The following is a 72,089-nucleotide window of genomic DNA, read 5'->3' on the forward strand; positions in this document are numbered from 1 at the left end:
AACATGGAGGAGCAAAGGGGAGAGGACAGTCCTTGCTCCCCTGAAGCCACATTGGGCTGCCAGAGAGGACCACCAGCACAGGCAGTCATGCCCGCAGGAGAACCATCCTATATAGGTCACCTGGAGCCAGGGCGGCAGCGTGGGCACATCACAGGGGGCTGGAGGACAAGAGAGAAAACTGGGTACATTTCTCCTGAGCACCATTGAGAGATAGCCCTTCAACAGCTCTCAGAATTCCCCTGGGCGGAACTCTTCCAGCCAAGATAATGTAGAACATTACAATGTGGATTTTTAAAATGAAAACGTGATCTTATTTTAGATTGCAGCCTCGTGAGACGAAAGCATTTAGCTTACAATAATTTCAGCAATTTAAAGAACATCCTTTTAATAAGCACCATTGAGTGTTCATGAAATTATTCCTTTAATAAATATTGATTGAGCCGGGGTCCATGAGGCTCAGCTGGTTGGAGCATTGTCCCATAACTGATAGGTTATGGGTTCAATTCCCAGTCAGGGTACGTGCCTAGGTCATGGGTTCAACACCTGGTTCAGGTGCGTATGATGCCCAGTCCCAGTGTATACTGGAAGGCAACCAATCAATGCTTCTCTCAATCACTGACCTCCAGTGAACCATCACTTGTTTACAAACATATTCAAAGAAGCTGATTCGCTGGTGGTCTCACTCACTGGTGCATGAGATGGAACAGACTTATCCTCCCCAGGAACTGCCCCGTCCAAAAGAACCTGCTCTACAACACCTCCCTGCTGGAGAGAGGAGGGGATTTTAATAATATCTCAAGTCAATGCCATCAGTTTTTGGTGGCTTTCAATTATTAGAACGGTAAAATTTCAGTTCTCAAAGACCCATTCTTTTTCATCCTTCAAACTCATATACGAGTCAAAGCCTCTTTCTGCTGGTGGCCCTGACTGGACAGCAGTCACCTCCATGAGGGAGGGTTCAAAGTGGACTCTCAGGAGCACATGTGTGGATTCACGTGAGGATGAATGCTCATCAGGCCCCACTCCTACAGGAAGTCCTACTATGTTTCTCCTGTACCTCGCTCCCTCAGTGCCCCCAAAGGAGGTTGCAGGGACCCCTCTCCCAGCAGGGAGATCTGGAAGGCAGCCAGCCACCCCTTCTGGGGCATGCTCAGGAGCCACAGGATGCTCATGTGTCCCTGCCATGCCCGCGGAGGTACTACAGGCAGTCCACTGGGACCACCTCTGGTCTCCAGCTTCTCCCTCCAGCCCCTGCCCCCACACCCCACCACCATGGCAGCTCAGGCAGAAGAGACACTGTGTCCACGGGTTCCCACGCTAGAGGAAGGAGAGATAGTCCAGGCTCCCTCAATGGATTTGAGAGCCTCCTACCCCTTATTTTGGGGAGGACAGCAAAAGGAATGGTCTGTCTTCACCAACAATGCCCACAGGCAGACCCAGCCCAAGAGGCTCCTTCTCTCCCATGTCCCCAGCCCTCTTCCATCACGGAGAGTTGGGGCAACAGGAACAGAGCCAGTTCTCCAGCCGGTGTCTCTCAAAAAGCCCTGCAGGGAGGGGCTGGGCCCCCACTGCTGGCCGTTCTCTGAACCTGGGACACGGGCTCCTTAGCAACTCTGGGTCTCTGCTGCAGGGCTCTGCAGGCAGTTCTAGGGAGAGGTGACCACAGGCCACACTAGCCACCAGCCTGGTGAGCACATGACCTCACTTGAACAGCTCAGGGCCAAACTGGGTGAGAGCATGAACACCCCAAAATGCCTGCCTCCCTGAAAGGGCAGGTAAAGCCGAAGGGAGGACCCTCCAGTTCCCCGGTCGGGGCGCTCAGCTCTGTGACCGCTCAGGTGGTGAAAGAAGGCAGCTTCTCTGTCAGCAGCCGGATGCTCACTAACCACGAACAGAGCAGGGGAGGGATGTCATCACAGCACTCACAGGACCCCAGACACGGGGTCCTGCTCCCTGTCCTCAGCACCAGCCACACGGTGCGTTCGACATTTATCGAGCCCCAGAGTAGGACGGGCACTGGGGAGTCACACGTGGACAGCACCTCCCCCACCCCTACTGCCCAGCCCTCGAGTGACAGTCTCAGGGAAGAGACAGATCTGAAATCAAACCGCTCCCCACAGGAGACAGAAGCAGCCACAGAGGCAGATGACCCCCGACCCCCGACAGAACCAGGAAACCTCAGAGGCTTACCATTTGCCCTGATTTTCAAAGAATAACTAGACCCAAAGGAAAATGTTCGAGGGAAAGAGGAGAAATTTCATCAGCTTCTCAAAGAAGATTACAATGGGGTGTGTCTCCTCTCTCTCTACACCTCTAGTACCCAAGAATTCCCGAAGTCCCTGTCATAGATGATAAATTACCTCCACTTTCCAAAACAGCCCACGACAGTGATCTTTATCCATTTGAAGGGCTTGGGGTGGGGGTAAGAGTGAAGACTTTCTTGAAGTTGGACTCTGATCTAGAATTAAAACAAACTGCCAGAAGCTCCGGAAAGGCAGATTGGGAGCTCCGCGAAGACACCGCTGCCGATGAGAGGGACAGCTGTCACCAGAGAGTCCAGGCAGAAGCGGAGCCACCACACATCAGAGCAGCAAACGTGAGGGCTCCCCTCCCAGCCGGCCCCGGGAGCACTTCCCAGAGAACTCGAGAATTCGCTAATTCCATTTGGAGGAGGTCACCGCTCGTAGGCATGCCGCGTTTCCCACGTGTTTATTCAACAGTCATCTCCAGGGTCCACAGGTCATCTGAACAGGAAACACCTGCCGTCTGTGAAAAGAGCTTGTACGCCACGTCATTCGTTAGTTGTCTGAGCCTACGGTGAAAAGGCTGGAAATCTGGCTCGGGGAATTTGGGGATGGAGGAAAGAGCACTGCTGTCAAAACCATAAAAATTATCCGCTTCATATTTTTATGCCCCTAATGATAAAGAGAGGCACTTTCTCCCCTCCACGCCACTTTTTGAAACTTTCCACTGTGGTTACCATGGTGATCTGAGCTAGTGCCGGACTCCTGCTTGGAGACCCCAGCTCCCTGCCGTGGTCCAGTGTGTGTCTAAGCGTGGCTGCCACGGCTTCTCTTCGGGGACCTTGGGGCCCTCTCGGCCAGTCACGAGTTGTGTCTTATTTGAGTCAAAATAGTAAAAGGGAGTTTCAACCTTCCTTCTGTTGTCTTAATAACTTTTTTAAAATGCCACATGGCACGTTCTAAACACACGTACATACACAAACACACATGTAAGGCAGGGCCAGTTAAGTAAAATCACCCAAAACCCCATCCAAAGAGGAACCTTGTCTAATATCTTGAACACACTCCAGAAAATTCGATTGTTGCCTCTGGCATGTATGGGTGTGTGCTCACAAGCACACTGCTTTTTATACAAAATAGATCATAATGTACTTGATCTTTTGAAACCTTCATTTAGCACTTGAATGTCATGCCACGGTCACTGCTCTTGAGCAGCAAACATAATAGCATCTCGTATGCACTCAGAGCTAAAAAGGAGGCAGCATATTAGCTCATATAATTCTCATAAAACCCCAGCCAAGAAGGTGATTATCTGTTATTATGCCTACTTTGCTGTTATTATCTCTGTTTTACAAATGGCAAAATGGACTACGTTCCAAGATCACGCAGCTAGTAAGTGGGAGAATTATGGTGTAGACTCGGGCACTGTAGTTCCAAAGCCTGTGCACTTTACTGCCGCACTGCGCCACCCCTGAGCAATGCCTGTCTTGCGCAAAGGAGGTGTGGCCTTTTGTGGCGTAAACATACCCTCACGTATTCCCTCAGTCCCCTTTGGATGGGCACTTAGATGGTTTGCCATACTTGGCCATGAAGAGCAATACTCTGGTGCTTAGATATGCCTCTTGTTAACTTCACGAGCTCATCTCCTTCCTTGGCAGATACTCCCAGCGGCAGGATCACTGAGTCAAGGACTCTGCTCTGCCCTTTGCAAAGGCATTCTGACTTTTTAGTGGCATGAGGGTGCCTCTCCCGCCCATATCCGTGACAATGTCATCATGGATGATTTCAGTTACAGTTCCTCATTTTTAATGACCTCTCGATTTTCTCCTTTTGAGTGACCTGTCTTCTCCATTGCCCGTTTCTAAAACTGTGGCACTTACTTTTTTCCTGGATAGCATCTCACAGCTATTTATGTACATTCCAGGCTATATCACTATGGGCAACAGAGTAGATTGGCTCCTTTAGCACCTGCCCTAATCTGTTGTTCCAGGAGAGCTAACAACCACATTTGCCAGACTCCCTTGCAGCTAAGATTTCAAATGTGATGTAATTCTACCACTGGGACATGCTGGCAGTGATTTAGTGAGAAAATAAGTCAACACCCAAAGCACATATGGCATTCACATTTGCTGCTGTGGGGGTCACTGGGCTCAGTGGGATTCATGAGCCAATGGTTCTGGCTGCAGCTTGCTATTCTTGGTTCACAGCAGTGCCCCTGGGACCCCAATGATCAGCAGAGGAAACAGCAGCTTCCTCGGCAGCTTCCTGGGTGAACCCAGCAAGGGTTCTTTCAGCCCCTCCAAGGATTCAGTAACCACTTAAATCCTTGCGTTAAATCCCTTCCTGTTGAACAAGCCAGAGCAGGTTCTGTAATCTGCAACAGAACCCTGGCCACTAAATGTTGAACCATAAAAAACGCTTCTTACAAATATTTTTCCAAGTTAGCCATTTCACTTTCAATATTGTTTCGTGGTTCCTCTACCCTTTAAATTTTTACAGTAATAATTTAAAACTCTTTATTTTTTTTTCTTGTCTATAGCAGCTCTGGTAAAACGTCTTCTGCCACAAATTAATAAAAGCTACTTTTTCTTTCAATACAACTATTACTTAGTATTTGCAATTTGCATGTGTGTATGGGGGTGGGGGGAGAAATAAGACAACTGCTATAACATTAAGTCTCACTGATTTTTTAAGTGCCATCTACAGACACTTGAATGTGGACTTTATTCCATGCAGGGGTTAGCATGCTTTTTCTGTAAAGGAACAGACAGTCAATATTTTTGGCTTTCCTGGCCATCCGGTCTCTACTGCAACTATTCTGCTCTGCTGGTGTACTGTGAGAGCTGCCATAGATCATACATACATGGATGGGCAAGGTTTTAATTGGCCTTAGTTTTCCAACCCAATTCTAGGTCCTCCATTTGTTTATTCCTGATCCATTACCACACTTACTGCTCTACTACAACTTTAAGTCCTTTCTCACTATACTTCCTTACTAAGTTTTTCTGGTCTAGTTTTGAAGATCGAATCCTCTGGAGGGAACTTTAGAATAATTTTTTTTCAACTTAAGAAAATAGTATTGGAATTATAATCAGAGTATAACCTAGTTAATTAATAAATTTAGAAGAAATGCCATCTTTACAAAATTATCTTCCAATCTCCATTTATTCAAGTCTCCTAGTATCAAGAGTTTTCTTCCTAGAGGGGCAGTATAGGCACAGATTCGAACCCCAGCTCTGTCACATGCCAGCAGTGTGACTTTGGGCAACTCACTGCCCTGTGTTTCGATTTTCTCATCAGTGAAGTTTGAATGATAGTCTCTCTTCTGGGGAGCTTTGGGAGGACTGAGTGACTTACCTGGAATATAGAAAGCACCGGGCAGTTGGTCCTCTACGTTTCTTGTCCATCTCTCAAACTACAGTGTCTATTGCTGTGGGAATCCCACCTACTTCTAACTTGAAAACCTGGTTCTACTGCTTCACCATTAAGCATAATGAAAATTACTCATGGAAATTTCCCTAATATGATCTATTACTGTTTTACTGTTTTGTTTATCCAGGACATATGTTGACTTTTATCAAATGCCTTTGCCACATCCATTGAAATCAGCCGAGTTTTCCCCTCCCTCCTTTACCCGTCAAAATAGAGAATTACATGAGTAGATTTCCACTACTGATGCCTCTTCGATGTCTTAAAACGAACCTCACTTGGCCATGGTGCTATCCTTTACTACAATGCTAGATTTGTTTGCTCGTGCTTTAGGTAGGACTTTCCGTGTTCATAGGAAAGATTAGAGTGCTTAGCTAATTGTTGTTAGGGACTACCCTCACCCATTATTTTATACCATTGTGGTCTGGGCTTCATAAAGATAATTCAGAAGCTTTCCTTCTTTTTCTCTGTTCTAGAACACTTTTAACAGCCAAAAAAAAAAATCCGGTCTGAAATAATTTAAAATTATCCAACTGGAAACGGGTTGTGTCTGATATTTTATAACAAATGGCTCAATTTCTTCCACAAGAATTGGTCATTTTCTTTTTCTTTGTTTAGTTCCTCTTGAGTCAGTTTTATTAGAGCCTTTTTCTTAGAAAAGCATTCATTTAGCCGAATGTTTCCATTTGTTGGAAGAGAATCTGTGCTCAGATTTACTGGTTATAGAAAAGCCATAAAACTTTTCTAGTTCATACTTATTTGCTTTTTATTATCTTTCATTAGGTTTATTCATTAATTTTTAATTTAAAATAAAAAATAGCCCATTGTTATATACACCTCATTCTGCTTCTCATAGTGGCCTTTCCCTCCCTCCCCTCACCTACCCCAATCAAATGCACAGTCTTAAGCCCTGGCTGGTGTAGCTCAGTGCATTGAGCACGGGCTGTGAACCAAAGTGTCGCAGGTTCAATTCCCAGTCAGGGTACATGCCTGGGTTGCAGGCCATGACCCCCAGCAACCGCACATTGATGTTTCTCTCTCTCTCTCTTTCTCTCTCCCTCCCTTCCCTCTCTAAAAAATAAATAAAATCTTTTAAAAAATGCACAGTCTTTGACAGCCCTGAAATGCCCTTTAATATGAGCAGAAGCCCCCACGCGGCGTGAGTCAGGACACAGCTAGGAGGGGAAAGCAAAGATAATCCAAGGTTGCCGGGGAAAGAGCCTTATGAGGCTACAAGAGTGACTGTCAACCCTGACTACACATCAAATCACCTGCCGTGCTTCTCAATGTAATGCCAATGCCTGCAGCCCTCTCCAAACCAATTAAATCAGATGCTTTAGGGTGGAAGCTGGGCATCAGCATTACAGGTCTCCTCAGATGATTTTAACGTGCATCCACAGCTGAGAATGAGGCTCTAGCGATATCGAGGGGGGAAACCTCTAAAAGAATGTGGTCACGTGGCCTCTAACGCACACCCAACACTTGAAGACGGAAGCCCTAGCCCAGGTCTGCCCCGTGGTAGCTTTAGGGATTCTGTTCCACGTGCAGTGGCTTAGGTCTCTCTGCGGGGGTGAGACACAGGCTCACGTCCTCGCCACATCACACGCGCTTCCGGCATTAGAGATGCCTCCAGCAAAAAACAAACAAAAAAATAACCCACAAAAACACAAACCTTCTCTCCCCTGCAGGTGGAAGAGCAGAGCCTGAGGCGGGGAGACCCAGGAGAGTCAGCCCTGTCGCTCGGTGCCCTCCTCTGCTCCTGCACACACCCACCCTTCCGTTTGAAAACGATTTAGCATCGTGGCAACAAATCCTGGGAGTGAGATTTTCGTGTCTCTCTTTCATGATCAAGGTGCAACACCACCCCAGGGCGGCACTTTCCAATTGAACGTGCGGCTCAGAAGACAGTCTCCTGACATCTCCAACAAGATAGGGTAGAAACTTTCTGGAATAGTTATTCTCCGCCCAACCTCGCCCCACTCACCCACAGTACCCAGTTCTCTTTGGCCAACCCCAGGTCTGTTTTGTCGTTTTATTCTCCCCTGTGTTGCGTGGCTAAGTGACTTATCTTCAGTGCTGGGTGACATGTCAGCTAGTCAGGCTTTTAAAAATGGAATCTAAGAGTAGTTTTATACATTTTATACGATAACCAATGGCAACCCCCAAGCCTCTAGCTTCCCTAGTAATTCAGGATGGAGTCAGGCAGACTAGTCCGTGTCCCGACACTCATTATGTTTGTATCCTCGGGCACGTTTTCAAGTTTTAGTTTCAGATCTGGCCTACCTCGTGGGACTGTTACGAGGATGGAATGAGATAACGCATGAAGAGCGCTTAGCACGGTGTCTGCCACCTCGTAAACACCACATCCACTCCTCCGACAGCCGTGCATTTGTTATGTTACATGTTATGCATCAAGGACTCCGCTAGGCTCGGAGGACACAGAGGGGCGTAAAATCAGGCTTGATCCCAGCTTCCACGGAGCTTACGAACTAATTCTCCATAGATGCCGGCTGTTATTATTTCAAGATGCTAGCAACGGGAATGAGCCTTGCGCTGCTAAAAATAAGTCGTGTGAGTGACACAGCCAGACTTTGCAACCTTTTCCTTGGGCTTGCTGATTCCCACACGGCAAGTATTTGTACAGTTCAAGTTTCGCGGAAAGATACAGCACAGCCCTGAAGGGCTGGATAACTTTCTGACTCTGATTTAAACGGGAAATGCCAGAGATGAGGGGCGTGTGGACACAGGCTGAGAGGGCCGCTTCCTGCTCCCAAGCCTGCCCCGTGCATCACGATGTCCACTGAAGTCCCCGCACCTCTGTGGGGGTTAGCGCCTTCCCCGGCCAGATGGCGGCTAAGGACCCTGCGGCTCCGGCATTTTCCAGTAACGATAAGTGTGTGGGGCGGGGGGCGCGGGGCGGGGGCAGGGGTCTGTTTTTTGTTTCTTCCCCTAAAAATCGTGATGATTCAGGTCTGCCAACTTTCATAGTTGAGCATTAAGGAAATAACTAAGCAAAATGCCTTCTCACAGATTGAGACTTTAAATAATTTAAATTTTAAAATTTTTAAATTAAGTCTTTTACATTTAATGATTTTTTAAAAATGAAGGATGTGGCAAAGGCTGGTGCCTGCTCCAACAGTCACCCTCCCCTTCCTCCTCAGTAACTGAACCCCAATTTTATTTCAAGTGTCTAGGAGCTCAGCTAAAAGTCCTTATTTCCCAGCTTCTCCTGTGACTCTGGCTAGAATTTTACCAAATTTCTGTTAATGCCACATACATTGGTCTTTCTGGCATATATTCTTAAATGGGAAAGGTCAGGCCCCTTCCCCCTGCGGAACAGCAATAGAAAACAGAGTATGTGGGAAGTAAAGGCTCCTGAACCACGCGAAAGAAGGCTTTTCAAAAGTCAATTTTTAAACAAACTTTTTTATTCCACATCTCCTTAACCCCACAAGACAGATGCAGGCTCTTTCTAGGATTAAATTAATGGTCCTTATACCACTTACGACCACTAGGGAGAAGAAGTCCCCACAGTTAGACTAACCGTAAGTTTTTCATTCAACATTCTTAACATTAGTGTCTGCAACATCATAAACGCTGCATCACAAATGTTTGTGATCATTGCAGACTTCCCGTGCACTCTTTATCCTCTATGCAAAACAGTTCAAAATCCCATGCTCTGAGTTACCTTTTTGCTAGAAGAGGTAATGCAATACTCCAAATAGAAGATTTTATCTACTTTCATTTAGGAATTCCAATTTGCACTTCTAGGGTAAAGGCATCTGTGTTGGTCAGGTTTCTCCAGAGGAGCAGGACCACCAGGATGATCCACCAGGATGCGGACCAACAGGACCACACACAGAGAGAGAGAAATTTATTTCAAGGAATTGGCTCACGCAATGTGGAGGCTTAGCAAGCTCAAATCCGTAGGGCAGGCTGGCAGCTGGAGACCCAGGCAAGAGTTTGAGTTCAAAGACAGTCCACTGGCAAAATCCCCTCTTCTTCTAGGAAAGTCGGTTGTGTTTTGCTTTTGTTTTGTTTTGTTTTGTTTTGTTTTGAAGGCCTTTAACTGATTGGATGAGGCCCATCCACATTATGGAGGGTAATCTGCTTTATATGGCGTTTCCTGATTTAAATGTTAATCTCTCCTACAAAAATATACCTTCACAGATACATCTAGAATAATGTTTAACCAAATATCCGGGTACCACAGACCAAGTTAACACAGGAAATTCACCATCACGGTGTCCCGGATAGTTTTATTTGCAGACATGAAGTACTTGCATAAGTCACCACAGTCTGCGTGGATCTGCCACGGAGGATGTGTGGGAAGGGACCTCCACAGGCCCTGTGCCTGGACCGACAGAGGGAGGCCATGCCTGAAAAACTGCCCTTCACCTCACTCGGTCTTGCAGTAAATTCACAGATTGTTTAGGACTATTATCCGTTACACCTAGCGAGTAGCCGAGTGCATATCTAGAGTCTCCAAAGCAATTAGAAGGAGCAAGAGGCTAGAGATGCCCTGAAGTCTGCCACTTGTAAACAACCTGACCCTGTTCCCATCCCTATTATACAGTATTACAAGCTGCTGAGAGATCCTGTGAACCTGCGGGGTCAGAAACTGTGTAAGCCCACCTGGGAGGAGACCACTGTGTCCCCCATCCTGGAGAGTCTTCAACACGCAGATAAGTTTTAGTATCATTTAGTATCATTTAGTTCCTGTAAGTTACAACTTACAGGAGCTTGTATCCTCTGCCTGTGTCTCTCAGGCTCTTCCCATTGAGTGGCTGACCGCCTGTTTGTTACCAAAGCAGCAAAATCACAGATGCCAAAGTCCACAATGATTCCCAAAGCACACAGTACCGCCTTGCATATAAAATCTTTAATATGGCCTTAAAAACATCCCCCCACATTTTGTTAAATACATACCACGCAATTCAAAAACATGAATCAGTGCAATCTGTTAAAACAGATGCAGAAAGCAGTAAACTGTATTTTCAGTGTAATCTTTACATCACTTATGTTGGAACAAAATCACTTCGAATGTCTTGATCAACAGTCCCCCATAATCCCTCGAAGCATTTGCATGTTTCTTAGATGAGTAACAATCATCAATTCTATGGAGCATTCAGTGCAACTTCATTGAAGAAGGAAGGGGAATGAGGAAAAGAAGGAAGAAGTGAAAAAGGGAAGAGGAGAGGAAGAGAAGGAAAGAAGGAGGGAAAAGCAGGAGAGAAAGGAGCAACAAGGAGGAGATGGAGGAGGATGAGATTGAAGAGGGAGAAGGAGGGGCAGCAAATTGAACCTGAAGGAGAAGGAAAATAAAGGTACAAGCAGCAATTGATGAAACAGAAAACAAAGAAACAACAGGAACAAATCTAGAAAGCCAAAGCTTGTTCTTTGAAAGATAAATAAAACTGATAAAACGCTAACTATACTGATAAAGATTTAAAGTGCAAAAATTGGCCACATCAGCCCCCAAGCCCTCTTCTTTGAACTGCTTTGTGATACGGAAGATGGCGCCTGTAAACATTTTGTAACAGTGGGGAATTTTAACACTGGAGATTTGTAACCCGTCCCACCATTCTTTTGACATTGTTTCTGTAAGTACTGACTCTGACTATGTAGCTTGTAGATAAATAGCATGTTTATATAAGAATCCTAGGAACTAACTTCAAAGATACTGACTCTGACGCTCAGTCATCCCAGCTCTGAGAGATTTCCCGTCTTTCAACTGTAAAATCAGGGTGATGAAAACCGGGATGATACACACCAGACCACTGCTCGATCAGTTTCAAGGTCCTTATCGGAATGCACTGTGCTGGTCGGCAAGCAGAGAGCTTTTCAACCCCCACCACTGATCTCTTTGTTCTGCTTTCCTTCTCCCTCCTAATGAAAACCTCTGCCTGCACTGAGATTTTAAGATGGGCTTTGAGATGTGAGTCCCCAATCTTCTCAGGTGGCGGGCACCTTTGGATAAAACACTTTCCTTCTCACCAGCACCTGTCCCATGAGTGTGGCTTTCGTGGTGTCAGGGAGTCAACCCTGCAGGGACATTTTTCCCAGTTTCAATTTCTCTGTATCAGATAGTGCAGAGGGTACTGCAGGGACTTTGCAGAGAAAGGAGCTTTGTTTCCATGTGCATTTTCGTTCCTGCTCCTGTGGCGTGTCACTGCTAGCAGCATTTGGCACACCCAGCGATGTACCCCTTCCAGGGACGACCAGTGGTACTTACCCTTCACTGATGTTCACCAAACCGTAAATGGTTTCCCAGAAACTTTAACCAGAACCACAAAATGGAATTTTCTAGGGAGTCTCAGCAGTAGGCCAGAAGGCAGCGTCCCAATATGTCTCAAACACACCCCAGAGGGCAGTTTTTTGAATCCCAGGCCCAGCACACACTGTTTCAGCAAAATTCTTTGCCAGCCACAGTGCCGCAGCCATACCACCTCCAATGAGATCTGAATCTCAGCCTTGCAAGGAAGACCTCTTCCAAATTTGCTCCTTCCTCGGTTTCTCCCAGGAAGTGGCTAAACTCTACATCTGCCATTTCTGTATCTTTTAGAGGTCTCATCACCATTTAGTAGTTAATCCCACTGCTAGCTAATAACTCTGTAAGTTTTTCCCTGGTGTGATTTCTATCTCCTGATTGGACCCTGGCTGATACAACTGATGAATTCTAAGATTTAAGAACTTCAAAAACTCTCAGAAAATAGAGGAGAGGAGGAAACATTTCTCAACTAATTTTATGAGGCATCACCCTATCACTAAAACTAGATAAAATCATTACAAGAAAAAAACTAAACCACTCTGGCTGGTGTGGCTCAGTGGACTGAGTGCCAGCCTGCAAACCAAAAGGTCACCTGTTCTATTCCCACTCAGGGCACGTGGCTGGGTTGCAGCCTGGGTTCCCAGTGTGGGGGTGCACGAGAGGCAACTAATCAGTGTATCTCTCACACATCAATGCTTCTCTCCCTCTCTTTCTCCCTCCCTTCCCCTCTCTCTAAAAATAGGTAAATAAAATCTTAAAAAAAAACCCTAAACCAATATTTCACATAAACATTGACACAAAACACCCTTAACCAAATATTGGCAAATTGAATCCATGAATATATAAACAGGGCAATAAACCCCACTTGGTCATGATATATGTCAGAAAGGCAGTTGTTTTACTATTTAAAAATCAATCTGATATACCACCTTAATAAAGCAGAAAAATCATATATCTCATTAGATGTAGAAAAGCATTTAATGAATGCAATCTCTATTTATAATAAAATTCCAAAAAACTGGAAATAGAAGGTAACTTTCCCTAGATAAAGGGAATCTATTACACACACACACACACACACACACACACACTCCTACACACCTCTATAGCTAACGTCACACTTAACGGTGAAAGACATTTTGCCCCTAAGACCAGGAACAAGGCGAGGACATCTGCTCTAACCACTGTTGTCCTACATTGTACTGGGTCCTAGCTACTGCAATAAAGCAACACCAGAACTAAAGCAGGCATATAGGAAAGGGATGAGTAAAACTATCTGTATCTACCGGTGACATTATTTCATAGGTAGAAATCCAAAAGAATTTACCAAAGAAAAGGGGGGAGGATTAATAAAAACTAAGTGAATTTAGCAATGCAGTAGGACTGAAGGTCAACATAAGAAAGCAACTGTATGTTGGTATACCCAGAACAAATCACTGAAAAATAAAATTTATAAAAAAAAACACCACTTACAATAGCATTAAAAGAACATAAAGGATGTAAGGATAAATTTAATAATATATATGCAGAGCCTGTACACAAAAAGTTACAGAAATTGCAAACAGAAATTATGGAAAGGCAAAAATGTGGAAATGTAACAGGCTCATAGACTGAAGGGCTGATATTATTAAGGTTATCTATTCTCTAAAAATGATCTGTAATTTCATTGTAATACAATCAAAATTCCAGAGAGCTCTTTGCATAAGTACATAAGGGGAGTCTAAAATTTATATGAAAATGTAAAATGACCTAGGTTAGCCCAAACAATTTTGAAGAACAGAGTTGGAGGATTAAGACTGAGTTCAAATTTTATTATAGAGCTACAGGAATGAAGACAGGATGGTATTTGCCTAGGGAATATATGATCAACAGAACAGAATAAAGAGTTTATTTCTGGATGTGCACATTTGACACAGAATGGTCTTTTCAATAAAAGACACTGGAAAAACTGAATATCTTATAAAGGGAAAATGAACCTAAAACCCCTCATTATATACAAAAATTAATGCAAAATGGATCACAGACCTGAATGTAAAAGCTAAAAATATAACACTTCTAAATGGAAGCATAAGGAAAAACTCCTTGTAAACTAGGGATAGACAAAGATTTTTTTAGGACACAAAAGAACACCTACCGTAAAAGGAAAAAGTGATAAATTGGACTTCCAAATTAAACTTTTACACTCTTGTAAAGATATGGACTTGGAAAAAATGATTCATAAAACATATACCTAATATTTAAAAAAAGAAAAGAAACTTGCATCTGGAATATATAAAGAACTCTTACAACTCACTAAGGCAGACAACACAATTTTTAAAATGAGCAAAATACTTAAGCAGGGATTTCACAAAAGAAAATATATGAATGACCAGTAAGCCCATACAAAGATGCTCAGCATCTAATGTACCTACCACACACCCACAAGAAAGGGCTAAAATATAAAGAACAACACTAGGAAGCATTGGCAAGAATGTGGAGCGACGGACATTCTCACACATTGCTGACAGGAGTGTAAAATCATAAACCATTACAGAAAACAATTTCCAACGTCACTTCTTGGGATTTACCCAAATGAAATAAAACTGCAAACACATCTCCCCATGAAAACTTGCACACAAACGTTCATAACAGCTTTCTTTGTAACACCAAAACACGGGGGACAGGTTGGTAGAGCCATACAACTGAAAGCTCTTTGAAATAAGGAGCAAACCACTGCTACACACGGCAGCATAATCAAACCTCAAAAGACTCATGACGAATGAAACAAGTCATGCGCAGTAGAGTACATAGCACATGAGGCCGAGTGTAAGCTGTTTTGGAACAAAAAAAACGTACCAGTAGTGAAAGCAAGGAGACCAGGGGCTGTCTGAGACGGGGGCATGAGAGGAACTGACGCACAGGTGTACAGGAGAGCTTTCCAAGGAGATGAACATGTGTGATACTGATTGGGGTATCCTTTCAATTTCGATATTGATGGATGTATCCTTTCATCAAGACTCACCAAACTGTATGCTTAAAATGAGAACACTTTGTTGTATGTAAATTATACCTCAGTATAGTTTATGTTTTAAAGATACGTGGGACCAAACTGAAAATCACTTAGATTTGGTTTTAATTGAAAACTTGTCTCTGTAATTTGATTTATTCTAATATTTAGCTTCTTGTGTTTAATAGTAATACAAAATTTCATGTCAGCTGAGCCTATATTCAACCATTACAAATTCCAAAATTGAAGAGTTAGTTCATTGAAGCTTTACACTTTCATTATAAGGATTTCCAGAAGTTATTTTATTCACATGAATAATTGAGTTGTTTTTAGGAGGCACACGAATTCTTAAATATAAATTACACTGCATGACAAATATGCTCACCCATACTTAAATATAAATGCAGCAGTAGTTTAATGAAATAAGTGCATCTAACCACACAAAATATTAGAGGATGATCTAATTCTATGAACTAGCAAATAGCTAAATGCCCCCCCCTTCTTCTGTGTATAAGCAGATAAAAGAATTCATTAGTTCTTCTAGTTTGTTGCCAGTGGCACATGAGAAGCCAGAACAGAAAAAAAGCACAATGAAATGAAACAGGAAAATTTACTTCAATTTCATCTTTGGACCCACTTACAGCATTGGCTACATGGCATTTTCTTCCTCCTTCCAGCCACCTGGGAAACATTATAACAGAGAGGTAGAGAGTCACATGACTAAAAGCTGGATGGGAAAGAATAAACACAACGCAGATACCCAATTAATCTGCTAGTATTTATTATTGCAGAAATAGCTTTAGAGGTAGTTTATTAATGAGACACTTTTCAACTTATCCCATTTATAATATCTATAATTAATTCTAAAGCATCATAATAAACAGAAGAGAAAAAAATACTTTTTAGAATGTCTTTCTAGAATAACAGGCTGAAGTGGTTTTCAAAAAGCAGCATTTCCAGTGTTCTTCAGCTCCTTAGTATGGCAGCATTATCTTACTAAGACAAGGACACCTGTGCACTTAGACACACCTCAGCATGAATAAACACATCTCTGGGACAATCAAGTTATTGGCACCTTGAATGATCACTCTGCGAATGAGATGATGAGAGCAATCTCAGCATTAACCCCAAGGCTTCGAGGTCTGGACCACCCAAACCGCTCCTAAGGGTGAGACCAATGTACCATTCCAATAGTAGAGTACATTCCGAGTAATGTTACAGGTTCATCTTCTTCCCCTTGGACTTAGATTAAAAAAAAAAAAAAACTTTCCACAGGATCAAGCAAAAATATTTTTTCGCACTTACTCTTCATTATTTTTAGCCTCCAAAGGCTCATATGTTGATCCGTCAAAACAAGACCTGGCTCTGAACCAAAGCCAAAAAGGAAGGGAAAAGATCTGAAGAGCGATCTACGGCGCTCAGAGAACTTCAGGGCGTGGCTTCCACCTGAAAGTTGTCAAACTGCGCAAATTCAAAGGAGTGCGTTCCGATCGCAGCCCAGCCGTTCTTCGGGAAATTCACCAGGACGTCTTTCCAGACAGCCTTGCCGTTCAACATGCCAGAGGCAAAACGACCCTGGGGAAGAGAGAGAGAGAGAGGCATCCCTTGGAGACACACGAAAACGACTCTCTGAGGTCTGTTTCCGAGTAACATGTGGCCCACCGACGTGGTGGAGCAACCATCCTTGTCACTTTAGCCTCACCACCGGAAACCAGTTCCACGACTGGAACAGAAGTCTGAAACACAGGAACGGTTTTCTCAGCGGAAATTCTTATCTACCTACGCAAAGAAGTTTCCAAGGCACTGGAATATCTCAATATTTCCTTGGACTCCACCAAAATGTTGTAAAGCCAACAGAAATGTGAAAGTCTTCATAACATCATCATAAACTTTTAGACAAGAGCCCAGTAAAATGAAGAACATTCGCTATTTGCAAGCGGTTGCACGCACACAGGTCATCCTGACTGCCACCACCAAGTTCCTCGGCTGTGCCTGCTGGAGCCCAAACGTCCACTTACGTAAGTCCTTTTTATCCGCATGCACAGGACAGCACCTCAAAGGCATGCATGGACCCCACCCTCATGTTAGAGAAACAGGAACCATCAGCGATGATGGGGGTGGGGAGGGGTAAAGAAGGGAAGTCTCCACAGCAATGACTGACGGCTCACTGACAGAGCAAGATAAAGTCCGGCCCCTTCACATGGCTGCCATTCCTACTAAGCTAAGTGCCTGGCGCACGCTGAGTAAATGCTAGCTTGCTCTTACTATCATTATTACAGCATATTTATGAGCATATATTCACAGCATGCTATTATAACTAAACATTTCAAACTAGCTCATTTCAATAAATGGGCTGCTAAAGATCCAAAGCACAAGGCCAAGCACCGAAGTAAAATCTTGTAAGTCGTATAATGCAATGGACTTCTAGTTACTTCATTCTACAAATGGAAATTCTGAGACTTAAGATTAAAAAGCAAAGTCACAGATTTACCAGCAGTGCTAGGAACTGAATCCTAGTCATCAATTTACATCCCTACGCGCGCGCGCACACACACACACACACACACACAGAGCTACCCTCAGCTCTAAAAGTGGTTATTGAACATCTTCTGCCTCTTATGAAACAGTGAGTATTACCCCTGAGCCAAGGGACTCACATACACAAGTCACATTAAGCACAAAACCTAATGGTACCTCATCTCCTCTTCCCATGCCCCCGCCCCTCACTCCCCCGGTGTCAGCCACCCTGGCCTCCTGGCTGCTTCTCACACCAGGCCCGGCCCAGAAGCACCCTCCGCTCAAACATCGCCCTCTCCAAGAGGTCTTACCGGACCTTTCTATCCAGAAAACCCAGGCAAGGGAGCTCCTTTATCTCATTGTCTATTTTTTTCTTCACAATTTTATTGATTGGTTTATCTCCCAGTTTATTGTCTTAAGAACAGGAGTCAACTATGGCCCGCAGGTCAGTCACCTATTTTTATAAAGAAAATTCTCCTGGAATACAACTACACCCATTCATTTACCTATTGTCTGTGGCTCATTACAAAAACAGAGTTGAGTAGTTCCAACACAGGCCATACGCCTCACAAAGGGTAAATAAAACGTTTCCCATCTGGCCCTGCGCAGCAAAGTCTGCCAATCCCTGTCCGGGAAGAATGTGGCTGTGAGAGAGCAGAACGCTTGTCTGTCTTGTTCGCTGCCATCCCCCTAGAAAAGTGCACACCGTAAATGCTTCATAAAAATGTGCTGAATAAAAGAACATAAGACATTTAGCCCTAAAGCAACTTTACAGAAGTTATCTCCATTCTACAGACAAAAAACAGAAGCTCAAAAAGCTGAAGTAACTCGCTAGAAGTTTCGGTACCTATCAGCAAGGCACTAGGAATACTGGTCCTTCTGGTTCCATGCACACCTACGCCTAAGAATATTAACTTGATTCACTAAGCGCTTCCCACATACCAGGCACTGTACCAAATTTTCACACGTATCATCCCATTCAATCTTCATAAGAGGGTGTGTGTTCATGATATTGTGGATGGGCAAACAGAAGATGAACAACGTAAGATACTTGAAAATAAACATAACAGACCTCAAAGTATCTTGTTCTAAATACTACACAACAATGCTAAGGGTGAAGAAATAAAAAACAGCCAACATTAAAATGAGAAAATCCTCATATTGGCTGTAATTTGGAAAACAAACACCATAGAGGATGTTTTACTTTATTGTTTTCATTTATGCAGCAAATCTTTACGAGCCAAGTGCTGTTTAATGCACTTGGAATTTAGGGTGCACAAGAAAGACGGGGACCCCGCCCTTACAGAGCTTACACTCTCGTGGAAGGACACCCACACACAATAAGAGCTAAGCCCTGAGTGGCACATGCAGAAATAAAGCAGGTTGCTGTGGTGTAGGTACGCAAGAGACTACTTCAGTCTGGAGAGCCGGAGAACTATCAGGGATTGTGTGCAGACTGCAGATGCGAGGGGGGAGCAGAATGCCCACAGCTGATGGGACAGAAAACAACGGTCTGGTGGAGGGGGTGGGGACCAGGTCAGCAAAACCCCTACCCATCCAGTACCAAGACCAGGGCTAATTTCTGTACGGAGTAATCACATGGTGTTAAGGAGATACAGAAGAAACAGCTACGGTCGTTCCGAGTGGCTGCATCGGAGGAAGAGACACAGGACAGGGAGCAGAAGAAGAAACAAGGGGGTGAGGCAGGAGGCAGCTCTTTTCATGACCCCTTCTGATCATTTTTAACCATGTATGCAATGCACCTAAAAAAATTCAGAAAACTTATGTTTTTAAGACCCTTCATAAATTCAAAAATTTCATAAAACGATGAAAAATAAGACCTGGCTGGCGTAGCTAAGTGGATTGAGTGCAGGCTGCGAACCAAAGCATCGCAGGTTCAATTCCCAGCCAGGGCACATGCCTGGGTTGCAGGCCACGGCCCCCAGCAACCGCACATTGATGTTTCTCTCTCCCTCTCTTTCTCCCTCCCTTCCCTCTCTAAAAATAAATTTTTTAAAAAGATTTAAAAAAATGTTTAAAAAAACGATGAAGAATAAGCGTAAATGTGTGAGAACCACAAAAATAAAACTCCAAGACACAGTGGGAGATCTTAAATGGTGAGATGCAGCATGTTCTCGTTCCCATGTCCTTGATGGGCGAACACACCATTCTTTTAAAAAAGGTTCTTTTTGCCCAAACTGATGTATAAATCCAGTGTAGTACTGGCAGTCTTTTTCATAAAATTTAAAAGATTATTTAAAAATTCAAGTAGAAGAGGATATATGCTAGCAGAGCAGATAATTTTGAACTAGCCATCAGAGGGATGCAAATTAAAACCACAACAAGATATCCCCTCACACCTGCCAGATGGCTCTCATTAATAAATCAACAAACACGTGCTGGTGAGGGTGTGGAGAAAAGGGAACACTCGTGTACTGTTGGTGGGAATGCAGACTGGTGCAGCCGCTATGGAAAATAGTATGGAATTTCCTCAATAAACTAAAAACGGAACTGCCTTTTGTCCCAGCAATTCTGCTGCTGGGAGTATATCCCAAAAATCCTGAATCAGCAATTCAAAAAAACCTGTATGTTCCCGGCAGTGCCATATACCATTGCCAAGTGCTGGCAACAGCCTAAATGCCCATCAGGAGATGAGTGGGTTAAGAACCGTGGTACATATACACGATGGAATACTACACAGCAGAGAGAAAAAAGGAGCTCCTACCTTGTGCAACAGCAAGGAGAACTGGAGAATACTATGCTAAGTGAAATAAGCCAGTTGGTGAAAAACAAATACCATATGATCTCACCTATAAGACAAATCTAACAAACATAATAAACTAACCAACAAAATAGAACCACGGGCATGGGAACATGGAGCAGACTGACAGTGACCAGAGGTGAAGAGTCAGGGGGATACTGGTGGGGAGAAGGGGAAGGGACTAGTCAGAGAACATGTATGAATGACCCACGGACATGGACAACAGTGCGGGAATTGACTGTGGGAGCAGGGGGTGGGCTGGGTGGAGGAGGAAAACAGGGGGGGAAATTGGGACAACTGTAATAAAATAACAATACAAATGATTTTAAAATGCCAATTATTCTCGGTAAATAAAGCAATGTGATGATTGGAAAAAGAAATAATGCAGGGCTAGCCCCACGAAACAGCCCCTCATTCATTCACGCAGACCTGTGTGAGCAGGCGCTCTTCGAGGTGCTGGAGAGCCAGTGGTGACTGCAACAGAAGGAGGCTGGCCATTATAGGAGCCATGTCCCAGTGAAGGGAGTGAGACTCACACATGTAAACTGTCAACAGAACATGTACGAAGTCAGGAGGTCATAAGAGCTTTGGAGAAAAACAAAGCAAGGGAAGAGGGAATGCTATTTTATATAAGGTGGTCAGAAAAGGGCTCTGAAGGAGTAAGGGAGCAAACCATACGATCAAAGGCGTTAGAACGTGCATGCAATTTAAAGTGTCAAACTGGATGATAATAGACGAACAGAACAAAATAAAGAACAAAGAAATGTTCGGGAACAAGACTAGGCACATGTGACAATTTTACATCAAATAAGTAGCCTTAAATCTTAAGCAAAAGGACAGTCTATATAGTAAATGATGACAGCTACCCATTGGTTTTTACAAAATTATACTCAGCTCTTCCCCTTACAGTTCACAAATGAATTCCAGATGAATTAAAGACTTAAATGTAAAAAACATCCTAAACTTTGTTTAGTTTGGGGAAAAAAGTATTCCTAACCTAAAGAAAAGGGAAGGCCTTCTTAAACAAAACATAAAACATAAAAGCAATGAAAGAAAAGTGAAATATTTGACAATACCAAAATTTTACATTCCTATTCATGAAACATACCATAATCAAAATTAAAATACAAATAATGAGAGAAGAAAATACTTGTAACCCATATAAGAGACAATGGGTTACTACCCAGAATATGTAATAAATTTATACAGACCCATCAGAAAAAGAAAACATAACAGGAAAATAAGGACAGAATTCAGTGGGTAGCTTCAGAGAAGAGAAAATACAAATGGCCAATGAACATAAAACATACAACTTCCCTGATTATCAAGGTAATACAAATCATGTCTATTAGTTTGAAAATAATCTTTAAAACTTAATAGTAGCAAACATGATTATAACTGCTGTAAAAATCAATCCACTTTGACTAGCAATAGGGCAGTATCTGTTAAAATTTAAAATGCAGTCCCATTTCTAAATACCTGCCTAAGCAAATAACAGAACATGTGCACCCAGGAGCACGTAAGAGATCCCTCCACTCTATCTGCAAGTAAAGGCATCCCTTACTGCCTCAGTTTACCCAGAGGAAAGAACTGGGAACAGAGTTATGCCCTTCAGGTGTGGTATAGTTAAACAAACTCTGCTACCCCCAAACCACATGGTCAAAACATACAGATGCCTAAAAAATCAGTACTGTCATTTTTGGTGGTTGGGTGAGGGAAGAGAACAAGTTCAAAAAGTTATCTGAATTCTATTTCCAAGCTCTAGTATAACCTAAACAAAATTATGCCTATCTTGACTGAGATCAGTACATTATACAGAATTATTCCACATAGAATCCCTTAGAAGCATGGAAACCAATACTTCATGATCAACCAGTTATTCTGACAAATATTTTTAGATTCCATGGTACTACCATTAACCCAGTATCTGCTCTGACAAACATATTCATGGAAACCAATTTCTAGAATATTGTGCTTATAGTCAAAAACCAAATTATATTCCACCACCAAAAATAAATGTATGACTTTGCTTATACCTACAAGCTCCAATTTTAATCTTCGTTCAAGCAAACTTGAAAAAACAGGTCAATTATTGGGGAAATCAAGTCAACCGATGACGGTTCTCCTGGGGGTTGATGCTGACACGAACCCCCATTCTAGGGAGTGGTGGTTTGCTGGTGTCACGGTAGATTGTCTATTTCCATTATTTACCACAGTTTCCCCCTCTCATTTGTTACCAGAAAATGCTAGAAAGGGACAAGAAAAGAACCTCCTACCTCCAGCCATTCTGAGCAGCATCACTTACCTTCACAGTTAAAGTGAGTGTATACCATTGCTGGGCCGTGACATCGACTTGCCCGAAAGTGTACACCACCCATCCGGCTGTAACACAAGAAGACTGTCTGAATCACAGAATCACGTGACTCAGTGGGGGCTCTCAGCTGGCATGGGCATGTTGTAAAGTCAACCTTAATAAAGATCTACAGCTGATTTAAAACAAAACATCATTCAGGCATGCATTCAGCAAGCATACATGGAGATCCTACCCTGGCCATACGTGTGAGCTCACCAGAGAACCAGGGGAAGAAACTTACAAACCAACGACACTGTAATGCACTAGCTTCTGTGGTTCCGGTATATACTTTTACCGGATCGAACTGAATCCAGAGGATGAGAAGGAGTATTCAAAGACTACCGTAAGAGTTCTAGCTGGTGTCATTGGTTACACGGTAAGAGCCTTCACTGAGATTTAGAGAGAGGAAAGAATGACTTGACTTGGGGATGTATTAGCGTGGAGTGCCTGAGAAAAACCCAGGACGAGATGCTGAGGGGCAGTTCACATACAGAGCAGTGGGCACCAAAGACACCGATTTAAATTCTTAGTCCCAACCCTGCCACTGACTCACTTTGAGACCTTGGGCAAGTCAATGAACCTTTCGGACTCTCTGTTTTGGGTTGGAAAATGGGAGGTGCTTTCCAGATTAGTCGTGTTCTGACTATACAACTTCTACTCAAATGTCCTCACTACCCACTTCCTCCTTTCTTTTCTTTTCATTTCATTTATGGAGCTCTTTTCACCTTAGAAAGAGGCAAAGAGCAGAAAGCTGCAGGAGAACGGGTTTTTTATTGATGCTGGAGGAAAGTCAAGAGACTCAGACTCCTGAAGAGTCACCACCAACAAGGGCCAGTTTCACAGAGCAGTGTGTATACCCACAGCAAAGGGAATTGGATGGATTTCAACTTGAACATAGTCTAAGCCACTATTCTGGATAAAACACTATTCTGCATAGAACAAGGGCTGTTAAAATGAAGGAGAAAAATTCAGCTGTTTTCAAATTATTAACTAAATTAAGAAATAGGGTTACACCACTTGAAGCATACCAGTGCCTCTCCTTATATTTCCATAAGCACAGTGGCCACACTCTTATAGTGGTGCTTTTATTTACAATGTTTCCAGAGCATTCTCTCCCTACTACCACCCTCACCCCATGTATGCAAATCCCACCCCAGCAGCCAGCTCAACTCCATAACACCTGAAAAGGCTTTGTACAATTTTCTCTTTTACTCAGTGGCTTCTTTCCTACATGCGATAGAAGAAGTCACTTACCCAGATCACCTGTAACTCGGTAGGTTCCATTTGCAAAAATCCAGAAGAAAATTCCTCTGGCACTTCTAATGAAGATACCACCTCTGTTTACTCTCCCGGCAATGAACACACCTCCTGTGTAAGGGGTCTCTATGTACACATCACACTTGATAGTGATATTGGACCTGCAGAATGACACTGTGGGTTAGTGCTTTTGATTATGCCATTCCAAGTGCAGCGCAAATGCATCATTTCACAACCACATGCTTCCAAACGTCTAAGGAAGGCCAGTATGTGATTTGCTAGGTCTGTGCTTGTAGCAGGGATGGGCTTCAAGAATCTTCATTGATCACAGTTTTAAGAGTTGCATGACTAAAGTCAAGTCATTTCATTGCCACTTTTAATGATTTACTGGAAACCTATATTTCCTGTTTTTAAGTTTCATAAGAATATATGACCAGTCAGGGCACATGCCTGGGTTGCAGGCCAGAGCCCCCAGCAACCGCACATTGATGTTTCTCTCTCTCTCTCTTTCTCCCTCCCTTCCCTCCCTAAAATAAATAAATAAATAAATAAAATCTTTAAAAAAAAAAAGAATATACGAGTATTTCTTGTCTCCCTATAATAACACAACTTCTCATGCTAAGAAGATATATTTTTAAAAAGCCACTTTTTCTAGGAGTGCATAAAAGGTAAGTGTCCACACAATTCTGAACACAAGGGAAACTGCACTTCCATCCGCAGAGATAAGCAGCGAAGGCGATGGCAGGCGTCTCTGGGAGGACACGCATGACTTCAGGGCTGGGTTTCACCCTGCACCCTAACGAGACCTAAAAACTCCAGGCAGAAGATCTAAAACTACTTCTCTGCAGAGATGGTGCCAATGCTGTGTTGACTCTACAACACCGATTTTCAAACCTGAACAGCGCTGAAGTCACCCGCAAGGCTTGTGACACCCAGTAGGTCAGAGGTGCGCCCCTTGAATCGGCTAACAAATTCCCAGGTAACGCTGCTGCTGCTGCTGGTCTGGGACTTCCAGCTGGAGAACCATCTCCCCTGGAGAGCACCTCTGTTTATACACAGGCAGTAAAACCCCAGTTCTGGGGTCACTGATGGACAGCAGACTACCAAAGCAGGGGAGACTCAGCCAACAGGAGCCACCAGGGCTTGGACAATGAGCTCTCTCCTCCAGGCTCCCTTTTTCTAAACGCCACGGACACCTTACGCAATGACAGAGCCACCTGAAACCAACATGAGCTCTGAACATAACTCACCTCCCAGCGAAGTCTACCTACAAATGAGAAAGAAAACCTGAACACAGCCAAGTAATAAAGCAAGCAATTCATCTAAAATTAAAAACATAAAGAATGCCCAAAAATACATTGGAAATGAGGAGCAAGCTTGATATAGAATTTTGTGGCTTTCACATTTCTAGGAGTTTCTTCCTACCAAGAAAATGTGCACAGTGGAATTTACTATGTAAATGAAAATATTTTTAAAATGAAGCACCCACAACAGACACTCAGCAATAAAGGAAACTCAATTTAAGACTCTAAACAGAGCTGGGCACTTTCACAGGAAGTTCAGAGGCTAAGTCACTGAAGCCTGTCTCCCCTGCAAGTCCTCACACAGTGGAGGGATCTTTTCTCTCCGCATATTGTCATCTGCACAAACCCTCTCAGGAGCCACAAGGTCCTTACAACCCTTCCTCTCTTCTGGTTCATCAGAAGTTTCAAAGTGCTACGGGCGCCATAAAATTATTCTATTTAGAGTTAGCATGAGAGAAGACTGAACTTGTTTTCCTTTCTTTTAAGTCACATTCCAGAGTAAGTCATTCCTGCATCAGAATGGCAGGCAATTTTGCAGACAATGAATGAAGTACAATAACAGTGTGGTTTCGTCTTCCGCAGCCATTACCTCTCCGCGGTGCCAACAGAACAAAAACCAGCCATCGTGTTAAGCAAATTTGATGAAGGGATGCAGAATTCACACAAGAGCAGCAAAAGGTAACTTCATGATTGTCCTCAGATCCCAATCAAAGCTTAATAACAAAGCTCTCATTTGTTAGATGGAAGGTCCTAAGTAGCTTTGGTAAAGTCTACTGAAATGATTGTGCTCGCCCTTAACTGTGTGTGAGAGGAAGTTCCACCACAAACACAGTTCTGAGAACTCGGGGCCCTTTGTACCCACAGAGGGCACATTTACTCGAACAGGACCACAAAGGAAGCTCACTAATCTTCCCCTTCCTACTCGTAGGAAGAAGGCAATGACTAAAATGAGGCTGTGAGGGGTGGTCCAAAGAGCATGGGCTGCAGAACCAGAGAGACATGGCCTCTTCACCCCGGTTCTGGAATTTACAAGCATGGGGTCACGGGCAAACCCTAGCCAAAGCCACAGTCTCCCAGTCTGTCAGCTGCAGTGGGTGACACCTCAGCTATAAGGCGGCCGTGGGAGCCCCACACCAGCCCAGCAGCACCTGCTGCAAGCATTCCAGAAACTCTGGGTAGCTCCAAGTCTCTCAGGACTTAGATCAGAGCTTGGGACTAGAACTGCGATTCACACATAGACACACAGAAGGGATGAAGATTTCCTGCAGCATTCCACCAATAAACGATTCAAGGTTCTTTTCACAATTGTATTCCCTTCCCTGTCCAGTTTCTAAACTACAGATACGACCGTTCGGTGGCATGGCATTAATAGCTAGCATCACCGAAGCTGGAATAGTGTGTTCTATGTTTCACAGTGGAATTATAACAGCTGAAAGAAAAAAAATAGAAAAAAAGATACCTAAAATAGGTATAATAGCCAGAATGTTGGAATTCCATACTGACTTAAAGGGGGAGGGCAAGTTTTGGTTTGGTCATTATATGATATTTTTTCATTTATTTTTTTAGAGACAGGGGAAGGGAGAAAGAGAGGGAAGGAAACATGGATGTGAGAGAGGAGCACCTATCGGCAGCTGCCTCCTGTGTGCGCACCCTGACTGGGTCCAACCCTGCAATGCAGGCCTGTGCCCCGACCACAGACCACAGACCACAGACCACAGACGGCACGGGCAACCTTTCAGTAGCGACTTTTCAGTAGCAGGAGGACGTGCACCCAGCCTAGCCACACCAGCCAGGGCTGGTGACTATATTTTAAGTGAGGAGTAAATACAATTTGTCTCTTTACCAGGTGCCTAAAGAAAAGAGTTGAATTCACTCTCCAACTACAAGCAAATTTCACTTTTTACCATTGCCAGCTACTGTGACCTGGTAAATAGATTTTCTCCAAGGCTAAAACAGTGTAATTCTAGCACAGATCCAGCAGGTGGCAACACTGGATAACAAATCCACTCTCCAGCAACCCAAAGAGGGAAAAAAAAAAGCACTCAAATTATAAAGTCTGTAAATCAATATAAAATTATTATTGGGTCCAAAAGCCCTCAATTTTTCTATCACAATCATTTGCTCCTGCAATAATCACTATTAAATTGGGCAAATCTGAGGGAAGGAAACTGACACAGCAAAACAATTTGCTACTTTGCGGCGGCCCTGCTACTCCACAACCACCACACAGCTGCCAGGTTCTCGGAGGAGAGGACTGGGGAAGAGTCCTTGTTTCGGAAGGTACCCAACACTGTTACAAGGTTTTGTCGGTCGGAGCCGCGTTAAGAACATCAGTGTTACACACCATTTGTAATCTCCGATAACACTGATCGTGTTGGAGGCATCCGCCGCCCACGTGATGGGCTGCTGATTGAGGACCTGGCGCAGTGTGTAGCGGTGCTCCCCCGGGTCTTCGGCATTCATGAAGTATTCAAACACTCCAGTCTGATCAGCAAAATTCGGAGCTTCGCTGAAAAACGGGTAATCTGTTCAGAACACAATAAATCCTCTGTTTAATATCAAACCCTTACAGACTATTTTCTCTCTGAGATTTTATGGTACATTTGAAGACACTGCTGAAAAGTTTTAAACAAGGAAATGAAACTTATAGCCAACGTTTAGGGTTTAGGTGAATAAACCCTAAACGTGATCAAATGTATTAAAGGTGGTTTGCAAAGTTTCGTGCTGGAGATTTCTCCCTGGACCAGTTGAAGTTGATAGCAATCAAATTGAGACATTAATTGAGAAAAATCAATGTTATACCACAGAGGAAATGGCCAACATACTCAAAATATCCAAATCAAGCATTGAAAATCATTTGCACCAGCTTGGTTATGTTAATTGCTTTGATGTTTGCGTTCTACATAAATTAAGTGGGGGAAAAAAAAAAAAGAACCTCTTGACCATATTTCTGCATGCGATTCCCTACTTAAACGTAAGGAAAATGTTCCATTTTTAAAACAAATTGTGATGGGCCATGAAAAGTGGAGATACTTTACAACGACGTGGAGCCGAAGAGATTGTAGGGCAAGCGGAATGAACCACCACCAACCACACCAAAGGCAGGTCTTCATCCAAAGACGGTGATGCTGTGTATGGCGGGGGGCGGGGGGGGGGACTGGGAGGGAGTCCTCTATAGGAGGAGCTCCTTCCGGAAAACCAAATGATTAATTCCAATAAGCACTGCTCCCAATTAGACCAACTGAAAGCAGCACTCAATAAATGGCATCTGGAATTAGTCAACAGAAAAGACATAACCTTCCATCAGGATAACGCTAAATCGTATGTTACTCTGATGACCAAGTAAAAACTGTTAACAGCTTGGCTGGGAAGTTGCAATTTATCTGCCATATTCACCAGACATTGCACCTTCAGATTTCCATTTATTTCGGTCTTTACAAAATTCTCTTACGGGAAAAAGTTTCTCTTCCCTGGAAGAGTGCAAAAGGCACCTGGAACAGTTCTTTGCTCAAAAAGACAAAAAGTCTTAGGAAGATGGAACTATCAAGCTATCCGAAGGATGGCACAAGGTAGTGGGACAACATGGGTGAATGTGTTGTTCAGTAAAGTTATTGGTGAAAATGCATCTTTTATTTTTACTTTAAACCTGAATGAACCTTTCGGCCAACCCTGTATTTTTGTTAATTCTAACATCTGTCAGATGAGGTTCTGCATCAGTGGTCACAGTCATCAGCTGAGGGAACATTAGAAAAGGCTTACTATGTGCCAAACACAGAATTTGGAAATTACAATTTTTCTTGTATTTCCAAAATGGAACAAAAACCAGTTTGAGCCTAAGCTATCAACCTCTCCTTAGTTTTAGTACATGAAATTGCAGTCTTACAATGAGGAAGGCTCTAGAGAGTAATTTTAGTCATAATATCCTACAGCCATTTCTCACTTGACGATTTTCCAAGTACTTTCACATTCACCACATCCTTTGAGATATTCAGAACCCAAGAGAGTTCTGAGGCCTGGCCTACAGTTTTCAACTTCAGTTTTTAGTTTACTTTGCAGCCAGTGAAGCATCTCAGTCTCCGGCCACAGAACACGTGGTGTTGGTGTCGGCGGTGCTTCGGTCTCACTGACGAGGCCGTCTCCCACAGAGCCCTGACTGACTGCTGCCAGCGCAGGACTGGGCTGCAGACTGCCCAGATACTTGAGGTCATTTCAGAGAGGGGCAAGAAAACAGCACCAGGCCCCCATGTCGAGGGAGGGTCCCTGATGTCTGTGCTACTCAAACCGCAGTCCAAAGGGCCTTGTACTCCAGTCAACCAGGGACCCTTTCCTGGGAAAGAAGCTGAGACCCAGGGGCAGTGACCACAGAGCAAGGTGACAGGAGTCTCCATCCACAGTGGCACTGGCCCTGCAGCAACAGGGGGCCTGAGTTTCTCTCTCAACACCGGTCTCCTCCCCACTTCTTCCCTACAGCTACAGACCGTAGGAGCAGAGGACAGAGCCACCTGACCTTGTCCATGAGGTCCACAATGCCATTGAAGGTTTCCTAAATCCCCTATAATCAAAAGCTCTTCTAACAGCGTCAGGACAGATCTTTCCAGAAAACCTAGAGAGCACACACCTAAAACTCCCAGGCACACCAGAGGGTGGATAACGAGTGGATAACGGGTGGATTACCCAAGGACAGCACAACTGCCCACAAGCACTCCGTCCACCGATACTGTAGGAGGACACACACCAAGGTGTCTTTAATTCCACAAAAAAGGACAATGGCTTTCATGAGATATGGATAACAGGGCAGTAGCAGTGTTACAAATCTTTAGTTTCACCAAAAACAAGTCAGAATTCTGACTTTCACCCTGACAACGACCTCGACATTTTTGCTGGCCCTGCAACACACAGGGTCCTCCAGTTAAGAGGCACCTTGCACCTGGCTGGCGTAGCTCAGTGGATTGAGCGCGGGCTGCGAACCAAAGTGTCGCAGGTTCGATTCCCAGCCAGGGTACATGCCTAGGTTGCAGGCCATAACCCCTAGCAACCGCACATTGATGTTTCTCTCTCTCTCTCTCTTTATCTCCCTCCCTTCCCTCTCTAAAAAATAAATAAATATAATCTTTAAAAAATTCTCTTGATTCTTAAAAAAAAAAAGAGGCACCTTGCACTAGCATGAAAAGGAGGTCTCAGTGAGACATTCAGAGATTTGAGTGTACTAAGTGAAGGTACTTTTCACAGCCACTCCACCATGCACCGGTCAGACAGGAAGAATCTCTCCACTGCTGCTAAAAACGGAAGCCCAGTGAATGCAGCGAAGGACGCTTACCGACATCGAAGTCATCCTTGTAGACACTCGGGAAGGGCTGGGACTTGGGAGGCGGCGGGTAGCTGCCTTTGCTGCCCGTGGTGAGCGTGGTGAGCGTGAAGACCTCGTCCTCTTGCAGCTCCAGTGTGAAACTGCCATTGCTGTTGAGGAGCTGAAACCGAAACATCATGGTCAAGGCCAGGGGCTTTGGTCCATCTCATCTGGGCAAGATAGCTGTTTTAAACATAAGCTATAGGATAAGCCAAACTCATTTCTGTTAGAACTTCCTAACCGCTTGTAAAAGACACTCCATATCAAGGCCCTCAGAAAAAAAAATTTAAGTTATTTTGAAGACTGTGTAAGATTATACCTTATAGAAAGCATTTTTAAAAGAGTTTCACTAATTGGAGAGAGACTAGATGATCCCAAATAGACTTCTATTAGTCTATTCTTCTCCACTAGACTGTAAGCTCCTTAAAGCTCATATATATTCAATGCACACAACTAAAAGGTCTTATTTACTTTTTTGGAGTCTACTGATTTTTTACTAACGTAGGAAAATCCATAAAATATCACTGTTGACTCAGGTGTTCGTCATGGAAAACCTTTTACTATTAAAAAAAAAGTCCAGTTCATTGTATGTTCGATATATATTTAAATTACCAAGTTAGGTTTACATTACATTTACAATCTTGGCGATTGTGACTTAATCTCTTTAAACCATCATCTCCTCATCTATAAAATCAGAAAAAAATATACGTACTCCACAGGGCTGTGATAATGATTAAATGAGATAGTATGTCTAAAATGCCCTTGGCCCAGAGTGTGAGACACACCTCCTGTCACACCTGTTCTGTGCTAAATGCAGGCCTCTGCAGGCACCACCACCTTTGGCATGGCTAACGTAGGCATTCGACGTATGCCTATTCTTAATGAAATTTGAGCAGCTTTTTTTTCCTACTTTGAACTAAAGGGGAATCGTATCATATCCTTGCTTTAATAATAAATTGTTGGTCAGATCCATAAAATACCTAATGCCATATTCTGGCTCAGAAATAACCCCAAATGATATTATTTTTCCTATGGGGAAAATCAATTTCATTGTGCTATTTCTAGCAATTTGTTGTACAAAACATAGACACTGTTCTTTTTCTGGAATTTAATATTTAATGAGCATTCGATCATTGAGAGTGACTAGTGCACTCACAGGATATAAATAATTATCAGAAAAAAAAGAGGCAGATTTGTGTCAGTTAGCTCAAGTGTTGTGCTTGCTTTGGCCAATCCATTCTTTGAAATATTTCATGAGAAACTACCATGTACTCAGACCTGTAACAGGCACCTGGGATAAAAATCTAACCAGGGCACAGATTCATGCTCAAGGTGGCCAGTGTCGTGGGAAAGTGTTCGACTAGATAAGCACGTACTCTAAGGTGACTATGAGCTAAGGCCGGTGGGAAAAGCCCCAGAGGAAGTGACACTTGGGTGAGTCTTGAAGGGTGACAAAGATACGTGGAGCGCCTTCTAGAAGGAAGAAAAGGTGTGGGCAACATCCCAGTAGCAACTAAATCAGCATGCCACGCTCTGGAAAATGCAGTTCAGCCTGTGAGGCTCCTTTGGTAGGGTATATGCACCTAAAGGAGGGCAGTCTTTTCCCTCTGGAGGTGATAGATAACAAGGGTCACGGGCTGCGCTAAGGGACACGAACTTCTAGCAGAAATCACTGAGGCACTCTGGGCAAGAGATTAACAGAAATCAGGTCTGCCCTTTAGACACATCACCCTGGCAACAGTGTTGGGGGCAGGGGGACCTGGAGACTAATGGCTGGAAAATGGGAGTGGGTCTCCAAAACCCTGGAATGTGATGATGGGGAACTGAAACACGCAATAGCCATGGTAACGAAATGAGGAATGGGTACGAGACACACGTGGATGGCAGAATCGACTGTCCTCGAACGTTGGCGGTACATAAAGGGTGGGCAGGAACAGCAGTTTCAAACGCAACTTAAATTTCTGGCTGGGGCAGTCAAGTGATGGCAGTTACCATTCACCAAGACAAACTAAACCCTCCCCCCAAAACAAGCACACCTATAAGACACACTCTGCTGTGAAGAGTATTTCTAATTTTAAAAAATGGTTGGGGACGACTTTCTCTCTCTTATGTTTCAGCCATAAAATCTATTATAAAATTAAAATTTCTTCATTCATAAATCAAACTTCTGTTCCCTTTGTACTGTTTGCAATGCTTAAAATATAGGAATTTCTTTTAAGACTACCCATAGAGAGTCCAGTTGTTTAAAAAGAAATCTGTCGGATGATTTTCCAAGCTTGCTGTACCACACTTGCAGCTCCGGTATCTCACTCTGCGGAGAAAACACACAGAAAAGCCCAGGTGAGTGGTCCGCTGCACGCTCCTGGGGGGTCCACAAAATCAGCACCACCAGGAAGGAACCAGTGTCACTGTGCACTCCTCGTCTATTTACCGAGAGGCCCGCCTGAAATTTTAAACAGCAGCATTCTGGAAGCAGAAAGGCATTACTCAAGCAAATATTTTCTTTCCCATAAACCTACAGACTTTTGGCAAATGTTTAACGATTTTAGTGCCTGGCTTCAAAAATACTCATGACTGTACCTATGTGGAAAGCTTTTAAAGAATTCTCTGGTATTAAAAAACAATTCTTATGTCATCAGTAGTCAGAAAAGGAGCTGTATTTTCTGTATTCAAATCTAAGAATAGGTAGAAATGGCTAGAATCTGGTGTGTCTTTTTTTTTTTTTTTTTTACAGAGCACTGTAAAGATCAATGCATGGAAGTTCCCTAGACTACACAATGGATGCTGCTGGAAACAAGAACAATTTTGTTGCAAGTGACTTTTGTTTGGTGTGCTTCAAAGCCACACACAGTCTGACCTCCCAGTGGCGTCTGTAGCATTTAATTAAAACCAGTCAGCAGCTGCGAACCAAAGTGTCGCAGGTTCAATTCCCAGTCAGGGCACATGCCTGGGTTGCAGGCCACGGCCCCCAGCAACCGCACATTGATGTTTCTCTCTTTCTCTCTTTCTCCCTCCCTTCCCTCTCTAAAAATAGATAAATAAAATCTTTAAAAAAAAACAGTCAGCAGATAGAAGAAACCACCTCATTAATTCCATTCATCTGCAAACTCTTAATAACTGTAATATACAACTTCATTTAAGAACTACTAGCCTGTGATAAAATACACACATTGTCAAGATCAAAACCAGAATAGAAGTCCCACTGGTGTACTCACAAAAGAGCCCCGGAGAACGAAGGTGGCGAACTGGTGCGACACGCTGAAGTAAGGAAGCAGGGGCCGTATGCACTTAGAATGTCTGTGGCTCTGCGGAGAAACGAAAATCACATAAATCATCCAAAAGATGCACAAGCCACCTTAGGAAAAAACCTTAAACATTTAAGGTCCCAAGATTAACATAAATTGTGCATATTACGTGACAGCTATGGATTTCTTTCAAATGTTTAAAGACTTTTTTCTTTTTTTTATTGTTGCTCAAATACAGTTGTCTCCATTTTCTCCCCACCACTTCCGCCCACCCCAGCCATCCCCACCTCCCCCCTCAATCCTACCCGACCTTTGGCTCTGTCCATGTGCCTTTTATACATGTTCCTTGTAAAGACTTTTTTAATAAAAGATTTACTGCATGTGCTTGCCTATGACCAGTCAACGGAAAGCTCACTGGCATTTTGACTGAGTCAAACTTTGAATTCATAGCTAAATTCCAGTCATTTTATAGCACAAATGTTAATTTTTATGTGATTATCTTCTAAGTAAAATATATCAAAAGAGCAAATGCTTGGGATGTTTTTACTGAAAAGGCATCTCATCTAAATATAACCAACCTTCAAATACATAACTAAGGTCAGCTAAATACATATAACAAATAATTCTCCCAGGACCAGGACTCTAGTTTTTACTAGAGTCACCACTATGGGCTGGAGTCAGACAAAGTATGAGACATCGTCCCTCCTTGAGGGTATTCAACAATCACAGAGCACTTGCAGTACAAGATTCTGGGCCAGGCCGTGTGGACAATATAAAATTACAATTATTATTACAGATTCCAGTACCCTCAGTAATGGACACACAACTAGACAGAAAACCAACAAGGAGACAGGCAATTTGCCTGGATCGACATCGACAGGTCACGTCATCCAGCAGCCGCAGAGGGCTTTGTTTACCAGGGCAGGCCACAGGCTCAAAAAAGTGCATGTTTACCAGGGTAGACCACAGGCTTAGCAGTAAAAGAGGTCTTCATAAGTTCAGAAAGATTCAAGTCACACAAAGTCTGCTCTCTACAACAGAATTAAATCAGAAAAGAATAACAGAAAATCCTCTGGAAAAATTCTGAAGTATTTAAAAACAAAATAACAAATTTCCAAATGATCCATGGCTCCAAAGAAAATAAAAAATAAAAAGGGAAATTAGAAAAGAAAATTGAACCCTATGAAAATAAAAACAGCATATCAGGGTGTGTGGGCTGCACTGAAGTCGTACTTAGGAGAAAGTTTACAGCACTATAAGTGCCTAGATCAGAAAGGAAGAAAGAATTGGAGACTTCAGCTTCCACCTGAAGACACTAGGAAAAGAGGAACAAAGCAAGCTAAAGAAAGAAAATAATAAAAATCAAAGGAGAAATCAGTTAGACAAAATGCAGAAAAACAAGAAAGGATAATCAAGAAACCAAAAGTTCATTCTTTGAGAAGATCAATAAAACTGATAAACTTCAAAATGTTAAATACAGAGTTACCAAGGGACTCAGTAATTCCACTCTTACATGTACTCAAGAGGAATGAAAGCACGTGTCCAGAGAAAAAATTACACACAAGTATTATCTCAGCATTATTCAAAATGCCCACAAGTTAGAAACAACCCAAATGTCCATCAGCTGAAAGTGAACAAACAAAATGTACTATATTCATACAATGAAATAGTATACAGACATAAAAACAATTAAGTAGAAATACAAAGCCATCAAAACATTAAGTGAAGGAAGCCAGACACAAAAATCCACAGACGGTGTGATTTAATTTGTCTGAAGTATCAAGAACAGGCAAACCCACGGAGATAAAAAGCAAAGAGGTGGCTGCCAGGGGACGAGGGAGCAACTGCCAATGAGCGAGTGTGCGGCTACTCTTCGGAGCGGTGAAAACGTTCTGGAATTAGACAGTCGTCCAACTCCGTGAACAAACTAAAAAGCACTGAATTGTATCCTTGAAAGGGTAAATTCTGTAGTATGTGAATTAATTTTCAATTTAAAATTCAATATAACTCATCATTTTAGTAAACAGCAAAAAATAAATAGAAACAATACAATGTTCCCAATAAATGCAGAAAAACATGTGACAAAACCCAACATCCATTCCATATTTTTAAAAAATGCTAGAAATAGACGGTAACTTCAATCTCATAAAGGGCATGCAAGGAAGACATCATACTTAATGGCAAATGACTAAATGCTTTTCTCCCAAGATCAAGGACAAGACAGGCATGTCTGCTGTCACTGCTTCCTTTCCACACTGTATCGGAGATTGTAGCCAGTCCAATCAGGCAAGAATAAGAAATTAAAGATTGCCGGATTAGAAAGCAAGATGCAAAATTACTTTAATTTTCAGGTCATTTGCAAAGAAAATCCAATGGAATCTATGAAAAAGCTACTAAAGCTATATGTGAGTTTGGCAAGGTTGCAAAAAAATAAGATCATTATACATAAACTTATATTACTATATACTAGCTACTAACAGAATTAAAATTTTCAAAAATATTATTTATAATAGAATTGAAATAGTAAAATACTTAGCCAAAATTTGGACAAAAGAGATGAAAAACCTGCACATGGAAAACTACAAAATATTGTTGAAAATTTTAAAGAAAACCTAAATAAATTTGAGGATAAGTCAAGTTAATGGGTTGAAAGATACTGTTGTTCAGACATCAATTCTCTCAAATTGATCTATAGATTCAAGGCAATCCAATCAAAAGCTGAGCAGGTCTATTTTTTAAAAGATATTAAGGAGCTGTTCTGAAATGCACACGGAAATGCAAATTACCTACACTAGCCAAAACAGCTACAAAAAGAACAAAGTGGGAGGAATAAGACTACCTATTCCCAGGAATTGTATACGGGGGTGGGCAAAAGGAGGTTTATCGTTCTAATAGTGTAAACCTATTATATGTATAATCTTCAAAAGCTGGTTTATAAAAAGCGATTGAATCCCCCCAAATAAACACACAGAATTACCATAGTTTCAACGATGATGGTGAGGTTACCTAAGCCGTCCGTCAGAGCTACGTAGCTTCCTCCTTTTTCCAAATGGCCAACTGTCTTCAGGTAATACCAACCTGGTTGAGTAAACTGAGTGGTGTGAGCTACACAGAAAAGCGGAGAAAGACCCACATAAGATAAAAATGGTAATTAACGGGTACACACAAAAACTCTGTCTACTGATTTGTGTCTGATTGAGTCTCACAAGCTCTTTTTATTTTGGAAGAAACTACTTGCCAATCAATCCCATGTTCCAACTTTGAAATAACTAGTCCAGTTAAATGGTGCAACTGTGGGAAGATTCTTACAATGACTAGTAAAAATAAATGAACCACACTGTTAGTTCAAGAATATTGATTGTATTTTACCAAGAGGAAAATAAAGTTATCTCCTCCCAACCTTTACTCATTTCTATTTAACCTATCCTAGTATAATTACAAACATAAGGTTAAAAAGTTAATAATGCATTTCAAAAACTAAGTGTATGGTTTCAAACAAGTTTATTTCCCACAATACATATTTATTGGGCACTTCCAAAGCTGGCTCTGAAAATATACTAAGCAATACTCTATATCCCAACCCCACACCCAAAAAAAGCAATTCCAACCAGGACATATCCCAAGGTGGCATGATGATTATTCTCATTTATTCAAGTTACTTGAGAAACAGCAGTGCAGGAAGGACACCCCGACTCTCCTCTCTATCCACCCAAAAGCAGGAGATAAACCCCCCAGATCACAGGTACCCTCCCTGCACCAGGAGGCGGAGAGACCTCCTTATTGCCAGTAATAGGAAATCCAGAGCAGACAAAGCTGTGTAAGCAAACTGCTTAGCACCCAAGCCTATTCTGTTGTCTTGTCAGTTCTTCACAAACTTAGTTTCTTTGTCTAAAAGTTTTATCAGCACTGCTTTGGTCACTTCATAGGTCCCGTATCTATGACACCTCCTGATGTACAAACTTAAATTTGTTTTTTTTTTCCTCCTGTTAATCTGTCTTGTGGCTGTTTAATTACTGGACAGCCAAGAGAACCAAGAAAACTAGAAGAAAATTTCCGCTCTTCCCGACAATCCTTTCTCAGTAGTTTCTGCTTTGTCTCAGGAATGTAGGGGGTGAGGGCCGGTCTGTGAGCACACCTGTTATCCAGATGGGAGACTCCACCGCGTAGTGCCCGCTCCACGGCTCCTGGGCGGTCATCAGCCCACTGCGCCCGTACGGCAACTGCTCGTAGTAACTAGCCACCAAGTTCCACGCGATTGTTCTAAACGATTTGTTTGATCAAAGAGAGACACCAAAACAGTCTGTGATAAAAATGTCAATGTCTAGGCCTACACAGCAAAAAGACCTACAGCTAATTTATATAAAAATACGTAAATAACTGGAAGATGACCACAAAACAAGAACACGTAAGTTGACTAAGTTCATTCACATTTTGAAAAATCCAGTGTTGGATGCATCTAAATGTTGTTAACGGTGAATCCCATGATAAACAACTACGAATGCATACGAGGTGTACAATTTCTACCGAGTAATGGTGTGGCCAGAAGATGGACCCTGCCCGGGCAGCAGCAGACACGTCGCCAGTGTGAGTCAAGCACAGACAGAGGCTGTATCCATACCTGCTTTCCTGGGATAGTCAGCCTTCTCCGTGCCCCCGGTTCACGATATAACTGTATGCAGTTCTGTGCGACTGCAGAGTTTTAACATTGAGACTGACTGCCTGGCTTCACATCATGGTTCTACCACTTAACCTCTCTGGGCCTCAGTTTCCTCACCTGCAAAATGAGGATAAGACCTGTGCCCAGTCCATGTGACTGCTGTGAGAATTAAGTGTGCTGCTGTGTGCGAGGGGTGCAGAACAAGGGCCGGGCTGCGGCACTGCTATGATCTGCTTCACCTACAAGGACTACTGAGGGCAGCTCACTGGTCTGGATTTTGGTCCATGCTTTCAGATGCCCACAGGAGGTGCTGACCCCCTATAATCTGTGATTCCCCTAGAATCTCTGGTGCTAAGGGAAATCCAAGGGCAAAAGGGAAGCTCGGGATCCTGGACCCCAGTACAGAGCTTTTAAAAAAGAAAAAATAAAAAGAGCTTACCCATAGGATTTTCTTTTTCTTATCAAGTCCTCAACCATAGTAAAAGGACAGACTGACATTCTTAGAAAGTCAAAGCCTTCTAATTCTGTCAACACAAAGCAGAAATAATCATCCCAATATTCAAAAATCCTTACTACCAGTGAAAATCTTAAGCGCTCTCGTGATTTTATAAGATGCACGGCATCTCCTCTGGCTAATGCTAGAAACACAGGCAAACAATCTGGAGGGTACTTTGTAATCTACACAAATACATTTAAAGCCGATAGACTTCCCCCCTAGACACTGGTTCCATTTCCAAGGATGCACCCTGAGGGGGAGGAAATAACTGTCGATGTCTATACAGATTTCTACATGCAACCGATCCCTTCCGTGTGTGCTAAGCTGTTCACTAAACTAGGAAGAAACAACACCCATTCCTCGGAAGAAGAGAATATTCGATGAGGCATAATATATTTTCTGCAACAGAGTTTCCCACATTTGCGTGCACCAGGATCACCTGGGCACCGACCAGCCCACCAGAGCCCCAGGAGCCAGGGCTGGAGATTCAGGCTCAGCAGGTCTGGGCAGCTGCCAAGGGGTCAGTCAGTGCAAGCACGTGTTTGGTGCTGCTCAAAACGAGGCAAGTCTGGGAAATTCCGCCTTGTGTAACATAACATATATCAACATTTAAATGATGGAGTCAAAGTGTACTTAATTAAACATGAGAAGAAGTTCATAATGCCTTGTTAAGTGAAAAGCTTATTTACTGAACATTATACAGTATGGGCTCCCTTCTGCATTCAAAGTTTGCATATATAAGTGGGAAGCAAAATGTTTAAGAACAGTTAACTTCTGGATGGCAGACACATGAGTGATTCTGTTTCCTACTTTGCATTTATATGCAGTTCCTGAGCTCTCTGCAATGAGCAGGCATGCCCACTAATAACACCAAATTAAGTTATTAGAACCAACGGCTCCAGAGAAGCATCTTTTCTTCCAAAGAGAGAAGGGGAAGAACAAAGAAGGCTGTCAGAATAGCGTGCCAGCTCACATTACCATCACAAAAGCATGTATTGGCTTGCTTTTGTTCTATTTGTTTTTGTTTTAGAAAGCTAAATTGAATCTAATTACAATCAAAGCTTCTCAAAGCATTTCAGAAAAGCCTCCCTGAGAAGGAAAGAACAGAGCTGTGTTCTCTCTTCAGAACCTCTGTTTTGGGGACAGTCGTGCAAATTAAGCGAAGCTGCCAGGAGCTTTGGGAAGTGCAGAGTCCACAAGACAACGTGCCTCGTCTCTGCAAAAGGTCACTGCCATAAACAGTGAGGAGGGAAGAAACCATTCTAAACTAAAAGGGGTTTCAGGGTCATAACATCTAAATGCAGTGCTTGGTGCTTGAATGGCTCTTATTCTTTTTTAAAAAGCTATAAATGACATTTTTGGAGACAATTAGGAAAACTTGAATGTAGACTAGGTATTAGAAATATTTTTTAAATGTTCTTAGACTCTTATGTATCGAAATGATACTGTGATCATGTAGAAAAATATCCTTCTTTTTGGAGATACACGCTAAAATATTTAGGGGTGTCATGATAGCTGTAAATTTACTTTATAAATATATATGTGTATATATCTGTGTGCATATACACCTATATATACAGCTTGTTAAAAATCATAAAAATACTTAAATTTTACTATATATGAATTATATGTCAATAAGCCTGACTTTATTTAATACAGACTACATTCAAATATAGAAAAATAAATAGATGTAGCCTAAATACAGATACAGTTATAGATGAAGCTATAAGTAAGGCACAATGCGTATAATCACTGAATCCAGTGATTCAGTGAGAATTCAGTTTGTGAGAATATGGAAGTCCATTGCACATTTTTCTACTTCCTGTGCTTTAGAAAATTTTCAAGGTTAAAAACCTTTCAAAGTTGTCCATAACTTACGAAGTCATGTAGCCATTGATGTAGTTCTGATTCAATATGCGACCCCAGCAGCCAGCACCCACTTCGTTGTTGAAAGTGCTAAAATCTTCAGATGACCACAGCTTCTTCTTGGTCAGCTTTGCATTCTTCACTGTGTGGGTCCCAGGATAATGAGCCCTGGGAAAGAAAGGGAGGGAGGGAACGGGAAAAGGGTGAAATGTGGCACGTACAACCACTTGCTGAGTAAATAAAAATACACGTCTTCTCCAACACGTTCTATTTTCAAACAATGGGCAGCTACCAGGTAGATGTCACACTGACTGTAAGCACCTGCTTCCAAACCTTGTGTCTCGGGATGCTCTTAAGATGAGACAGGCCTACAACCACACAGTAAATGGGAAGATGAAGGAGAAATGTGTTTCTGGAAACCATAAAGTCTATGGAAGCATGCTGACAGGTGGAGGTAGCACAGGAGGCCGCAGCCCAGAGCCCTGCAGGGGAGAAATAAGGTGCAACAGGATTCAGACCTCCCAGGGGAAGCACCGAGTTTGGGACGCGAGGAAGGAAGGAATAAGAAGGAAGCAAAAAACAAGACTCATGAATGTATTATACAGAGTAGTGCTGCCTCCCTGGCTCCTGCCCTTAGTAGACAGAGAAAGCTTGGCATTGACATCCCAACAAGAACAACAACAAAAAAGAACAATACACATCCACACAGAGTCCTTTCTTGAATAACCACCTTGGGAAAACTACAAGTTATAACCCCAGAGCAGCGCTGGCTCTCGGCCTGGGCGATGTTGCTAGGCAGTGGAGGCAGGGTTTCCTGCCGGTTGCCAGGTGGGGCATCCAGGGAGCAGAGGCCCCAGACGCCGAGAAACACCCAGCAAGGCCCAGGGAGGTCCCCACCACAAAGGATTATCCAGTGAACTGTCACAACTGCAAAGGTTGAGAAACCCTGCCCCCGGGGAATGAACACTTCCCTTATTCTAGCATTTGACAGGAGTCAGGCCGCTGAAGCGGAAATGTATGTTTATCATTCCAAGAGTAAAATACTGCCATGATGACTGCGGAAACTATTGATGATTGAATAAAAACAATTAAGAAATTTCAAATGCACCCTGGCTGGCGTAGCTCAGTGGATTGAGCGCAGGCTGGGAACCAAAATGTCCCAGGTTCGATTCCCAGCCAGGGTACATTCCTGGGTTGCAGGCCATGACCCCCAGCAACCGCACATTGATGTTTCTCTCTCTCTCTCTCTCTCTCTCTCTCTCTCTCTCTCTCTCTCTCCCCCCTCCCTTCCCTCCCTAAAAATAAATAAATAAAATCTTTAAAAAAAAAAAGAAAAATTTCAAATGCAAAACAGAACACAGACTGACAGTTAATATAGTAATAAGAGAGCACATTAGCTGAATAACTTTGGGGACATGAGTATGCTTTTTAGTCCAACGATTATTTATCAAAAAATGTAATATTAACACAAACATGTAATAAAGATTGGATTATATCTTTGTAGTCTGGTGCAGTAGCATTCATTACATTAAAAGAATGATTGTGAAGTCCTATTAGAGTTTGCAGTTATTTAATTCCATTTTGGTCATGAATCTTTCTGGAGAAAGTCCTATTTGGGAATTCATTATACCTAGTAAAGCTAGATTAGGGTACAACATCAATTTGGCATTTCAGGATGTCATGAGGAAAAAATATGGGGGTGGTGTGTATACATAAGTGTGTGTGTATGTGTGTGAATGAATGAATGAAAGAATGAATGAATAAATAAATAAATAAAATAAGGTCTGCTTGGGAAAAGTCCAGCCATTGTTAATACAAAGAGAACAGTTTGCAACATCAGAGTAACCCGGCAGCCAAGGAGAATGGACTGGAATATGCATGCGTGAACAATGATGACTTCTCTCACTCATGCATCTCATCTGCTGCGGAGTTTTTTGGCAAAACATCAAATCACCCAGGTGACTCAGCCCCTCTACAGCCCATATTTGGTGCTCTGCGACTTCTGGCTTTTTCCAAAACTAAAATCACCTTTGAAAGGGAAGAGATTTCAGACCACAGGGGAAATTCAAGAAAATACAGAGGGGCAGCTGATGGCAATTGGGAGAACTGTGTGAGGTCCCAAGGTGCCCCCTTTGAAGGGGACTGAGGTGTCATTGTCCTGTGTACAATGGCTCTTGTATCTTGTATCTTCTTCAGTAAATGTCTCTGTTTTTCATAGTACATGGCTGGATACTTTCTGCACAGACCTCATATATGCGTGTGTGTGTGTGTGTATATATATATATATATATATATATATATATAATAGAGAATGTAAAAAGAAACATTTAAGAAAAGTGAGGTTCCACCATGATTTTTTGAGTCACTAACCTCAGGTGCAAACAGGCATCTTTCAGTACTGTAAATACAACCTACAGAGACCACAAGAGTATGCTAGCACCTGCCAGGGTTAAGAAATTATTGTCTCGGCACTATAATGCCTAATGTGGAAAATGACTACTGATATTTATAATAATATTAATTTAATTTTTTTAAACTTCATTCTACGATCATGATATTCAGCCCCAGACAAAAGCCAAAGGTATGGTCAGTGTGTCTCTGGTCAAAAGATACTTGTATAAAAAAATAAAGCCTGGGAAGTCCATGCCATTATGCTACACTGAACTTTAGATGTTAGGATTATGAGTAAATTCTAACTCTACACTTACAGTTTTTCCATTTTCCAAATTTTCTCTAATGCGTGTGCAGTATTTTTATAATCTGAAAAAGTATCTCTTTTAAAATTATAGAAATAGTTGTTATATCCCCCATTCAGAAAATAATAGGACTGTTATATTGCATTTAAACCTGACTGATTAAATAATCTGAGCAAAGAAGGACAGAACTAACACAGGGTCTCGCCTAATATCCAGATCCATTGCTAATTCCAACAAAATGTGAAGGTTCTTATGAATATAATTGTGTAAATGCATGTCCTGTATTTTGCCATGTATAACACATTTGTATGTATAATGTGCACCCATTTTTGGCCCAAACTTTCAGGAAAAAAAATCCTTCATTTTAGTTTTTTAATTCAATTTTTTATTTATTTATACTTAGAAACAAAACCAATTATCATATTCCATACTTTGCATATGGATATGGTATTACTTTGCAAATGGATATCATAATTGCTTTCTAGAGTTATACTTTTAATACATAAACATAAATAAAAGAATCAAAAACATTTATATAGATATGGACTTAGTACTATCTATATATAATGTACACCCTTATATTTCCCTCAAAAATTTGGGAAAAACATGCCCATTATACATGGCAAAATATGGTAACTAGGCAAAACATCTACCAACTCACAGCATGACATGGCCGTGGGTTCATCCTTAGGGAGACTGAGTGGTGGGAACACGGATATTCATTGTATTATTCTGCCTACGTTTGTGTATGTTTAAAATTCTTCGTTGAAAAAGCTATTAAACCAAGCAGAGCCTTCACCCATGAATGAGGAACAAATTCCACACATACATGTACTTTGTTTTATGTATTGTGTATTGTCATGACAGATAAAATTAAAATCCACTTTTAAAAATAATTGCTGTGTGGGGGTTGGGGGTGGAATTGGAAGAAGGTGCAAAAGGTACAAAATTCCAGGTATAAGAGAAATAAGTACTGGGGATGTAATGTACCATGTAATGACTAGTTAATGCTGCTATATAATATATAAGGAGGTCATTAAGAGAGCAGGATCCTAAGAGCTCTCCATAAGAACCACTTTTTCTTTTTTCTTTATTGCAGCTATATGAGATGATAGATGTTAACTAAACCGATCGTGGTAATCATCTCACAATACATGTAAATCAAACCACCATTCTGTATAGCTTAGACTTACACAGTGATGTACGACAATTACTTCTCAATCAAACTGGAGAAAATAAATAAAACGGGAAAAATAACTACTACTGAAATGCAGTGAAGTGCAGGCCTAGAAGGCTGAAAGGCAGACTGGACTGAGGAGCAGGGTCAAGGCCGTACCACTAAGGAGACACGACAAACGTCATGGTCAGTGATCACACCGTGCCATGGACATAAGTGCTCATGACAGAACTCCCAACCACAGGAAGTCTGAGAGCTGGGAACTAACTTCATGACATTGCTTTTTATAACTCCTAAACTTTGAATACTATTCTGCCCCTTAATCTAAACAAAGCCATGTTTTATTACTGCAAACATTAACACAACTTTTAAAAAATACCAGTACCTTTCATGGTCAAAGAAAAATGCCAAATGCATACATTTCAAAGGAATGAAGTTTCAGTTATACTGGCCTTAGTTAAGTAAACACCAGAAAGCTACTTGCTGAAAATATAACCAAATGGGGAGGAAAACACAAAAAGAAAGGCACAGTCAATAGTCGGAGCAAGCAACCAGAGACTCAGTTTCCAAAACGTTCCTTACCCTATGACATCAATGGCCTTCAAGAGCTCTGAGTCAAGCAGCATGGAAGCAGAAATGGGCTCCCAGAGGTTATCACTCGCGATGATTCTGACGTGCGGGAGACCTTGGTAGTTCAGCATTCTCCTTAAAACCTTTTGCAGAGAGAAACAGAACATGAGAAAGGCTACAGCGAGTGTTCAGCGGTTGAATTACAACCAACGTAGTTCAAGTCTCTTCAAAACTCCGCATCCTGGACAATAGTGTCTAAATTATTTCTTAGTAAAAATGTGCTTCCTTTGGAAAATAAAAGCATTATTATCAAGATAACCTACTTCATGGGAATGTAAAAAGAAAATAAACAAACCCATGAGGTCCAAATGCCCTAAAGGGATTTTTGCTCTACCTTCAAAATTGTGTTTAACCATAAAAATGTTGAGTGGGAGGGTGGAAAGTAGAAAACAAATCATAATAGTACTACACAGAAATAACTATTATTTTGGAATGTATTCTCTTTCAGGAAATTTCTTATACAGAGATAAAATAAAATTGGAATCATATAAACATACCATTTGGTAAAATGCTTTAAACTATCATTTTATTTTGAGTGTTTTCCAGTATCTCTAAATATTCTGCCATTACTGAATATATTAGTTCTCAATAATTTGTATCTTATAGAAATAAGAAACACTCCATTGTGACCCTCCAGTCTTTCACACATCTAGACAGGACAGATTTTAATAAACATCTACCTGTAGGACTGTCTACACAGGAAAATTAAAAGCGCCACACTAAATTCTACCCAGAAGCAAGTCAACAAAGCACAGAGTGCCTACTCCGGTGCCGGGCCCTGTCCAGGCACTCACTCATCCCGCCCCATCTACCACCCTCGGACCCTAGACGGCACTGTCCAGACACAATGTACAAACCACGTCTCTGAAAATCCACAGTAAATCTTCAATACAGCATAAATAGCAAAAATAAAAGAAACAACAGTCCCGTCACTTTTATATAAATCACTTGTTCATATTATATTAATCTCTACTCCTAAAAACAAATCCATACCGTTTCCAGGGACCATCCTACTACACTATATGGAATATATATTCATAAACTTATCGAACCTGAACACCTACATTCATCAGCCATTACTGAACTCTTTCAATAGGCATTTTAGCCAACAGGACACAGATTCCAATGAAACGTTACTACCAAATGGCAATTAAACATTAAAAGTTTTTATATCCTGAGACAATTTACTGCAGCTAAACTAAAGGTTCAGAGAAAAGGAAATGGTCTAAATTGTTTAAAATAGCAGTTTTCCAGACCAGATAAGTTGATTTAGAATGCAATGGAATTAGAATAGACTCATAATACACACACACACACACACACACATACACACACACACACACATATACAGACTCATAATATATATACATATATATGTATATGTATATATAATACACACACACACATATATACACACAGACTCATAATATATATACATATACATATATAAAGACTCATTATATATAAAATAAAATGCAGGGCTTATAGGAAATTACATATGCTTTAATCAGGAATATAAATATTATTAAGATTTTGCTCAAATTTTGTGTCACAACTAGCAAAACCAATAATTGTGCTATAAACAAATACTGTTCTTACTACTAATTTCCATGGAACCACTTATTAATTAACTATTAATAAGTAATTAATTATTAATTACTTATTAATAATTTAAAGACTAAAAGATTTTTAAGTTGTACAGACCTTGATATAATTGATGTCGAATGACCTCTCGTTCCAAATCTGCAAAACAAAAAGCCAAAAAGGTCTGAACTAAACGTTTCTAAGTGTCAGAAAATAGACATTATCATTAAATGCCATTTCTCTCGTCAACCCTCATATCACATGAAAGGCCATTTTTCTTACTTTATGGGAGGGTCTATTATTGAATGTGTTAATAATTATAAGACAACATAACTTTTAAAATTAAAATACTATTTTTAAAAAGATTAAAATATTTCCATGGTGTTGTCAAAAATTGTTTATTCCAGAGATTTCCAAAAGAGAAACAGTCAGCTTTCAACAGATACCGACCAGGCACTGTGTGCCGGGTGCTGCGCTGGCACCCGAGACCTGCAGATGGGGCGCTGCTGCAGCAGCTCCCAGAAGGTTCCCACAGACAAAGTGCTCCTGGGTGCACCACACACGTGGAGAAGCACAACCACGTGCTACATCACAAAAGGGAACTCTTTTTTTTTAAGATTTTATTTATTTATTTTTAGAGAGGGAATGGAGGGAGAAAGAGAGAGAGAGAGAAACATCAATGTGCAGTCACTGGGGGTCATGGCTTGCAACCCAGGCATGTGCCCTGACTGGGAATCGAACCTGCGACACTTTGGTTCGCAGCCCGCGCTCAATCCACTGAGCTACGCCAGCCAGGGCAGAACTCTTAATAAGAATAAGAGGGACACACACAAGTCTCTTGGGTTTAGAACCACGAAGCACAGGAATTCAGGGTTGAAAAGAAAACTTTCACGACTTCCATTCTGCAGCTGAGGACACCATTAATAGCAGAGATGGGCCTAGAGCCCAGGTGCTGTGACTCTTTTTACTCCAAGTGATACGGGAAAGAGCTTCTTATCAAAGAAGCCCCTCACCATGGCATGTGATTATCAAGAGTCTAAAAAAGATGTGAGTTACCCATTATTCACCAGAAAGAGTTTCTAAGTGTGGCTTTATCATAATTGAATACTACTAGACGCAAACCTATATTTAGTCTCACTATGGGTTAAAAATAGTTTAGCGTGTTGTCACACAAACTAGTTTTCAGTTATAATTTGGAGAAGGATAATAAGCACAGGTGTACACTTGCTCCTGGCTGACAGCCCTTGGCTCATCCTCACATCCTGTATCAACCCGTGATTCTGCGGTTCATCTGTTCCCGTGTCTACTCCTCCCACTGAACTCCGCAAGAGCTTATTCATGCTGGTATGTGTGGAACGTAATCGTCACAGTACCTGCAGCACAGCAGGAACTAAATAATTGCCTGTGGATTGCAAGAAAATTTTTACAGTCAGATTTGACACGTGGCACATTAATAAACAAAAGTGTATGGAGACCCCCTAGACGTGTGGCATCAGGCTCTGTGGGGTACAACGTAGTCTGAGACGTGCCTCCAACCTGCCAGCAGACCAGATAGAAAGACAAAATATCACGTTTTTCATGTTTTTAATCATTAAATAACAATTTAGGACAAGGGTAGGCAGATTTCTGCCAGCCTGCGAAATCTGGCACACCGCCTCTGTTTTTATAGCCTGAGAGCTATAAACGGTTTTTCCAGTTTTAAATGGTTGCATTTTAAATGGTTACACAATTACCTACATAAATATCCTTATCAATACCTTTTGACCTACAAAACCTAAATTTATTTATTGTCTGGTCCTTAAAGGAAGTGTGTCACCCCCCTGGTTTAGAGCAAGAGAAGAATCACAGAAGAAAATGAGATTAATCAGTGTTGTAACATACAGATTAACACAGTATTATTATAAGAACTAGAGAAAGTAGGGAAAGCTTTGAAAAAGGAGAATTTGAGTTTGGACGACACCCAAAACAAACATTGAAAAATAGTTCCAAAAGTGTAAACACTCAGTACATTTGTCCGCAGCGGAAAGAATACGGACGGGCAAAGAGGAGGAATTAGAGGGTTGCATGCAGTTGATTTATGTTATTATCAGACACCCATAGAACAACTTAGTCTCAAGACACAAAATGGTTAGTCAACAAACGGCCACTTTAAAAAATTACAAATAAGTGTGCCAAAGTTAAGCACGTGTTAGATGTATCACTAACCCCAATATAATCGATGTCCAAATCGTGATGATGCTTGGCGCCCACGATCCAGGTCACGACATAGTAGGCAGTCAGCTGCCGATTCACGTACGGCCAGTTGAAACCTTTTCCCAGCCATCCGGGGAAGGACCACGGCAACCCTGCAGAGGGGCAGAGGGGTGTGACAACGCTGGCACTCTTGAAAACCAAGCAAAAGAAACCAAACAGAATGTAGATAAAGAAAAAAAAACAATGCAGACCGGGCTAAAGGAAAGATCACACACCCTACGCAAATTCTCAAAATCCCTTCAACACTATAATCTCTTACTGATCCCTAGAACAGATGTGATAACTCCAAATGCTCTTTCGAGACAAAGAAATAAAAACAAACACCTCTCCCAAAGGTAACTTACCAATAGAAAGAAAGACATACAGTTTAACTGAACATCTCTACCACATACTAGAGCGGATGTTCAATATCCAACTTCTGTGTCCAAGCGCAAATCAAAGAGTTCTGAAAAGCTTATGCTTGACCACTCCTACAAGGTAAGTATCATACGATTTTCCCACTCAGTACTAAGGCTACTTAAAACATACAGTAGGGAATGAAATTCAGCAAAACTAGTTTGTCTTTATAGCAATATAAATGCCAATGACTCAACAGGGGAAATAAACATTCCCTTGTTAAATGATGTATATTAAATAATCCACATTGTTCAGATACCCCAATATTATTTTCAGTGAAAAAATGAGAATACTAGAAGCACTAATTACAATTCTAAATCCTAATTCTGTCACTGATACATTAAAATAAACTCAACAGTTAAGTTCCTTAACTGTTTATATGTCACCAACCTGGTTCACTATTAAAAAATTCAAAATCAAAATAACAAAATGTTTATTTTTCTAAACTCAGGAGGAATGTCTAACTGTATTTCCATAAGAAATGTGACATTAAAATAATGGAGCATTTTAAAACAAGGAAATGCCAAATACATTCCGAAGGTCCACCACGTGTCAGTCTTGGTTAGGACAGGGTTCCGCATGCCAGGTTTCCTACACTTGAACCAGAACTGACCTTGAAGGCAGCCCAATGGGCAAGTAAGCGCTGAAGTCAATGGTGCTTCTTACTGCTCCACACATTTCTGGAATCTCTTACAAAAGTCCACTTACAAGGAACACACTGACTCCTCAGTATTTAATTTAGGAAATTTATGCTTGTCCTTTAATGTAATTGTAGAAATCTCATAATCTCACTGAACCTAGCCTGAACATGCAAGCCTGTTTCAAAAAATCAAATTCACTTCAAATGACGGAAGCACGCCACCACTGTGCACGTGTGAAGCTTTTTACAAGTGCGCTCACTGCTGCAGGAGCACTGGGAAGTGAGCGCGGTCCCATCGGAGGGCCACTCACAATCCTGCCGCTGGGACCTGAGGTCCGCAGGGCAGGGGTCGCGGCTGCATCATTCCAACCCCACATCCCTGAGATTCAAAACAAACCAAACACCTTTTGTATGTGCTGCTTCTAGAAATGGGGACTACTACTATATAAAATACACAATTTTGCAAATAGTTGGAATAGATTACTGCATGTAATATACAATTTTATAAACAGGATTGCCCCTTGACAAATTTTGATGAGAAATTCTGATGAAGAAAGTAGTTTAGCAAAACACCACAATGGAATAGTTTATAAACCTAATTTTGCCATTTACTAATTATCTGACCTTAAGTCAGTGGCATAACCTCTCTAAGCCTCTCCTGCTTCTTCTGTAAAATGGGAAGAATAATGTCTTGCTCCAGAATTATTATAAAAATCAGAGATAATATATAAGGGCGAAAAAAGGACCGGGCCTGGCACGCGCTTGGCTACTGGTAACAAGCTGGTCATATTAATTACATTATTAGTACTTCAGTTTTAACAGAGCTTCCACATACATGATTCAGGAAAGTTAAAGGAAAACAGGCCGAATAAGTATGGCAAACTTCACTTCTTACCCATGAGTGTGATATTGGGGTTCCGCTTCTTGGCTTCCTTCATTAACCACCACTCATATCCTCGGAAATAATTCTCATCGAGCATGTAGTGCATGTGGGAGGGCTCAGTGCCATCTGAAAGGGAGAGAGCGAAAGAGAAAGGAAGCAATTCCATTATCAGTGCACCGTGGGTGGGACCACTCGCCCAACACACACGCACGCACACACACATACACGCACGCATCTCACAGAAGGAGTGTTCCAGTTCCGATCCCAAAGTGGGGCAAAGGAGAACAATCGCATAATGTAACTTGTGGATGGATGACAAAGCACAGTATCTCATCTGTTTTCATCCTCCTAAGCATCGTAAGCACCTTCCATTTCTACCATAAGCAGTGTTAACAGAAGTGTTAGCACCTCATATAACTGCAAATTCCTGGAACTACATTCCGCTGGGCTTTTGGTCTCTCTGGGGTTTTCAAGTCCCATATCCAACTTCGGATTCACATCGCCCCCAAGCCGGCTTCTCAGTCCCGGGTGTGAACCCCTGGGCTCGGAAGACCCAATTCTCACACTCCGTTCCTTTCAGCGTAAAGTAAACGCTAACACCACCACAGGGAGGTATGTGTTTAACAAAAATGACTTCCAAATCACTAACAGAAACATGAGTGCACAAACAACAGGCTAGAGTTCACTACAGTGGAATCTGACCTACGAATAATAAGCTGTAGAGTATTACTGAGAGAATTAAATTCCTTTTCTCCTTCCTGGAAACTATGGCCCATAAACCTTTAATCGACTACATGTACAGCACAAAGTCAATCAAAATGGTCATTGAAGAGTGAAGATTTGGTGGTTAAAAATAATTTTGTTTTGAAAAGAAAAAAGACCTATGTACCTGAAGTACTGCTGACTTACATTTTATCACCTATTTTATTTAAAACTAATAACACCTTACATCATTTATACAATATTAAAAGCTTTCTTAAACTTTTTAATACAATTTCAAACTATCCCTATATTCCCTCTAGTGAATATAGCTTTTAGAAAACTGTAGAGTTGTTTATCACTGACTACTTCAATTAAATAAACAATCTAAAGTCCAAATGCTATTTCTGATGGGAGAAAATGCATACTTTGATACAATTTTTTAAAAGAACTAGAGTAAAAAAGAATATTAAGAAACAATCTACTAAGCAATAATCAATATCAAAAAATGTAGGCACTATTTATACTCTGAAATTAAGTTTAACCATAGATTCAAATGATGGGGGCTGGGGGGAAATCCCATTTCCCAAACTCCTACCTGTTGTCTGCCCATCACCACCTATTTCCACTTTTAGAATATGCAAAGAGGCACCGAAGTTTGGCTGGAGAAAGAAGTAACAGTATTAACCTGTGATTCATCGTATGATGGACAAAACACTTCAAGACAATTACTAATTGCTGCCTTCAATTTTACAGGTGAGAAAAGCAAAGCAAAACTTCAAATACATAGCAACTTATCCCAAAAGTAATCTGCCATTTAAAAAAAAAAACTAGAATCGTGAAGGTGATAAAATAATGAGTAAAATTCACCCTAGTTTCTAAAATATCACCAGTACCATTAAACAATTCTTTTTCCATTACCTTAAAGAGATAATCCAATATTTGAGAACGATAGGGCTCTGGGTAATTTACTAAAAGTCGGGAGGTTGCCTAAAAAGAAAAGTTTCAAAAGTATGAATGAAGCAAATCCAATCATGAATACTTTTTCATATTGCTTTATGCACCCCACCCATATGTAGCCAGCACTTAGGCAAAACTGAGCTGTATGAAGTCATTTCCCAGGCTGTTTTGTTTTGTTTTGTTTTGTTTGCCTGCATCTGTTTTGCTGCCCCACACTGGCCAAATGGGCTATTGTTCGTCCAATAGCTAAAACACGGATTCCAAGCAAGAAGCAAGTTTCTCTTCTACTGAGACGGGGGCTGGCTGGGAGGTAAGCTTGTTAATTCTATTGATGAACCTCACGATTACAAATTTACCTTGAGGGCCTGGGCTCAGGGAGTGGTGACTATAAGAAATGAAACTTGAGTTTCTCTATCTTAAGGCCATGAGTCAACTACCGTTTCTGGGGGCCAGGACAGGAAGGATGAATCTCAGGTAACTTCACCCCCAACATCTTGCAGGGAGATATGACGAGCAGAGGTGCCGAAAGGAACCACTACCCTCCTGTTCCTCATTAGAGATTTGTCAGTGCTCTCTGTTGTTGTTACGAATGACCACACGATGATGCCCAGACCGAGCTGCACTAAAAACCTCACGCAAGACTGGCATCGGAATGCGTGGGAAGACACAGGTGGAAGGTGCAGGGACCAACACCAGACCACACCTAACCATGGCTGACGACTGCTTGAACAAAGAAACCACAAAACCAGTGACTGAGCAGTAACGTATCCCAAGGGAAAGAGAAGAAGTAAATTGTATCATGAAACGCTGGCACCTCACTCCCAGATGGACCGTAGGTTCAGTCCACTGACACCCTGCCAGGCGTATGACAACGACAAGATGCTTGACTTTTATGGAACTCAGTGTGCCATTTATACTCTCGCATGTGCTCCCTCTGACATGTCAGCGGCACTGTATCTGTCTCCCCCACACCCAGAACCTCCCCCGCCTTTCCTGAGCCACCGACACGCGAGCCACCTCAAGCGCAACACACCCCCACCCGAACATGGCCACTTTTTCCTAAATCTGTTCTTCCTCCTGCATCTTCTATCTTAGTAAAGAACAACAATCTGCCTTAACCATAAACTTAGGACCACCCTTTCACCCCGCTTCCCATCCATTTTCAGTCACCCAGACCTCCTTACTGTCTCAAGAAACCCATCCCTTCCTCTTCACCCCAGCTGCCTTCATCCAGGCTCCTCGATTATTAGAGTAGCCTCAGTGGTCTCAGAGTCTCCCATCTGCCTCTTGTGTTCTATTCTCGACACAACTTGCCAGATTAATTTACACAAAACACAAATCTAATCGTGAAACTTCTCAGTATAAATTTACCAAGACCTCCCTCTCCTCCAAGAGCTTTCGGGATAAAGTTCAAACTGCTCAATCTGATACCCAAACCCCTTCATTATTTGCATCCTAACTCTGACACTTTATCTGTTGTCATTCTACATCTTCAGTCTAGATTAGGGGTCCGCAACCCCTGGCCACACCACAGGAGGTGAGCTTGAATGTAATGCCCTTGAATTGCCCCGGAACCATCCCCCCCAACCCTAGTCCGTGGAAAAGGTGTCTTCCAAGAAACCAGTTCCTGGTGCAAAAAAAGTTGGGGACCGCTGGTCTAGATAATAATCAAATCAAACTGCTTTTTCTCCTTCTTCTTCCTGGAATGCATTCCACCTCCTCACGCGGCCAAGGCCAGGTCATCCTTCAGCCGTCTGCTCACACTCCCCAAGGAAGGATGCGGCTGCTCCCCACTCCCCCCTCCCGCCCCTTGGCCCGCAGCAGGTGCCTCCCCTGCAGACGCCCTCCGCATCAGGCCCCTATGTCTACCGGAAGTCTTTTCACCCTGTGTCCTAATCACTGCTTTACTCTTTCACTTCGAAATTCCTCGAGGACAGAGATGATGTCTTATTTAAGCTCAGATCCCATTTATTCTCTTATTCAATACACATTTACTTAATATCTTTTACATTATCATCTGTTGTGCTGGTACAGGCAATCTAATTGCATCCTGATTCCAACATTTACAAGCTGTGTGACCGAGGGCAAACCACTGTGGAGTGGGTTATCGCACTCATTCAGCTGTTCTGAGATAAAATAAGATGGAAGCAAAGGATTTAGCACAGTAACTGGCACATAGTAAGCTCTCAATAAATGACAGGCATCAGACACACACACTGTTTTTAATAAGACAGTCACTGTTCCCAAGTAGTTTACAGACGAGCAGAGACTCAAACATTTAAGTAGGCACTCAGTGAGCGAACATTCTATATGCACACAAACCTATCTGGCCCAAGGTAAACAATGCTTCTGCGCTGCATTATGCCCTTATGGTGTGTTTTGTTGTTTTGGGGGGTTACTTAGCCCTCTCTACACTCCTATCCTGAACACTGAAAGTGCCAACTTTAAGCAAACACACTACATCGTCGTGCTACTGCAAGCCCCTAGTCACACCCATTGCAAAAGGATCAGCCAATGAGAATAGCCAGTTAAGGGTAGAGTAGCCAAATGTGGAAATCCCCATCAAGCAGTACAAATTACCAAATTACCAATCACAATCTCTGAATGGGGCCTGGAGCTCTTTCCAGCCAGCACAGGAGGGAGCCTGAGCACAGTAGCTGCCACGTAATGAGCTCTCAGAAAAAAGCAGGTGTCGGATACACACAGTGGAACACCTGTTTCGCCCACCGTCCTCGGGATAACTTGCTCCTTCCTGATCTATGAAACAGGATGTTGTTAACTAAAACTAGTCACATACCTGACGCCACCCCAAGGACTTTACATATTTCCTCATAACGTTCCTACCAGGCACATTATGACACAGGTATCACAGGTATCACGGTGACCCCAGAAAAGAAACTGAGACAGAGAAAGCTTAAGTCACCTTCCCAAGGCTGTACACGGAGCGGCAGGGCCCAGAGCAGACGCCTGGCAATCTGCTCTTAAGTCTACATTCTTAACTACAATACCACACCACCTTCCCACTGGACATGAAGAGTAAATGAGAGCATTCCAAACGTTTACCGCCACAAACCGTGCTAGGCACCAGGGACTCCACACAGAAGTTGAAAATGTTGTGCAAATAATGTGCTGCAACCCTGTTCATTTGATCAGTATTTGAGCTTCTAAGATGGGTAACGCACTACACAGGGAGACTCTATCAAAAGAGATAAGATCCGCCTACTCTGAGTTATGAAACAACTCTCATTTTAATCATTTTAAACTGAGTTAAGCATAATCAAAGACTGCCATGTTCCGCAAGTTTAAGCGCTTGATTTAACATCACAAATACCTACCCCACGTAGGCCTAACTTTGGGAGCCCACCTGCATCACCACCTCCTGAAATGAGGCACAACCTTGAAACTGAACTGACCTATTCTCCGGACTAAGAGACTGGTTCGGGGAGATATGGAGCAATCTACCACTCAGGATACACTCATACCTACTTACACCAGATGGCCCAAAAGGTGAAAGCATTTCCCAATATTACCAAAACCAGTGAACAGATTCCTAGGGCCCCTAGATCACTGGCCTGATTTCATGGCAGGACCCTTTAAACTTGGGACAATGGCTATGCACTGGATTTCAAACCATTGCCTGTATAATTATTATAGGAGTGTCAGTATAATCCTATTTAGATGAGTACTTTCTAGGTTACAATGGGCCCTACCCTTGACTTTCAGCAGATCAGTTACCCAGGCAGTTAATATCCTCATCATTGACTCAGATGCCTCAGCATGAAGGATGAATTGCATCGTAAACGCTGAGAGTCGGTTTCTTCTTTTTTGTGACGCAACTGCCTGACTTCAGCTTTGATGATTGTGGCATCCACTTCAAAGAAGTATCCATTTCAAAGATGGCTATCTCAAATAAACACACCACACAATAAAGAGGCAGGGTGAGGTGAGGCTTTGAAGTCTAAATTCACCAACAGAGGGAGTCTGCAAAATACCAGGTGCCCACCTGCAACCCAGTAAAAGCAGACACCTCAAGCCACACACCCCCTCTCTCTCTCTTCCCCACCTGCAGACTCAGCGTGTGGTCCCAGGTGTCCAGTGAGCTATGGAGCAATCCACCTTCTGCTTTCCAGGACTTGTGAGTAATGAAACTTCCCCTGACCCCAAGTTTCCTGACGGTTATTGCTGAGTGCACTGCAATCATAATAAGAACCAGTCCAGCCACAGCACTGGTTATCTACCTACTGAAACCAGCACAAACATCCACCCAGCAAGCTAGCTCTGAATTGCATTTGAGAGCGCAAGTTCCATCTGATTCAACCCAACAAACAACCCATTCAAGAGTTCAGCATTAATATTTTCAAATAAAATTAGCTGTAGCTTTGATCTGGGGTATGATAAAGAAAATCCCTCCCACTCAAACCTCCACTACCATAAACCCTACAGACCCAAAGGTTACCAAGAATAAAACAAAGACCAGACAAAGGTTTCATATAGGGGTGTCAAACTCATTTTCACTGGGGGCCACATCAGCCTCATGGTTGACTTCAAAGGGCCGAATGTGATTTTAGGACTGTATAAATGTAACCACTCCTTAACTAGGGGCAAGGAGCTCAGCGCTGCCACTGAGTAGAAACAAGGTGCCAGGCCAGATAAAACAAGGTGGAAGGCCAGATCCGGCCCACAGGTCTTGTGTTTGCCACTTGTGGCAACAATTGTGGTACAAAAATCAAGTAAATTTGGTTTGGAGCCAAGAACAGTCATGCTACAAATTCCCACACCTGGAGGCCATCTGACAGCATGACCAGAAGGCTAAGGAAATTATCAGCTGTGCCCACACAATTCTGCACGAAGCTGGAGTGGTCCTCCTGTCTCCCTCATGTACATAACACTGACTCATCCCAACTGCAACAGCCAAAAAGGGACTTAGGAGACATGCCAATTAAATGTAACTGGTATGCTGGATAGGGTTCCAGAACAGAAAAAAAAAAGAACATTTGCTAGCAGTTAAGTAAATATGAAGGGAAATACGAACTTCCATTAATGTTACCAATATTGCTTGTGACAAATGTGCCATGCTAATGTGGGATGCTGATAACAGAAGAAACTGCTGCAGGGTCCCTGAGAATTCTGTAGTGTCTTGCCAATTCTCCTGCATACCTAAAACGATTCTGAAATTAAAAGTTTGTTTAAAAAAATGCATCCCTTACTCCAGAGATCCTTGAACCAGAAAAAAAAAAAACTGTCGCTCAATACTCAGTATGAGAATCAAATGGTGTGTTTGTTAAAATGCAGATTCTTAGGCCCTACTCCAGGCTACGTCTGAATGGGGGTTGGGGGGTGGCCAGCATCTGCATTTCAACAAGCACACCAGGTGATTCTTAGGCCCCCTAATGGTGGCTAGCCACTGTCCTTGCCGTTGAACCAATGTTTCCCCTTCCTTGCGCACAAAAATGATGTACTAAGGTACTGAAACTTCTATTGGGCAACTCACACCCGTGAGCCTTGCCCATCTATCTGTAGGCAACACAGCCCCCCAGCAATAAACAATTCTAGACGATCAGTTGATACTAGTATAGCCTGCCATTTAAAAAAAGTCCCAGACGGTTCCAGGCCTCTTGCCTTACTAAAGATGTCTAGAGGTACCTGTCCTTCCTCCAGTAAAAACCTATTCAGACTTAAAAGATACAGAGAACAGACTGATGGTTGCCACAGGGGAGAGGTGTTGGGGGACAGGGTAAAAAAGGGTGATAGGATTAAGACATACTAATTGGTAATTACAAAATAGGCTTGGGGGTGTAAGGTAAAGCATAGGGAATGTAGTCAACAATACTGTAATAGCTATCTATGGCACCAGGTGCACTTAAATTATCAGAGGGGAAACTTTGTTACCTATGTAGATGTCTACCAGCTGAAACTAATACAAAATAGTGTTGAATGCAAACTGTAATCGAAATATAAAATAATTTTTTAAAAAAAACTATTTTGCACTGGCCCCTCTGAAAGGGCTCAGGTGCACCCTGCCTGCACTCTAGCGGTGCAGCGCGCTTCGCTTCTGACTCCGCCACCCACCTCTCTGAAACGGAAAAGGGACAGCCAAAGAATCTCACTGGGGCATCATCCCCTTCGCCTCCGGGAGAGAGGCTCTCCGGCTCCCAAGATTTCTGCAGCAACCCTCCCGGAGCACCCTCTGCGGCGAACACAGCCCCGGCCCAGTGTCCAGGCTAAAAGTTCAGGTCCCAGCCATGTCACTTTCTACACCTGTCATTCGGTGGACCTCTAGATGCTCAGCTGTTAAACCTAACCGCCTCTACAGCTTCATCCTAGACGAGCAAGCCCGGATCCCAGCACCGCAGCGGGCGCGCAGGCACCGCCGAGCCGGGGGATTTGTGGGGCGGGACGAGGCGGGCCCCGGCGCCCCCCTCTCCCCACGCGCTGCACCTCCCGCCGCTCACCCCGCCGCCGCTGACCGCGCCGATGCCATCGAACTCCCGGCCCAGCCCGTCGGAGTCGTCGAGCACGTACGCGCCGCCGGGCGCCAGCAGCGCGCACAGCAGCAGAGGGATCGCGGCCCGGCCCGCCGAACCCGCGGCGGCCGTCATGGCTTTCCTACGGCGTTGCTGGGAAGCCGGGAGGTGGCTCTCAGCCATTGTGTGGGTCACATGACTCAGGCGCCCGGGGAGGCGGGTCCGGTCGCCGCCACGATGGGAAAGGGCAGGAGGCTGCAGACGCCTCTGCCGCCATCTTGGGTGCGGGCGACAGGTCCCCGAGACTGTCGCGGTACTGATGTGGGAGAGGCCAGCGAGCCTTTTCCGCTCGGGCCTTTGTCTGGGTGCCGGCACCAACCTTATTGTGTGCTCACTCAGCTGCTTCTCCGCCGGCCTCCCCGGTGACAGCACTTTAGCGAAGGTGAAGTGGACGTTCAAGGCCTGGCAAGGCAACTAAGTAGAGGAGGCCCTGCCACGCCCTCTACCGTCAGTTTCAGAGCACATCTACCACGTGCCAGTTGGTGGCAGTGCGGGACAGTGGACTGACCCAGGGGCTGGCAGCCCCTAACCAAGCGCCAACTCAGCTCTCACCTTGGTCAGTCACGTAGCTTTTTAAGCCTGTTTCCTCTCCTATAAGATGAAACGGGAAGAGCAGCTGCATGGGGACATGATTAAATACAAGTAAGGTAATAGGCACTCGGTCAATTTTAGCTGAGTGTGTTACACGCTTGGCAGACAGTAGGTGATAAGGTTCTCCACTATGGTGACTCTGGATATTTAGGTTGGCGGGGAAGTTGTGAATTGTCCTGGGATTTTTGCCACATCCAGCATTCGTCTGAGATGTCTGATTTCCTTGGCACTGGAGCAAATTGCAGAGTCTCTGCGAGGCTACAGAGAAAGCAGCTATACTTGCTCTTTCTTTTTAAGTTACTATAGGTCTAATCAGCTGCCAAGGAGAGTGCCCTCTGTGTTTATTGTCCCAACGTAATTATAACCTGTGCCCCTTTCATCCTCAGAAGTGTTCTGGTTTGGGTGGTAAGTTACACAGTCCCCTGTATTTGGATCACTTGTTCTCTTCTATGTCTTGTTTGCCCAGCACCACACATACCGGAACTCTCTACCTTCCCTACTGCCACCAGTCTGTGATACAAGTTAGTAAATGCCCAACTCCCAAAGATTTACCTTCCCAGAGCTCACTCTGATCCATCTGTTCTAACACAATATGTTAAGCATGAGCGGGAGCCCCAGTAGATGAAAAGCCAAGTGTGGAGATCAGGACCAATAAAATGGCATTGGTCCCATCAAGACAGTATAATGTGTATAAAGCAAAGAGAAGTCATTCATGTCAACCAAATGGCTGTCAGCCAGCCATGACACTTTGGTTCAAGAAAGGAACTACCTAAGTCAGAGCGGACACATCTGGCAAGGAGACAGACACACTTAAGATATCTCCACCTTGGTCAGAGCACCTGTGTCTGCAAAGCGGGACCACCCACAGATAGGCTCCTGGGGTAATTCCTCACTTGGCATCAGTGTAACCGGATGCTGAGCTAGAGGTCCCGCCGAAAACAGAGATAGTCCCCACAGCTATTGCTTGGTAGATGAGGGAAGAAGTGGAGCAGGGCCACTGAGAGTTACTTTGAATGTCTGGAGAGCTTGGCCAGTGTTTTAGTAATGCTAAAAGCCGTGTCTGTGCTTGCAGCCAGGGAGACGGGCTTGACTCTAACGCATAAGGTGATAGAGCCAAGGGGCTGGCTGTGCTTCAGGAGAGCAGGAAGGCTGCTAGCTCTACATCGCCGGGCCACGCCTGCCCAGAGTAACAATGGCAGCCAAGAGAGACAGAAGAAACCAGACTACTGGCAGGTGTAACCTAGTATGTGAGGAGTGAGAAATGGGGTGACAGAGGAAGATCCGTGCCAGGATTTAAACCCAGGCACAGGGCAGCCATTGCCTTCTTGACCGTGTGGCTGGGGAAAGAGGAGCCTCTTGACCATGGAACAGCCATGCCAGGGTCTTGGCCAGCTGGTTTGAAAAGATGCAAAAGGACCCCCCACCCCAGCCCCACCTACCATGAGAATACAGTTTTGGATTAAGAGCAGGAGCCTAGCTAGCTGAGCATGGATGACTGGAAGAAGCCGGAATACAAACAGAGGGGAATCTGCCCAGCTGAGCTACAGACTTCTATTTCTTTTCCTGAGAGATGGTACCTCTGACTGGCCCAGTTTGGCAAAGGGAGGCAGGGCTGTGTGTGTCTGTGGGGTTTTTCCTTCCTAAAGAACATGGGATTTAATAGCAGAATTCCAACATTATTCTAAAATTTAATTTTTTAAATAATAGTTCCTTTCCTTTTCATAAGACCCTGGCATTGGGAGTCACAGTTCTTATTGGCAGCGGGCAATAGAACCCAGAGCAATAGAACCCAGAGCAACAGAACCCAGTGGTTCTGTTACATCAGGGGTGTCAAGCAGAACGGCCATGTACCACCCATAGGTTCCTGGGTGGCAAACTCCCCACTTGGCATCAGGGTGCCAAGACATTTATTGAAAAGACCCAGAAGGGTGGAGTCCTCCACTTTCAAGGTATAACTGAGGTGGGTTCCCGGCCACTGCTGAGACAGCCGAGCTCCACACCCCAGAGTGCTGCTCCACGCCCCTCTGATCTCCCTCGGCCTCAGCTGCCAGAGGCTCTGCCCTGCCGGACTGAGGACTTTGTCTGCCCTGCTGCCCACCTGGCTCCGGAGATCCTTCCCTGCAAGATGCTGACAACTCCCTTGCCCACCGTGCTGCCTCTGGGACCTGCAGACTGAGACTCGGGGGCTTGGGTTCATTATTCCCCATTGATTGCTGTGTGTGTGTGTGTGTTATAGTTCTCTTAGACTGCTAGAGTGTGAGTAGGATATTAATGTGTGTTGGTGTTCTACTTCAAGTGAACCTGCACTCAGTAAAAGCTGAATGAACGGTATCGTTACTGTGTGTGACTCTTGTCTGTTCCCTGGTGCCGGGCTGTACGGCAGGCAGCGAGCCGAGCAGTTGGGCAACTGACTTACAGGAAAGACTGTATCACGGACATACTCTTGTGACACCAAGGATGATGCGTCAAGTAAATGCCAAGTTTCCTCCCAACCCTGGGATTTTATTTCTATAAATATGCTCATAACATATGTATAATAATGTCACTAGACGGGAAGTGCCAAGGTTATAATAGAGGAAAATACCAGGTACGTGAAATTAGGAAGTGGAAGCTGTCCCCAGCCCAAGTCACCCTACAGCGCATCGTTGCGCCCTGTCCTTGGGAGGCACGCCACAAATATTTGTGCAATGTGCGGAATCTGCAGAAGCGGAAACACAAAGTATTTATCAGAAAAATTAGCCTGGCTGCCAGGACAAACCACTAGTTCCTCTTAGTTCATACAGCAAAGTAATTCTTCACTCGAGAAAACATCTCTCGTTTCGAGTTTATATTCTGCGCTCAGGAAACCATTAGACAATGAAGTTTCTAATAAACAAAAAAACAGGCAAACAAGAAATGTAAGCTGAAAAAGAAATCCTCGGGCTGCTGGACATAGAACTCAAATCTCTTCAAGGTGTGAGAAAAACGGAAATGACCGTTACACAAGTGATCACATGTGGGCCTGTTCTCATGATTTGGCTGCCAGCTTCCCGCAGACTGAAGATCAAAGAGAGAGATTGTGTGGAGGAAGTCAGGGCACTTTTCTGACCTTTCTCCAAAACAGCAGACGCCGTCACTCAGCTGTGTCCCATTCACTGGGAGCGAGGCACCCAGCCTGGCCCGCACTCCAGGTGGGAGAAGGTAGGCTTCTCCCTTGGAAAGGAGTGTTGCAGTTCGATACGGAACTCGCTGAAAGAAATGGGGGTTGTAAACGCCGTAAAGAGTTACTCAATCGCTGCGCATTCGCAATGGTGTTTTAGCATCCTCTTTACAAGACTAGCATTATTTTATTTTTACAAAATTTTAGGTATTCCTATTGCTCTTGGACCTTTATGATAATCTCTGCTCTGCTCATTCTGTGGGTTCTGACGTCACCCACAGCGCTGGGCAGCAGAACCTTCACCAGCCCTGAGGCCACAGAAACCCACGTCACGCACGCGCTGGCTCCGGACCATCCCGCCTGCCCGTTCCTGGTCACTCTGCCCCCGCTCACTCAGACTTCTGCCAAGCGTCTGTATTTCTTCTCTGTCCTATTCTTTGGATTAAACCTCCATAAACATTAATACATGCCTTGGTTTAACCTGAATTCGTGAAAAACACTTTCTGGCTCTTTAAACTATCCGCGGCTATCCCCATCACAAGCAACTGGTCATTGCAGACACTTCCACAAGGACTTGTACTTACCCTCCTGACTTCAAAACTTAAGCTAGTCGGCAGTCCGCACACCGACAATACATCAGAGGAAACTATCTGGAGTTAATAGTCCTCTTAGCATTTGGTTGTTCTTTTCAGTGAGTGGGGATAATGAAAGCATCAAAGCTATTTATATAATTTATAGGCATCAAGAAATAAATAATATTATATCTTCTAAAAAGGTGTTTAGGATATTAAAGTCTCTACCCTTCAGTTTGATAACATATCTCCACTTTAACTATTATTATATCCAAGCATGTTCTTACTGAACCTCGAAGTCAAAAGCATTTATAAGTCTGAAATGAGAGGCTGTATTAGCTCAAATTTATGTTAACAGGTAGAGACAACTGAACTAAGGGTACAATGATGCATAGGAGAATGTAATTACCAACGAAAGGACAATAGGGTTAAGTACCCAAAACAAACAAGAATTCGTACCCAAAGTCTTTCCACCCTCCTCCCTTTTCAGAGGTTCTGTTCCCCCCCCCCTCCCCTCGCAGTCTCCTCTTACCCAGGCCCCCACTCCGTACACCCATCATTCTCAAACCTTGGAGCATCAGAGTCACCTGTCAGAACACACATGGCTGAGCTGCAGCCCCAGAGCGTCTGACTCCCGGGACCTGGGGTGAAACGGAGAACTGGAGTTCTCACGCTTTCCCGGGTGGCATCCACGCTGCCGCTCCAGGGGCCGCACTCGGAAAACTGGTGCACTGGGTCCCGAGGAGCTCTGCCACAATGCAGCGGCCAAGCAAGGTTCTACCTGAGAACTTCATAGGTTCCCCCTCCCAGGAATGTTGGCATCTTCAGAAAGGAAGCCTGAAAACAAAACTTTCCAGACCCAGAAGATAGACTGTCTAATAGTTACATTTTAGGCCCCTGACAAGGAATGAGAAAAAGGTCTTTGCTCAATAGCCCTATACGAAGTCTTCGCAAATGTCTGTTGAATTGCACACCTCGGGTCAAACACGTGATCTTATCCCTGGGGATTCCAGACTCAGGACACAACCACAGATGCAAGCGAGAGAATGTTATCTTTCTGTAACTCCGCTAAAATTCGGTTTCGATCTGCCATTCTGCCAAGGTGGTGGAAACTTAATCACATCAACTCAGAGTGCAACCTCTTTTTCCTCCGGGTCCCACCTGTATTAACGTTCTTCGGCTGTCATTACAAAATACCACAGACTTCGCGATTCAAACTACAGAAATTTATTTTCCCACAAATTCTGGAGGCTGGGAAGTTCAAGATCAAGGTGTCGGTAAATGTGCTTCCTTCCGAGGCCTTTCCCCTTGAGCATCAGATGGCCGCCTGTCTCTGTGTCCTCACGTGGTTTTCCGATGTGCTATGCATGTCCCCGTGCCTCTTTGTGTGTCCAAATCCCTTCTAATAAGGACACCAGTCATATTGGATTAGGGCCATGCTAACAGCTTCATTTTAACTCACCCCTTTGAATGCCCTAGCTTCAAATACACTTACATTATGGGGTACTGAGGGTTAGGATTTAAACATGAATTTTGGCAGAGGGGTAGGGGTACACCATTCAGCCCATAACACCACCTAAGATCCAAGGAGTTTGCATGTTGCCAAATCTGGGAGGCAGTCGCTCAAGCCTTTGGCTCCCAAGGCTGCTATCAGTGCTGGCCTCAGGTGCCCTGGTTCGGGTTTGCGGTGAGTCTCATGCAGGACTCACTCAGGGTGCCCCTCATCTGTAGTTGGAAGGCCGCTTCGATGACAGACGGGGCCACTAGAAGCACGCATTAAGTGAGATGAGGACTTCCATCACTTTTGTGCCCCTCAGGGGCCTTCCAGAAACCATTCTACCCCGTCTGGGCTGTGCTGGGCACAGGGAGCTTGGCAAGGCTGTCTCAGGCCACTCACACTCATGTTCTTTTTTTTTTTTAAGAGTTTGTTTATTTATTTTTAGAGAGGGAAGGGAGGGAGAAAGAGAGAGAGAGAGAAACATCAATGTGCGGTTGCTGGGGGCCGTGGCCTGCGACCCAGGAATGTGCCCTAACTGCGAATCGAATCTGCGATGCTTTGGTTTGCAGCCCGCGCTCAATCCACTGAGCTACACCAGCCAGGGCTGTGATTATCATACCCATGTTCTTGAGTCTTGCCACCCATCCAGACCTTACCCTGGACATGAGACACAGGTTCCCTCTCCTCCCCAGCCCATGCAGCCCATCTGGGTAACTGTCACCCCATGCCCACCTCAGGGCTTGCTGGGGAGGGGAGGCAGGCAATGAAGATGGAGGGTCCCCATCTCAGACCGCTGCGTCTGAGCTCTCATGACTGTTCGCTCTCTCATGACCCTAAGCCCCACCTCCTCCACGCAGAAAAGCACTTTCTTCTGTTCTTGGGGGTGGGAAGCTTCGCCTTATCTTAAGAGAGATTCTCTCAAGCATGTTGTCTGTGCCCCAGTCCTTTCCATTTTCCTGAGTTGCCTAAATTTTTTAAAACTCAAGACCTAGGAATGTCTTCCCCCCCTCTCCACCTCCTCCCACTTTGCTCCCAAGAATTCCTTCTAAGAAATAAATGCTGCTTTAACTTTTGAAACTGCACCAGGCCGACAAGGCAGCCTCGCCAAGGCCCTTTCGTCATCAGACTCGGTTCTCGTACTGTCAGCCCCATGGAGAAGTTGGAACTGGGCAGAACCACATTCCCTTCCCCTTTCCGCAGGGGTGGCCCAAGCGCCCTGCCACTGGCCAGTGTTGGGTGTCCATTCTGTGGGCTCAGAAGCCCAGATCGCTGGCACACCAGACATACAAGCCCCCTGAAGGTAGTGTTCTGAATAGTTGCTAATTGGCTTTTTCTTATGTTGACATTTCAAATATCACAAGAGACTCAACAGATCTCAGATTTCTAACTCTTCTTTTCATAACCCTGCAGTTGAAAATACAGTATTGCCCAATATCCCGGACTAAACAGAAAGCAAATGTAATAAAAATTATTAAATGTCTTACTGTGTACAATGGGCAATGTTTTGACATAAGTCAGCCACGGTTCTTCTCCTATTTCATCAAAAGTGAAAGTTTGTGTTTCTCTGTTTTTTTAACTACATCCTTTTTTTTGAAGAGCAAAACACATAGATATTTGATATAAAAAATACCCTTTCCTAAAAGCAAAAGTATAGTCTATTGAGGTAAAGCAGGAGACACTGAGAGTCATGAAATGCCTGTGTGCAGATGCAACAGATACACAGATGTGAATGCCTAGCAAAAATGAGAATTCGAGTGCATAAACTGAAACCACTACTTTTGTTTTTGTGAAGCCTTAAGGATTGTATTAACTTTTCACATTATACTTAAATTTTTCATTATTTCAGTAAAAATATAAGGTATTCTGAATTCTTACATTACTATATGCCCAACTGCTTGGCAAGTTCTCATACACTTTATACATTATAAGCTACTACTTTATTATTCTCTTTGAAAAACCTACAAGGGAAGCATAGAAAACCTTTACATTCCTGCTATATCCTGAACAACCTCAAGATTAAAAGTCACGGTTATATCACAGGACATCTTTCCTATCCCCGGGGAGACTTTTTAAAAGGTACCAACAACAACCTCTAATATTCTTTTGCAAAAATAGACTCAAACTGTCCTGATTACAGTTTTTTAATTTAAAGATTTCTATCTCAAATTAACTCTGCCTTTATGAAGTAATATCCTCCCCTTCATTTGCAATAAAAGTTTAAGGTAGCAAAGTTCAAAAGTGCTGTCTGACTTTGCTATGTCTGAACAGTTCTAGGGGCTAACCCCGCTTCATATTAAACCACTTACCGATCTGGCCGCAGCAGTCACCGGGCTCCAGGGCTACACGAGTGTTCGCTGTAACAATCCACGTCTTCCATACACACATTTTCAAGTTTCATAAAATTGTTGGTTTTTCCAAAACTGTTAGCTCAACTAGTTTTAGCATGGTTTCAGCAATCATTGTCTTCTATTTCAAGATTCAAAGGAGAAAATGTTTCTACAATATAATACTATACAGCTAATCCTTTAAAGAACCAAAGGCTATCAAGTCAGCTACCTTACCTTCCTTAGCTTCGCTGCCACTGCCGTTAAGCAATGAAGCATGCTCAGGATACACCCAGCCCCCACCCTTCCTCTGCTGTTTTTCCCCCCCCAAGGATGCTGACCACCCTGATTCCATCTACGACATCCTCTCCTATCTCACACATCCAATGACTCATCCTATGGTTTTGTACCTATCTTGGAGCATTTTTGCCACTGCATTATGGTTTTTATATCACATACCTTTCTCATACATTAGGTGATAAGCTCTTACGGGCTATACCCAGGTCTTAAATATCTCCCAGCACTGTGCCCTACGTGTATAATAGAGGTATTTGTTGACAGAACAAATGAATGAATGAGTCAATGAATAATTGAATTCTAACATAGTCTATTAAATAATTCCCAAATAATTTTGGCACACAATTATAATTAACGTGCAAATAGAAAAACAAGTTGTGAAATCATCCTACAGTAGATAATAGATAAAACGCATTTTAAGGTATTTAGGAAGCTTTTTTGGTTCAGCGTTAGCTAAGGGGCATCCTTCTTGTTAGGGTGCTCCTTCCTCATTGGTCTGCGCTGAAATATAAGTGCAATTTCCTGTCTGCTCCAGAGTGCGGGTTTCTCTTCTTGACGCGAGCAGATTTATCTGGCTCCTGGTTTCACAAAATCGTCGCACCCAAGAAACGTGGGTAAGTGTAAAATTTTAAAATGAGATGAGGTCTTTAAGGAAATAACATATTTTTTGTATGATTGTCAGTGGCGTTTGCAACAGTTTGTCTGGTTTAGGTGGCGTATGTGTAGCACTGCAGAGCACTGTAAGAGAGAACTGAGGGTGACACATGTCCCTCGGCTTTGAGCAGTGGTCACACGACGTCACAATCCGCGTTTACAGATAGTTAGGTAAACGATCCATACACACACAAAGAATCTGCTCTGTTTCCTCTTCAAGAAGCAGTGTGCGGGCAAACTGAAATAAGTGGGCAGAAAAACAGCTCAGTAGCCTGGGAAGGCCCTCGCTGTAGAACGGGTTCCACCGTTTCCTCATCAGCACAATGGTCTAGTGATGCTTTTTATACCGTCAGGAATAATGTAAAGCTTGGAAATAATATTTCCATTATTGATAAGTGTCGGGCACATAGTAGAGTCTTAATCAGAAGCTATTAAAGTAATAAACGAAGGCAAGTGTTTCCCATAACAATGAGGAGAAACATGTTATCTTTTAATCATTGTCATCAGTGATTTGGACTATTTTAGAAGAGCAGATATATTTAAGAACAGGTATATTTTAATATCCTGTGGATTATCTTCTTTTGGCCAAGGGTAACAATCCAAACAAAATCAAAAACTCTTCCACACTTCTCAGAGCTGGTTCTAAAAATAATTTTTCCCCAAGTTTGATTAATGAGCATACTATCTGAAAAATGTATGAGTGATAAGAATTATGTATTCCATTAAAATCTCAGATTCACACAAATTCATGTAACAACTATTATCTGCAGAGCTGGTATCGCGTGTGAAATGTTACCATCCAGAGTGCACTCGGAATGCCTCTGGCTTCTCTGTTAGACTCTGGGTAGATGGCCAGAGATGACCTCCTTTTAGCTCATCTACGGTAAAGGCTAACCGTGTGCTAGGTACTTTGCTTCATGTCTTAATGCCATTTAATTCTCAAAACTATTTGAAGTGGGTACTATCTTACCCTGTGAAAATTAAAACTTAGAGGAGTGAAGACACCACGGTCAGACACCCCGCCCCCGCAAGGACAGCTGAGAGCATTTCCAGCTCCCGAGCAGCGCCCCCACACACCCTCCGCAACCACTGCCTCTGTTGCCCACAGAGGAGACGCCCAGTATCTGCTTCATGAAACCATTCCGTCTGTGGTTGTTTCTGAGAGACAGGAAATGTTTTTACACAGAAAGAAATTTCTTCCTTTGATAATTGTATAAGTCCTCCTAAAATTATTCTTTCCATTTTATTCATCTTATCTTTTCTTTAGAGAGAAAAGATATTTATTGAGTCCCATGGATAAAGGAGGAAGGGGCATCCACAGGCTGTCACTCAGCTCTCTCGGTCCTTGCGCCGAGAAAGGACGTTCGCGTGGTCCAGGTGTTCTCCCAGACACAGGGGCCTAGTGGTGGACGGGACGCTGCGCACTCATCAGAGCTCCGTCCTCCACAGCTCATTCAGTCCTTCATGCATCATGGGCTGTTTTCTAGTGTCGTCTTCCTTCTTCCCTTACAGCCTTTCTTTAGTAAGGACTATGGGGATAAGTCTCCTCAATGGTAGTTTATCTGAACATGTCTTTATGTTTTGCTCTGCTTTGAAATTTAGTTCTGTTCACTGCACAAGCATAGGATGACACATTTTCTTAGCAATTTGGAAATAGTAATCTGCTGTCTTCTGATTCCTATTATTATTGCTGTTGAGAAGTACTTTGTCAGTCTGAATTTTATCCTTTGTAGTTAGTGCATCTTTTCTCTTCGGCTCTTTTTCTTAGTTTTTTTGTTGATCCGCAGCTTGATTACCGTGTGTTGAAGTGTGAATTTCCATCTTCGTTTGTTGGTTTCTCATGCTAGTTGGGGTTTGCTGGGCTTCATAAATCGGAGGATTCTATCTCCTTCATCAGTTCTAGACAGCTGTCAGCCACACTTCTTCTGTGTTATATGTCTATTAATTTTCTTTCTAGAGCTTTTGTGGATCTGGTGCTCTTCATTTTTTATTTTGCTGAACCTCCCACACAGTGGCTCCTCTCTCTCTCTCTCTCTCTCTCTCTCTCTCTCTCTCTCTCTCTCTCTCTCTCTCTCTCTCAATGAGTTTATACAATGAGTTCATATTTGGTGGAAGTCTATCTGTGAGAATTCTTTGAAGTCTGGGTTGGGGAGCTTTCCTCCGGGGAAGATTTGTATTTACTTCTTTCCGGTGCCTAAAATCTTTATTTTTGTGTGTAATAAAAATTTCTGGTGCATTCACTGTCATATTATTTAAATCATTTTTTTGTTTTTATGAATTATGTTTTATAGGTGAGGGAGAAAGTTAAATGATATCCTTTTTGAGGAAGGCATATGAGTCCCATCTGCAGATAAAACATATATTGACTGTGAAGATTTTTTATATCCCATCTCACATACTTTGATTTCACTTTTCAGCTTTTTTTAAAAGATTGTATTTCTTTTTAGAGAGAGGGGAAGGGAGGGAAAAAGAGAGGAAGAGAAACATCAATGTGTGGCTGCCTCTCACACGCCCCCCTACTGGGGACCTGGCCTCAACCCAGGCATGTGCCCTGACTGGGAATCGAACTGCTGACCCTTTGGTTCACAGGCTGGCTCTCAATCCACTGAGCCACACCAGCCAGGGCCTTTTCAGCTTTTTAATCACAATAACATACACACAGAAAAATGCACATATGCTAAATGAACAGCTTGTTAACTTTTACGAGCAGAACTAGTTTTGGAATAAAGACTCTTATCAAGAAACAGAACATCACAAATTCTCAGGCCCCAAAATGCCCTCTTCAACTCATTGCCCAGCCCCTCCCTAAGGAAACCACTGCCTGATTGCCTGATCTCTCCCTCCCTCTTCCTCTCTCTCTCTCATGATACCTCACCCGGTTGTCTGAAACAATGCGGTTCAGCTTTGTTGAGAAGGGAGAGAAATGCACCATGGTTCTTCTGGCTTATAATAGATACATGATTGATTGATAGATCTAGCAATAGGACTTAACATTTTTTTCATCAACATATTATGAGTTGCGCAAGATAATTTCAACTTTAAAACAATTCACAGAGGATTCCTAAACTAAACAATAGACTTCAAAATTCAGAACTGTTTTTTTGCAGTGTGCTAATAGGATATTGGCTAGTACAGGAAAAATAAAAGCTGATCTAGGTAAAAAATTGTTACATTATCCATTACAACTTGTTGAAAAGAAACACTTTTTTCCTTTCAAAGAAAACATGGTGATAGATATAGGGAAACATATTGTCTTCAGGTGTGAGGACGTGATAGGAGATGGTGATTCTTACAAGTTTATTTGAAGCCCATGTAGTCCTATGGAGAACATCAAAGTGATGTCATCTAGAAAACATGGGATTGTTTCATCTGTAATTTGCAGAGATTATTATTCATAAATCGTTTTCTTCAGTTAGAACTGTTATAGCTAGAGATCTTGTGCTAATCTATTCATGCTACATCTTAGATGTAAAATAGAAAATACTCTCTTCCTTCTCAACAAAGCCAGTCTGCATTGTTGCAAAAATACCTCAGACTTCTAAGGTATTTTTGTACAAAAGGCAAAAGACAAAATAATTCAGAGTTAAGACACTCTAGCATCACAATAAAGGACAGTGTCTCAGTTCTACCAATGACACCATTTAGGATTAACTGCTTAATATGGGGCTCAGTTCTTTATGTGTAATACAGCATTATGGTACATAACACAGAGTTCTAGTGAAACATAAATTCCAAGCACGCGTGCCATTTAATACAGTTCCCAGAACACCCAGCCCTCAGCAAATGCGCCACCACACTGACTGACTTCTGACAGCACAGGTCAGCTTTATCTGGTGTCTA

General features: G+C 42.9%; 2 protein-coding genes across 2 annotated transcripts in view; one reads left to right on the forward strand and one right to left on the reverse strand.

Annotated features, from left to right (window-relative positions):
* Positions 1-15,692: 15,692 nt before the first annotated feature.
* Positions 15,693-59,297, reverse strand: GALC (galactosylceramidase). Its single transcript, XM_045823650.1, has 17 exons — positions 59,103-59,297; positions 52,612-52,680; positions 52,289-52,352; positions 51,004-51,117; positions 49,025-49,164; positions 46,940-46,978; positions 45,188-45,318; positions 40,745-40,900; positions 37,849-37,973; positions 36,691-36,818; positions 33,684-33,773; positions 32,693-32,779; positions 30,439-30,589; positions 27,466-27,646; positions 23,815-23,978; positions 22,513-22,589; positions 15,693-16,504 (listed from the first exon to the last, which is right to left on the reverse strand). The coding sequence occupies exons 1-17, from the start codon at positions 59,295-59,297 to the stop codon at positions 16,358-16,360; spliced, it is 2,058 nt and encodes a 685-aa protein (XP_045679606.1). The 3' UTR covers positions 15,693-16,357.
* An 8,836-nt stretch (positions 59,298-68,133) lies between these two features.
* GPR65 (G protein-coupled receptor 65) overlaps positions 68,134-72,089 on the forward strand; it is a 7,577-nt gene continuing 3,621 nt past the window's right edge. The window contains exon 1 of the mRNA XM_045823121.1: positions 68,134-68,209. The gene's annotated coding sequence lies outside the window, so the exon portion shown is untranslated. The remainder of the gene's footprint in view (positions 68,210-72,089) is intronic.

Source organism: Phyllostomus hastatus, unplaced genomic scaffold (genome assembly GCF_019186645.2).
Source record: "Phyllostomus hastatus isolate PE091 unplaced genomic scaffold, TTU_PhHast_1.1 phas_scaffold_501, whole genome shotgun sequence".
NCBI lineage: Eukaryota > Metazoa > Chordata > Mammalia > Chiroptera > Phyllostomidae > Phyllostomus > Phyllostomus hastatus.

What these genes read in the sequence shown, in the direction of transcription:
- GALC (XM_045823650.1), bottom strand. Translation starts at nt 59,297, where the DNA reads ATGGCTGAGAGCCACCTCCCGGCTTCCCAGCAACGCCGTAGGAAAGCC. An exon ending in TCGACATCAATTATATCAAG is followed by an intron (nt 45,319 to 46,939) that starts GTCTGTACAACT and finishes TCTCTGCAAAAG; the next exon opens with GTTTTAAGGAGAATGCTGAA. An exon ending in CAAGGATGACTTCGATGTCG is followed by an intron (nt 27,647 to 30,438) that starts GTAAGCGTCCTT and finishes TGTTCTGAACAG; the next exon opens with ATTACCCGTTTTTCAGCGAA.